At 43.6% G+C, this 70,014-nt stretch overlaps 1 protein-coding gene across 1 annotated transcript; it reads right to left on the bottom strand.

The window, feature by feature from the left end:
• Positions 1-10,667: 10,667 nt before the first annotated feature.
• Positions 10,668-52,696, bottom strand: IL17RD (interleukin 17 receptor D). The gene is made up of 13 exons (XM_008071750.1): positions 52,664-52,696; positions 34,004-34,061; positions 28,976-29,101; positions 25,091-25,209; positions 24,438-24,558; positions 21,048-21,092; positions 20,795-20,946; positions 19,354-19,419; positions 18,258-18,312; positions 16,724-16,834; positions 15,625-15,809; positions 11,731-12,673; positions 10,668-10,990 (listed from the first exon to the last, which is right to left on the bottom strand). Exons 5-13 carry the CDS (start codon positions 24,553-24,555, stop codon positions 10,878-10,880), a joined length of 1,788 nt encoding a protein of 595 aa, XP_008069941.1. The 5' UTR covers positions 24,556-24,558; positions 25,091-25,209; positions 28,976-29,101; positions 34,004-34,061; positions 52,664-52,696; the 3' UTR covers positions 10,668-10,877.
• Positions 52,697-70,014: the final 17,318 nt, after the last annotated feature.

Below are 70,014 nucleotides of genomic sequence, written 5' to 3'. Positions count from 1 at the left end.
TGTTGCCCAGGCTGGAGTGCAGTGGCATACTCATGGCCACCACAGCCTCGACCTACTGGGTTCAGATGATCCTTCAGCCTCAGTCTTCCAAGTAACTGGGACTACAGGCATGCATCACCATGCCCAGCTAATTTTTTTAATTTATTGTAGAGATGAGGTCTTGCCAAATTGCCCAGGTTGGTCTCAAACCCGTAGGCTCAGGTAATCCTCTCACCTCAGCCTCCCAAAGTGCTGGGATTATAAGTGTGAGCCACCGCACCCAGCCTAGCCGATCTCAAGGTACACGGTCAACTGTCACAAGCTACATGTGGTCAGTGATTGAGAACCCCAAAGTTAATGTCTTGATTTTGCTAAGAGTACCTCCTCCTCAACCCCCACATCTTCAACAGCTAGGTGCAGACCCACCTTTCTCCCTTAGGGAATAGAGATGATTCCTGGTCTAAAACCCCATGTGGGCATGGAATTGTCTCCCACCTGTCTCCACATGACCCCCACGGAGCCCAAGACCTGCTCATCCACAGGATAATTAATAGCTACTTTTTTTTTTTTTTTGGAGTCAGAGTCTCACTTCATCAGCCAAACTGGAGTACAGTGATGGCACAATCACAGCTCACTGCAGCATCAACCTCCTAGGCTCAGGTTACCCTTCTGCCTCAGCCTCCTAAGTAGCTGGGTCTACAGGCGTGCACCACCACATCTGGCTAATTTTTTTTATTATTTGTAGACATGAGGTCTTGCTATGTTGCCTAGGCAGGTCTTAAACTCTGGGCCTCAAATGATCCTCCTGCCTCAGCCTCTCAAAGCACTGGGATTGCAGGCATGAGTCACTGTGTCTGGTCCAGCAGCTACTATTGACCTCATGCCTGGCACTTGTTGGGCATGACCTTGGGTACTTATATATATGCCACCTCACTTAATCCTCACAATAACCCTTTGAGATCAATATTAGTCCTATCTTGCAGATGAAGAAACTGAGGTTCATAATATTTAGGTAGTGTGCTCACAATTCCAATATAGGAAGAAGCAGTCAGGAGGGCAGAGGTCATGTGTGCACTTTGTCCATTACTGTGTCCTGTATTCCCAGCACACACTTTGGAATAAATGCTGTATACATGTGAACAATGGTGCAGAGTTCTCTCCAGAAAGAGACTAAGGAGCCAAGCTTACTGATCTTGCATTACCTTTCCTTAATGCTAAAGACTCCATTTGAATTTTGTCTCATTGAGAAAGGCCTTACACCATGTTTGTGTCCACCCATCCCCTTGACGGCATCCACCATCCTCTGCTTATCCTGTTCTTGGGTCTTTTCTGATTTTATTCATGTGGATGGTGAGGACAGGGAATGCTGGCATAGAAGTGGGAAATAGACATTGAGGCCCACTATGCCCAGGACAGCAAAAGTATAGTTTATGTCCCCCTCCCTCCTCCACCGACTTAGTGTGTCACCTGTAGTTTCCTATGCAACAAAAAATGTCATTTTTTTATTCCTAATTAAAGCCTGCAAGAGGAAGCTGGTCTTTGCTTCTCTAAAGCTGGCATTTCTAAAACAAAGCGAAAACAGTGGCAAGGCTCCACAGATGCTAGGGATTGCAATAACCCTCAGCAGCTGTAAAAACAGACAGCACTTCCTAACAGCGTGGTAAAAAGTAGGGCTTCTCATGCTATCCAAAGAGGATTTCCCCAAACTAATAGAAAGTACTGGCTGCAACTTTTAATGAAAGAAAAAAAGGAACTGGCTTATTGCAGTTTCTGCCTAATGAAATTCTTCAAACTGGGGTTCATCAATTCTGAACCACATTTACATTCAATATTTGCATTGAGAAAAGAACCAAGTCACCATAACTTGTTATTCAAGGTTCTTCCTTCGCTTAAACTACATTGAGGGACGGTGCAGTCTATCAATCAGGAGTGATGATGCTTCAATCCCAGTGCTGCCAATTCCTTGTTTGTGCACATGGCAAAGCTACCCAATTTGTAGGCTTCAAAAATGAGACTGCTGATAGTACCTTCCATACAGGGTCATGGTAAGAATAGACATGAAAAGCACTTAGAGCAAGAACCAGCCATGCTACCATTCAGAGGTTGTCAATCTTCATTTTCTCTTTGCCACCCACTTTATGAGAAAGTTCTCTATTGCCCTTGATCACATAACCATGTTCAGGTCCACCTCTACCTTTACCAAGGGGATTCATGACAGCCTAGGTAGGGGTAAACCCTTATACCCTGGCTCTGCTACTAGCCAGCTGTGGGATCGTCAGTCAGTTACAGTTTCTCTGAGTCTGTTTCCTTGTCTGTAAAACAGGAACAGTAAGATTACCTACCTCACAGGGTAGCTGTGAAGATAAATGATGATGTGTAAAGCACTTGGCACTCCTAGAAATGAGAAATGACAGAGTATAGGAAAGAGGAAGTCAGTGGAAGAAATGACAAGCAGTTACATATCCTGGGTGAATATGAACAAGAAAAAATGAGACGCTGAGGTTAAGAGGCAAGAATTTGACAGCATTGTCTCCTCTCAGAAACCAAGTGAGCCTGGATGGGGTGACTCGTGCCTATAATCACAGCACATTGGGAGGCTGAGGTGAGAGGGTTGCCTGACCACACGGGTTCAAGACCAGCCCGGGCAACTTGGTGAGACTGCATCTCTACAATAAATAAAAAAATTAGCTGGGCGTGGTGGCACATGCCTGTAGTTCCAGCTACTTGGAAGGCTGAGGCAGAAGGATCACCTGAGCCCAGCAGATTGAGGCTGTAGTCCAGCCTGGGCAACAGAATGGGACTCCGACTCAAAAAAAAAAAAAAAAAAAATTCAACAGTGCTTTCCTCAGAGTTGTTTTTTTTGTTGTTTTTTGTTTTTAAACAATACTGTGTGCCTTGGGTTTCCAAAATAGGGCAGGCATATTGCAAGAACCCTGCACATTAACATCCCAGGGTATTATGAGAAGGAACAAGTAAACAAGGAAAACCTAATTTTAAAAAACTGTTATGCTTCCAAGACCCCAAGTTTAGAGCATATCCTTTTCAGGCAATGGCCAGAAGCTTGTATTGTGTATCCTTGTAACTTTTTTTTTTTTTTTGGAGTTGGAGTCTCACTGTCACCCAGACTGGAGTGCAGTGGCCGCTCCCGGTCACCACAGCCTCTACCTGCTGGGCTCCGGCGATCCTTCCGCCTCAGTCTTCCAAGTAGCTGGAACTATAGGCGCGCACTACCACGCCCGGCTAATTTTTTGATTTATTGTAGAGATGAGGTCTCACCAAGTTGCCCAGAACGGTCTTGTTACTTGTTAATGCTCATTGTTCTCTTGTGGACATCTGTCATTTACCGAGAACTATGTACCACAAGCACTTTCTATTCATCACCCAATTAACTTTCTGAAGTAGGGTCTTTGGTGCATTCTACGGAAAAGAAACTGAGGACCAGTCTTACAGTCATAGGGACACCGCGACAGTAGCAGCGCTAGGAAGTGTCCCTGAAGTTGATGGGCACCAAGAAGTTAACTCAGAGCATGGCACACAGGAGTGGACAGAGACTGGAGAAGAATGAGCAGGCAACTCTTTCTGTTTTTGGCAAGACTGTGTGGATCCCAAATTTCAGTGACTTTTTTCAAATTTCAGAAAATAAAGCTCCTTTGTTCTGAGAGTCAAATTTCTTCTTAACGTAAGTAATCCTGTCACAGCAGGGAGGCCTCCTGATGCTGCACAGGTGGGGGTGACTGCCCGAGACAGGGTCCTGTCCTCAAGGACAGAAATTCAGCCACCCTCGCCTCCTCATCCTGAGGCAGAGCACTCAGAAAACTGCGAGGGACCTCAGCTAGTCAGGAAACAGCAAAGATGTGCTAAAATAATGAACCCTTACAATCTTAAAACAAAACATTTTATTTGATGCAAAAATTCTAAGGTACAAAAACATTTTGCAAATGTCCGCTGTGTTCTATCATCTATTTACAGAGTTATGTACAAATCAAATAAATCATTAACATTTTCAATGTAAAAATACAGCACACTGCTACAGTCTATCAGTGCTCACGATTCCACAAATTCCACAAAGGACAAACTTTAAGATGAAACAGAGACAATGATGTCAATAACCATTGTGTTCCACAGGCTTTCCCCCCCTAGGACATAGTAACAGGGAGCTTCCATAGTGAAAAATTCTTTTTTAAAAAACTATTAGTGAAAATAGAAGTTACTTACTCTCTAAATGAACAAACACATTTGGTTTTTACAAAAGCTTTTGCTGCTGTCCAGACTCACCATGATTTTTCTTGAGGAAAATAACCAAACTTTTAAAATAACAGATGAACACGATAGTATAACTCAATGATAACTTTCTATCTAACAACTGGAGAACCTAATTTTGTCTACATCATGTACAAACAGAAGACTGCCTCTTCAAATCTTGACTGGAATTTTATATGATTTAAACATCAGACATGCAATCATAATGGTTTGTTTTCATCAGACTTCTGATTGTGCAAAACACAGTGCTTGGCCAGTTGAGAGCAGAACATGGAAAACATCCTGGAGGTGTCTGTAGTCCCAGCTGAATTTCAAGGAGGAACCAAAGAGCAGGAGGGAAGACAAGTGGTTGAAATTCCCCAGAGAGTCTCACTGGGAGATTCAAACATGTTTGCAAATTAGCCCTTAAACAGCCATGGGAAGGGGGTACTTAGCAACTGCTGCTGTCACCTTGCAAGTGGTTAAACCCAAATCTGCACCATTTAATAATATTGTGAATCATGAAACAAAGGTGGTGTCTAGAGATACATAAAAACAGGACCCAAAATTGGAAGGCAGCTGCACTCAGAAGGTAAGAACCAGTCTTAAAAGAGTATCTTAGCCGGGCTGGGTGGCTCAGCCTGTAATCCTGCACTTTGGGAGGCTGAGGTGAGTGGATTGCCTGAGCCCGTGGGTTCAAGATTTGCCTGGGCAACTTGGCAAGACCTCATCTCTACAATAAATCAAAAATCAGCCAGGCATGGTGCGTGCACCTGTAGTTCCAGCTACTTGGAAGACTGAGGCGGAAGGATCACCGGAGCCCAGCAGGTCGAGGCTGTGGTAGCTGGGAGCAGCCACTGCACTGCAGTCTGGGCAACAGAGTAAGACTCCAACTCAAAAAAAAAAAAAAAAGAGTATCTCGAAGAATAGGCATCAACTCAGGAGGGGGAAAAACCCCATACAATAAAGGACTATCACCAAGGAGGGGGAGAGGACATGTGGCAATCAAGCAATTCTCAAAACGAAATATAGGCAATATACCGTTTTTTAAAAGTGCCGTAATATTTTGAAGTGGTAAGAGAAGCTGGACATGTAAGAATTTCCCATCACCCCCACCCTGGGCTCGGCCCTCACTAATAGCAATGTGAACACAGCCCCAAAGTTCTGTTTGGGCAACTAAAGTGAGTGTGAAGCTGAAGCTGAGAAACAGAATAGTAGTGAAAATTATTAAGCCCCTAGAAAAAAAGTGCTATGAAGGATGGTTTAAGTGGGTGGAATTATTTATCACTGAAATAAAAACACCAGGGGGATGACTTCACTATGGTTTTCAAGTACAGGGAAGGTGACCAGCTGTTCCTTCTCCACTACATCCCAAACAAAAGAAAGCCGGTTTGAATTTCTATAAGACACACAAAGAACTATCTGATTAGCAGGGTAGGTTACAGAATCTCCTTCTCAGAAAATTCGGAATCCCATCTACAGCCATATGTCTGGAATAATTCAGGCGCAGCCCTGTCTGACACCAGAGGGAGAACATGCTAGATAATCTAAACTTTCTCCTAGCCCCCAAACTCTGAAATTGGAATCAAAGCTATTGGCTTACAGCGAGGCTTAGAGTTAGACTTCCTTTTGTTTATTTTCACCCTGAGCCTGGAAAGGAGGTGATAGGGGAAGGATGCCCCGACACCCTATTTGGATTCCTATCTGGTATCTCAACATCAGGAAAAGCCTTTCTCTGTATACTGTTTCACACCTCCTCAAGAGTCAATTCACAGGTCACTTAAAACAAAAGATAATGCAAATAACTGGCTCTAATGGACACTAGGAGATTCCTTGCCTTGCTCCCTACAAATGCCTGCTTTCCTAATTATACCTTGGCCTAAGCTTGAAATTGCACACCATCTAAAAAACATGATAAACACTAAAACTATAAATAAGGACCTTCAGTTTGTGGAGTTCAAATGAAATTGTCCTAATTATTATTATTATTTGAGTAGAAGTCTCACTCTGTCACTCGGGCTGGAGTACAGCAGCACTCTCATGGCCACGACAGCCTCGATCTCCTGGGCTCAGGTGATCCTTCTGCCTCAGCCTTCCAAGTACCTGGAACCACATGTGTGTGCCACTACACCTGGCTAATTTTGTGATTTACTGTAGAGACGAGGTCTCGCCAAGTTGCCCAGGCTGATCTCGAACCCCTGGACTCAGGCAATCCTCTCACCTCCGCTTCCCAAAGTGCTGGGATTACAGGCGTGAGCCACTGTACCCAGCTCTAATTATTTTTTAAATTGAGAGACTACGAATCTGATTTTGATGTTACCTGTCTTGCCTTTCTCTTAAGATACCATGAAATATAAAGAACCAATCAAAACATTTCAAATGCATTCAGAATCATATCATATTTCTTTAGGGGAGACATAAGAGAAAGGAGACATCTGTAACTACCATGGATGCCTTTCATTTCAAATCTTATAAAGCAGAGGTAACAAGCTAGTAACCAGTTAATGAAACCAAGTCCCTCCATGTCTTCTTTGTTGGGCCTAAATTCACTCAATTTTTTTTGGTTAGGGTCTGTCCCTATCACCCGGGCTGGAGTACAGTGGCATGATCACAGCTTACTGCAGCTTCAACCTCCTGAGCTAAGGTGATCCTTCCACCTAAGCCTCCTGAGTAAACGGGACCATAGGCAAGTGCCACTGCACCTCGCTAATTTTTTTTTTTTTTTGTAAAGACAGGGTTTTGCTATGCCGCCCAAGCTGGTCTTGAACTTCTGGGCTCAAGCAATCCTCTAGCTTCGGCCTCCCAAAGTGCTAGGATTTCAGATGTGAGCCACCACAACTGGCCCACTTAAATTTTTTTAAACGTAGTTGCCAATATTTTACATCAGAATTTTTCATATAAAAATTCAGATTCTCAAGTTTCTCATGAAAAGTAGGAAGATCAGGAACTAATGAATGGCCACAATCAGCTGCCCCCTGAAGGTGGAACAGGAGCTCTTCAGTTTCCCAGTATCTACCATTCTTTATTGCTAACACCCAGGAGGCATGTCATTGCCATTTATCTTACAACAGCTGTTTTCCTGCTACCTGGCCTGCTACATTGGTGCCCCCTAAAGGCATAGCATCTGTTAAATAAGAACAATAGTAGTCTTCACTAACAGAAAATTAAGACTATAACCTTCACATTGGCATTGTCCACCTTAAGACTAATCTCTCTCTTCTTAAGGCAGCAAAATTAGTGTTCAGGTTGTTGGGGACTGCAGCTTTCTTTCTTTTGGGAGGAGGGTATGCCATTTCTTCTACAGGAAAAAAAATTAGTTCCCCAACCTTGTTTCTTTTAAAGGAAAAGATGTTCAATTCTGAAAAAAGGCTCTGATAATCATGTAACCCCACATTTTTGGAAGGACAGTCTTCCTATTTATTTGCAGTTACATCAGGAGACCTGAGACTAGGGGTTGGTATTTTCTTAAAAGGTACTTGTAGCTATAAAACTTTAAGATTAAACTCTGACAGACATAAGTGAACTTACATATCCATAACTTACTACATATTGATTTCAATGACGCCCTCATTGCAAAAGACATTTTACTGGGACTGTCTTCAGTTATTGCTAATGTATTAATCAAAAATCCATGTCCTTACTTTATGGCTCGATTTATTTCTTGGCTGGGTTACCACCTGAATACCTGGGCCTGGACTGGAAAGACTTTTGACTCTTTCTAGAGATCAATGTACCTCAAAGCCCAAGACTCAGCCCTATAGAGGAGATTCTGCACTGTGTGGCTGGGCTGGGCCTGTCAAGGTGGTCTCTGTTGCCTGGGCTTCAACTTCCCTGATCAACCTCCCAGCAAAGCTGACAACATCAGATGCTAAATCCTTTCTATAAGACATTAGTGAATTAAGATGAACTAGCTTGCTACCTTCAATCACCTACAGGCTTCCTGGTTTTTCCTGGAGCTTTGGATTTACCCCTGGTGTCCTTTTCAGGGGACATTATCCAACTTTTCTGCACAGCCTTTTACTCTTAGGATCAAGGTCTTTTAATAGAGAGTATCCCTACATTCGATTTCTTGTTCCTGCAATATCTAAAAGTCTCTGACTTGGCAGAACCTTTTTCTGAATTCCATCTTATCATTTCCACTGTCTGGGACAACTTGTGAGTCAAAAAATGCAACTCTGCTTAAAACAGATGTTTTGCCTTGATCTGCAAGGCGACTAATCTCATCCTAGCATAATGGGGAGAGTGAAAAAATTAATGAAGCAAAACTAGAAAGTTGGACTCTTCAACTTATTCTGAGTTAGGCAACCACACTGTCACTTCATTACTTGGTATTTTTTTTTTTTTAATTGGAGTCTCACTCTGTCGCCCTGACTGGAGTGCAGTGGCCGCTCCTGGCCACCGCAGCCTCGACCTGCTGGGCTCCGGCGATCCTTCCGTTCAGCCTTCCAAGTAGCTGGAACTATAGGCGCGCGTTACCATGCTCGGCTAGTTTTTGATTTATTGTAGAGATGAGGTCTTGCCAAGTTGCCCAGGTGGGTCTCGAACCTGTGGGCTCAGGCAATCCACTCACCTCAGCCTCCCAAAGGCACAGGATTACAGGCTAAGCCACCGAGCCCGGCTATTAATCGGTATGTTAAGAGTTTGATTTTGTTGATCAGAAGCACTACTATTTCAAAATGAGTATCCAGACTTAAACATCACCTGATTTTGGGACTAGCACGTTCTCTTTTCCCCTTCCATTTGGAATAGGAGTGAGTTCATGTAACAAACTCTCTGCCCATGCCCTTAGAACTGAGTTTATGCTTCCTGCCCAGTCCTCCATGCTGTCTCTAGGGCCACTTTCTCAGAGATGCCTCATTTCATGAGTAAAGCTGAATATCTATACTAAAAGCAGCTCCTAATGGTTCCTCTGGGACACAAAACATCTCTTGAACTTAATAAGAAATCTCTCTGATAATGTTCCAAGCGAATTCTCATATGTTAGCAAGTTTGGACTGACCATTCTCCTTCATAGGCATGTGCCTAGGATGAAATAGCAGCTGGTCATGTGGGCAGGAGCTCTGTGCTCATCCCAAATTCCTTAATGACAATATGAAATGTCTCTCCTCCGAGTTGCCTCATTTTATGGGGGAGACAATCTTGCAGCTCTCTGTCTCTCCCTCAAAGCAGCTGCAGGAAACTTGATGCCAGAGAACAGACGAGCACGTTCCTCTCCCAAGAAGCTGCCAGCTGCCTTTACAGAACAGGGAGTATGACATTTGCATCAAAAATATACACAAACTATTCTTTCCAGCAGAGTTGAAAGCCCTCCCTTCCCCACCTGCCAAGCATGTGCTTGGAAGGAAAAGTCCTGCCCCATCCCACCTCCCACCCTGTCGCAAGGTATTTCTCAGCATCCCCTTTAATGCTGGTCCTATCTAATGAAGGAACCTATGTCCCTGGGGTGAAAGCTGAGAATACAGGGTGCCAAAATTCAACAGCACCCATGAAAAAGGTGGAGAAAGCTACTCGCACCCACACTAGGGCACGGGGAGGAGAAGGGTTTCCACAGGGGAGAGCAAGACATCATTCATTAAACACATGCTAATCAACAAACATGATGTGAACGACTGTTTTCTCTTTGGAAATAGAAATTCTATAGAAAAGTCATTCACAAAAACAGAACATTTACTTTTGAGACAGTCCCCTCCCTTCTACCTCAGCAGATTAATGGACCACTACCTCCGCACACTGCTGTGTTCCAATGAATTCTGATCTGTAATATTCAGAACACAGCTTTAGACCAGAAGGCCAACTGAAGCACGAATTGCAATTTCTAATACAGACCAGCTGGGTATCAGTCTCTTAAAAATAAACTTCCAGACAGTAACATCTGAGATGCAGCACAATAAATGTAACCCAGGGAAACAGCAGGCAGATCTGGGCCCTGCATGATACCTACTCAGACCAAGAGGAGGCTCTATGTGCTAAGGTTCTGGTACCTTCTGCATGTTAACCAACCCACCTCAGAAGGAATGGTCAAAATGGTCAGCCTGGCCTTGTGGCCCCCACCTCAATCAGTCATGCTACTCAATAAAACACAGAGACTTATTTCATAAAAGGTGACTGTATATTCAGGCATTTTCTTGACCTCTGACTCAAAGCTTACTTAACACCCTTGGCATTTTAAGTTCCACATCTAAAACAGACAAGAATATCATCTGCAATACAACATGGATTCCAGACAGACTGGCACTTGATTTCTGTGGCTCTAATGATGTTAAAAGTGCTTCTTCCAAAACGCCAACAGTAAACAGGAAAACTTTGTAGGAGCTCAATGATGTCTGAATGATCAGTGCAGGTATTTCCCTGTTTCTCTTTACACATTTCCTTCCTACCTCCCCCAACAGGCTCTGATCCAAGGGCTGACCTAAAGTGGCAAGTTGTTGTCAGACCTGGTGCATGCCTTCCAGAGCTCCACACGGTTTTAGAAAACTGGACACTTTGCCAAGATATCTGGTTGAGGGCTGGGGTAAGGGGGAGCAAGCACTGGCCAGAATTTCCCTCCAAATATCTTTGTATGAAACCTCAGCTCCAAGTGGGCCACACAACCAGAGGTGAGCTGGGGAATCAGAGAGAGGCAGCAGCTAAAGTGGCAATGCTTAGACTCTTTCGTTTCATTACAAAGGGGCAACTGCATGGAGTTCATCAGTGTAGCTGTGGCAACCAAGGTCTGCTTTGCACACCCCAGAGGCAAGGAGCTTGGAAGGAAGGGCAGGAGGCTCCTCCTCACCTAAGGAGAGAAGAGAGGAGAGAATCACAGTCATTGCATTTCACTGGACTAGGTGCTCACACCAGAATGTGAATGGAACTATGGGCTTTACACAAATGAAGCAGGCATCCCAACCAGCTCAAGATGGGGCATGCTTATCCTCCTAGCAGGTTCTAGCTCCTTTAGTTAAGGAAGGAAGAGACCTTTCTTGAGGATCAAGGGTTTGAATGTATGATTCCAACTAGTTACAGGCATGGTAAGCAACAGCCTGAGATAGCACCCTGCGTGGCTCCCTTTAGAAGTGGGCCCTCCCACATAGCCCACCAAGGGGGGGCTTTGCTGAGCTAGGATGGAAAGAATACTGTACCCACGAACCCCAGGTTCAGTAAATTTAGCTTTAAGGACAATAGGGGGTGGTGAACACAACAGGTTTCAACAAAGAAACAGGTCTACAGACCCATATCCAAGACCCTTGGGGTCCGATCTGTTTTGGAATTCTGACATTTTTGGAGTTTAGAAAGGTGACATGATGCACATGTGACAAGCTGCACAACATCCCTTGAGCATCAGTATTTCTGTAATTCAAGCATGTGGGTACTCCCATTACCTGGGATAAATAAAATGATCAAAGGAGTTGTGTTCTCATCAGGCTTTGCTGCCCAATCAGTTGGCACCAAAATTAGAACATCACTTTGATGGATTTCAGAAGCTTGGCCAAAGGCTGTGGCCTGTATCGGGAACTGGACCCAACGGCACCTTACCCAGGCCTGAAGAGGAGGACACGCTCTCCGTCAGGGAAGACGTTTCTGTGTGGTCCGTGGAGAGTCCTTCCATCAGCGGCAGAGACAGCTCGGACGAGGGCACAGACGAGTCATAGATGCCCGAGTCACGTGGCATGTCCGAGGGGCTGCCGCCCTTCACCGTGTGCAGCAAGGGCTGCAGGACGGCGCTGCCGTCAGGAGCCGGCTGGACCTCCACGTCTTCGTCCAGACCCACATGTGCACTCTCCGGGTGTGAGTCGGCCGGCCCAGTCGCCCCAAGAACAGCTGCCTCGGCCTTTAGGCAGAAATCGCTCTCGGGCCCTGGTTTGCACATGACGTCGTTTAAAACCAAGCCCGAGTCAAACTTCTCTAGGACCGGCTCCCGGTAGCGCAACGTGGGAGGATGGAAGGGAATGAACTGCTTTTCGAACCAGTCTGGCTCCTCGTCGATGAACTGGTGCATGTTGCAAATGGCGACGTACAGGGAGCGGCCTGACTTGCTCCGGAAGTAGTTTCTTCTGCTGCCGTGACCAGGATGCTGCCCCGGTTCCTGGTGGCTCGGGTCTCGAGAGTGTAGGTGGGAGCAGAGCTGGGGAAGGTTGTCCATGAGTTTGTACTTGGTGCTTAAGTCCAGGACGCCTGGGACATCTCCCTCACAGGAATAATCAAAGTAGACGGCGATGAACTTGCTGAGTGCCGCCGATGAACTCTGCTTGGCCTGGCGGAGCTTTTCAGCGATGGCCGACACGGCCACCAGGAAGAGTTCCCCTTTCCCTGAGCCTCGGCCGCCTCCTTTGTGTTTATAGTTCTTTTTGTCCACAAAGTACTTCATTCCTTTGGAACAAACCACAATGATGAACTGGGACTCGTGGATCTTCTGGATGACCCATTCTCTCTGTCCTTCTCTACAGAGGCTGAAGTCTTCCCACAGGTCCAGAGCCACCTGGAAAGAAAACAGGGCACCTCATTCACCGATACAGAATGCTCTCAGGAGTCTGGAGAAGTGGGTAACAAGAACGGGAATGTCAGAAGGAGGTCACACCATCTGTCCCTTAACCACTGTTAGCATTGCTGTGTGTGGGCTCCAGGTTACCCTGTACTGAGGAACAGCTGAGGTGATGGTCATACCCCAATCCCTCTGCAAAGACTTGCCATCCATCATTTTAGCATTATGGAGGGTCACTACCACTCCTGCCCTACAGGTGAAGTGACAGAAGCACAGAGCTTTTTGCTGCCTGCCCAAGTCACATACATCCTCAAGGTAAACTATTGTGTGGTGGAGAACACAGAACAGAGGAACTGTGTCATGCTGTTTACCGGTTGGTCATCAGCTGGAGGGGAGAACTGCAGTAACATGACCATTTTTGCTAACTCACTGGGGAGTGCCCAACACCTTCCTCCATGGCTTCACAGAGGTCTACAGGGTCACATCTCTACAAGGCCTGTAATTGACAAAGCCTCTAACTCCAAGGGGGTTCTGGGAGGCAGGGTGGGGGTGGTAGGGTTCCTGACAAAGGAAAGAAAACCAGACATGCATAGTTTCCTCAGAGGGCTTCCCCTTCTCAGGTCACTTTCATCTGATTCTGTAGAAAATAGTTTCTTGGTGACTGTGTTGGTATGCTTCCTTCTATAGTTTGGAAACTAATTCCTAATGCCTATGATCCAACCCAACAGCCAGTCTCTTACAATGGAAGGGCATTCTGAAATGAAATCTTCTGCTCTAAGATGTTACCAAAGGGAAGAAAACATCCATTTGCTGAAAATAATCCTGAATTGTCTTATACTTTCCTTAATTTTTGCTAACATTATACATGCTAAAAGCTAAGCATTTTTTTAAAAGCTCCTGTCTTTAACCCAGCAATTCCATTATCCTTGGAAGTCATGAGAAATGAGGCATTATTGAACTACTGAGATGTTTAATAATTTGTACTGACTCAATTATGGTGAATCAATATTGAGGATCTTGTAACCATTTAAAATTGCAACTTAAATAGAACTACTAATAGTCACAAAATGATTAACATACAGCAAAAAATCATTTCAATCTGCCCAAAAGGCAAAACTGCATGTATGAGTTCACTTACACAAAAACACAGGAAGAAAATACACCAAGCATTAATTGTAGCTCTTCCTTCTCCAGGATGGGATTACAGGCAATTTTTTTTTTTTTTTGAGAGTTACACTCTGTTGCCCAGGCTAGAGTGTAGTGGCACGCTCGAGGCCACCGCAGCTTCGACTTGCTAGGCTCAGGTGATCCTTCTGTCTCAGCCTTACAAGTAGCTGGAACTACAGGTGCACACTACCATGCCCAGCTTATTTTTTGATTTATTGTAGAGATGAGATCTCACCAAATAGCCCAGGCTGGTCTCAAATCCCTGAACTAAGGCAATCCTCTTGCCTTGGCTCCCAAAGTGCTGGGATTACAGGCTTGAGCCACTGCACCCAGCTTACAGGCAACTTTTGTCATCCTTTTCTAGTCTCTAAATTTTGGTGGTTTTTTTTCTCTTTAGTTTCCAAATTTTCCATTGTAAGTATTACACTCACAATTGGGAGAGTGTTTTCCCCAGAGGCTAAATACTTACGAAGTAGAGCAAACAGGGTTGTCTGCTCTATATGAAGGCAGTGTGTACCACACGACTAGAGGGCAGTTTTCTTTCAGCAGGTGATCTGCCAACATCATGGCTTCCATGCAGGGGGAAACTGGGCCACCCTAGTAAATATGTTTTATGGACACGAGGGGGCAGCCTCACCACATAGAAGGATTCTGAGAAACGCCCATGGGCAGTTCCAAAGCAAAAAATAACTTACAGTGATTGTACAATTTTTGCATATGTAAGAAATAGTCTGTATCATCTATAAAGGCTTTAGGTTTCATTCTAAAAATGAACACTGACATTATAGAAAAGCTACATGTTAACAGCTTAACTAGGGAACAGCTAAGAAACCAGAGCAGATAATTTAAGCACCTGACACATTATTGTTTTCTGGGAGTCCTCCTTCCTCCTTCCTAGTTCTCTCTGGCCACTGCCTTTTCCTGCATCACCAGTTTCTCCCTTCCCCAGACTTTGTACCAGTCAATGGTTGAACGGCCTCACAGAGCCATTTGCTGATCATTTCTCACTGGATTCCAAGATCCCCTCCAATGGCAGCTTCATTCTTCATTCTTCTTAGTAAAACTCCCCCAAATAACTGTCAACTCATTGCTTACTTGCTATTCTCTCTGTAATCCTCCAAGTGGGGCTTCTGTTCTGAACACGCTTACCAGGATGTCTTGAGTGACTCCCCTCAACCCGGATTGCATGTTCCCAAGGCAGCTGCTGGTCTGTTTTATTTTTCATTTTTATTTATCTTTTTTTTTCAGTTGGAGTTTCATTCTGTTGCCCATGATGGAATGCAGCGGTACAATCATGGTTCACTACACCCTGGACCTCCTGGGCTCAGGTGATCCTTCCACTTTAGCCTTCAGAGTAGCTGGGACTACAAGCACGTGCCATCATGCCTGTCCAATTTTTTTGTAGAGATGAGGTACCACTATGTTGCCTAGACTGGGCTCAAACAATCCTCTCACCTTGCTAGGCTTACAAGTGTAAGCCACCACACCCATCCTAGTTAGTCTTTTTAACGTTTATACAAACTTTCTGCCAGGTAGGTGCCATTCAAGGCTTTTGAGCAGGAATGTGTTAGGGTCAGAACTAAGTGTTATGATGCATTTCATGCTGGTGCTGGGTAGAACAGACTGAAAGAAGAGTATAAGACCATCTTCAATTTGGAAGCTACAGCACTAGTCAAGGGCAGATGTCACCAAAAGAGGCCTGGAGGAGAGAAGGCAGTGGGGAGAGAGTACAGGGCAAGTATACTGGCTCAAGGTAAGAGAAGAGACTTTAGATTCCGCACCTCGCAGCCACAGAAGTCCTGGAGGAAGTAGGCGAAACACTGGACAACATTCATGTGATTCTGGCCATCTTTACTGGAATAGCAGAGAAAGACCTTCGGCCGCGGCCGGAGCCTCTCCCGGGGTAGTACTGCAGTGTATGTGGAGGACTCAGAGCTCTCTTCATCTAAATGTGAATATATATTTTCTAAATTGGAAAAGAAGACAGGGTTGATACCTACAAGCAACACTTTGTCTTGTTCCCTAAAATTTGGAACCCAATGCTGTCTTCGAGAAGGAACAGTTGACATGTCCATCGAGAGCAGTCTCAGTCCCCCAATTCCATTAGCCCCCGAATCACCGCTGGGAATGTGACAGCTGATTTCTGCAGTGGAGCAACAAATGATCAAAATTTGTTCTGAACCTGAAATTGACCTTCGACAAGCCAAGAAATGCTACAGGGGCCAACCCGGTTAGCAGAGCACTCAGAACTGGATCTTGCAGCCAAGTGCACCTATTAGAACAATTAAGCATCGTCAGACCTAACCTTTAAAAAAAAAAGAGTTTTTGAGGTGTCGTTTACAAAAGTAAAGTGCATAAATCTTAAGTGTACATCTTAATGAATTTTTATGTGAGTACATACTTGTGTAACCTCCACCCAGACTAAGATACAGATCATTTCCAGCTCCCCAGAAGGCTCTCTCTTAACACCTCACTTACATAAATAAGCGGACCCTATCATATCCTTACCCATACTTCACACTTCCTTTATGCCCTTAAATTTACTATCCTATGTTTGAAAACAGAATTATGCCTGTCCTTTTAGTGGCTCCTGAGGTTAAAAGCCAAATATCTTACTTCTGGCAACAACAGTAGCCATGGAACTGAGTTGGAGCTATGAGGCTTCCCAGATGCCAGCCTGTAGGAACCAGGTACTCCCAAGTTTCCCGGTCTGTTGGCAGCAACCCCTGGTCTGGCCCTTGTTGGAAGGACATGGCACATAAGATACCTTGTTGTAGGGTGCCTGAATGAAACGTAATTGTATACCTAACCCTTAACTGTACCCCACAACATCATAATAAAAAAATTGATTAAAAAAAATAGGCTACAAAAAAAAGATACCTTGTTGCTTCTTGCGGCACATTACAGTGAAGAGTGTTGCAAATGCCGATATGACAACCAGCGGCACGGTGATGGCCATGGCTCTGATGGGCCCAGCCCACGGCGAATGCACTAGGAAATTTCAAAGGGAAAGCTTTTAAACTTAAGCAGTGCAACAGATTCAAAAAGAAATAGCCTCTTTTTTCGAGTTAGAGTCTCACTCTGTTGCCCAGGCTAGAGTGTAGTGGCATGCTCACTGCCACCAAAGCCTCAAACTACTAGGCTTAGGCGGTCCTTCCACTTCAGCCTTCCAAGTAGCTGGAATTACAGGCACACGCTATCATGCACAGCTAATTTTTTGATATATTGTAGAGACGAGGTCTCATCAAGTTGCTCAGGCTGGTCTCGAACCCCTGGACTCAGGCAATCTTCTCATCTTGGCCTCCCTACAGACTTGAGCCACCACACCCAGCCCCTCTTTTTTCTTTTTATTTATTTTATTTTTTATTTTTTTGAGTTGGAGTCTTACTCCGTCGCCCAGGCTGGAATGCAGTGGCACATTCACAGCCACCCCAGCGTCGACTTTCTGGGTTCCGGTGATTCTTCTGCCTCAGCCTTCCAAGTAGCCGGAACTACAGGCACACACTACCACGCCCAGCTAATTTTTATGTATTTATTTATTGTAGAGACGAGGTCTTGTCAAGTTGCCAGAGCTGGTCTCGAACCCGTGGGTTCCGGCAATCCATTCACCTTGGCCTCCCAAAATGCTGGGATCACACTTTGGGAGGCCAAGTGAGCCACTAAGCCCAGCCTCTTTTTTCTTTTTAAACATAAGCTGCATAGTAGGTTCTAGAATCCCACAACCATCTTTCTCTAGTGCTGGTTTGATGATTATAAAAGGACTCAACAATTCATTTTTAACAGTTATAGAAGCCAGGTGCGGTGGCTCATGCCTGTAATCTCAACACTGTGGGAGGTAGAGGTGAGAAGATTGCCTGGGCCCAGGGGTTCGAGATCAGCCTGGGCAACTTGGCAAGAGCTCATCTCTACAATAAATCAAAAAATTAGCTGGGCGTGGTGGCATGTGCCTATAGTTCCAGCTACTAGGAAGGCTGAGGCAGAAGAATCGCCTGAACCTGGCAGGTAGAGGCTGCAGTAGCTGTGAGCATGCCATTGCACTCTAGCCTGGGCGACAGTGAGACTCAGACTCAAAAGAAAATCAGTGTCTCAAAAGAGAAATAGTTGTAAAGACCAATTCAATGTCTGCTGGGACACTAAATACCTTTAAGTGAATTTTGCCTAAGGAAACCTCCCCTCCCACCACTTTTCTTCAGAAGACAACTGACTATTTTGTCCCAGCTATACACACCCACACTGGCTTTGATCTTCCAGGCATCTACATTAGGGTAGAAGAAAAAGTCAGATTTGATGGAACATCATTTAAGAGAGTGGAGCCAAATTTTGTTTTGTTTTTGTAAACCATGAAGTACAGAAAGTATCAGATACTTTGGTTAACAATAGTCTAGAGCCAAAATTTCAAACAAAAAATACCTACCTGGCTTTAAGGCATAATGCATCACTTTTCTTGTTGTATTGGTGTCATCTACCAACTGCAAAACAGAGAATGCTTATTATTTTTTTTTACGTGATAGTACCTCAAAAAATTATGTCTACCAGGTAAGTGGGGAAAATGGTGATTTCTTTCATTTTTCCATCAGTGAGGGTCAGGGGTGAGAGGCAAGTAGTGAAGAATGGCTGATGAAAAAGAGAGCTGCTGCTGCTGCCTATAAGCATCTGCCAGGCTGATACCAAGCATTAAATATTCTCAGGTCTGTCTCTGCTTTACCAACTGAACACTCTAAATAAACTTCATCATGTTTCCATTCATGAATCAAAAGGCTGTTTAGTCATTGAAGAAGTCAGCTGGTGAGTCCCACATTCTAACAATTTTCAGTTAAACTGGCATCTATCCACTGATTTTACTGGGACTCTATGAACGCTTTAAGAAGGTGTGTCAGTCCAAAACTAAATACAGCTATATATGACACCTAGTTCTTGCATAAGAATGCAAGAACTAGGTGCTGCTTCCAAAATATTAAGACATATTGGTTATCTTTGAATAGTGGGCTATGGACAAATTGTTAATTTTCTGTTACTCCTATTTTTGCAATACCAACTTGATACTGGAAAAGTAATCTTAAAAAAAAAATGAAAATAAATATTTCATTTACACAGTCTTTGAAGCAGTATTTGCAACTCATGTATACATATATAGAAGAACAGCAAGACAAACCCTAGAGAAGTATACTCAGAAGTAATGGACATAACTTTTATTTTGTTGTTTTAATACTAAAATAATTTTAAAGCTAAATCTTTAAAAATGTATCTTTGTAGTATAAAGGAATACTATATAGATTTTAAATCATGATTATACAGAGACTGTATGGTTACATAAAAACATCTATTTGAAATATTTAATTAAAAGACAAAATCAATTACATATAAACTTTAAGAAGCATGTTAAGAACCACATAAAACATAACTGCACACCTTCAATGCCCAGAAATTTTAGTGTTGTCAACAGCTGGAATTCTACACGAACTAGGTTCATTCTGTAGAATTAATAATAGGCTTTCTTAAGTTTTACATACCTCAATTATATAATCCCCCGGAGAAACATTTTGAAGAAGGCAGCTGGTTGTCTCTGTATTTTGCTCCTGCAAAGACACAAAGAACATTTTAAAAACTTACTTCTTAGCTGGGCATGGTGGCTCACGTCTGTAATCTCAGCACTTTGGGAGGCTGAGGTAAAAGGACAGCCTGAGCCCAGGGATTCGAGACCAGCCTGGGCAATATCGTGAGACCTCATCTCTACAATAAAACAAAAAATTTACTCAGGTGTGGTGACACACGCCTGTAGTTTCAGCTACTTGGAAGGCTGAGGTAAAGGATTGCCTGAACTCAGCAGGTCGAAGCTGTGGTGGCCATGAGCAGACCACTGTACTCCAGCCTGGGTGACAGAGTGAGACTCTGACTCAGAAAAAAAACCCAAAACTTACTTCTTTGAAAAAGGTCAGCAGGACACCACTTCTTCCCCAGAGCTGAAGAAAACTTGCCACCAGTTTCAATCATAGTTTTCAGAAGGTGTGATCAGATCAGAGAGCAACTGTGTTTATCTGCTATATGCTGTCTGAACTTTTAGGCTTAGTGGTGTCGCCCTCAGCAGGAATATATGATTTGAAGACAAATAAACTAGTTTGAATAACCTTTACTTAATAAAAGGTTGGGGAAAGAAATTGCTTGTCTGTATTTGTACATATTTTACTTGCCATAATTTTAACACAGGCAGGTCGCATTCAGTCAGTGATAGAGGTGACAGTCAGTAGGAAAGCAAAACTATGACAGACCCAAACACACACAGGAGCATGTCTAGTAAGGTACTGGGCTTTGCCACCCTTGACTAAAACCTCTCTTGGTGCTCACAAGAGGGGATCTGGTAGTCCTGTAAGCTTTCGTGAATATCCCCCACTCCTCTGACTGCCCACAATTTAAAAACTTGGTTACTGAGTTTTCTACTTAACCTTGGCCTGCTTGTAAAACCAGTGCCCACTGAGTTGCTAGCAGTTTGGCTCCTAGATCTGTTTTTCCACTTACTTAGCTTTGTGGCCTTAGGCAGGCCAGGTGACCTCCTTGAGTCTCAGTTCCCTATCTGTAAAATGGGGATGTCAGCAGCTTCGGTTTCATATAGTAAGGATTCAAGACAGAAAGTTCCATTCCTGCCACACAGTGAGAACCTGATGAATGTTTATAATATAGGACAAGCAGGAAGTGCTTAATTCTTTTTGATTCCTTGGCAATACTTTTTACCAGGCTACACCACTACCAGGATAGCCAAGGTGTAGATAACTAGAGAGTGAAGGATGATGGCAAGATGGCCATGAGACATACCCAGTAATAATGTTCTGGAGTATCTAATGACTGCTGAGAACCAACGAAGAAAGCCTAATGCTAACATTGAGTCACCTAAATTCCAGTGGCCCAGGAGTCACTTTAAAACATGCGGTATTCCTTTATGCACACCTGAGAGCTTACCTGCTTACAGGTCTTTCGCTTGAAAGGTCCTTCATGCTTGAGCTTGTAATGAAGATAGAAGAAACGGAAGCCAAAGTTGTGTGGTGCATGGTCAAAGGACACCTGCATGTCTGATCCGTGCTGGGTGATGTTCAGGTTCCGAGGCTTCCAGACTAGGAGGAAGTAGGACCCAGAGTGAGCACCCAGAGGCCACCCCAACACCATCATGGTGGCAACACTTTGAGGCTCGATAGATAAGAATACCTTTACTTACAGGGTTTACAAGCCAAGTTGTCCGACTGTAACAACAGGTCACAGGCTATTAAGAGAGATACACATTTTTAGTTTTAGGACACTTTGACATTTTCCTTGCCCAATAATTCAATAAAATATAAAGATACTATACCAGGTCGCTGGAAGAGGTATAAATATATCAATTCAACAGTGATTTTCACTACAGTACAGTTGTCTCTTATGAAAATTTAAATGGTACAATATAAAAATATTAACGCAATTCACTTTATGCCACATAAATGGAAACAGTGTAAAGTCACCCAGATTTTGAAAGCTTGTCAAACATTACATAATTTCAAGGTTGGTGGCCAAAGGCAGCAGTACTCTTCATGCTACAGTCACATGGAGGCTCTGTTTCAGCTGCAAATGCCAGCCCCAGCCCAGTTGTGGAGGTGTTTGGGTACATGAGAACTTTAGTGGTCCTGGTAATTGCTGCAGGATTATTTTAACCCTCAGCAATGTTCTAATTTAAAAGTCTTTTGATGGATTTTAAAATGCATGCAGGCATCTACTAGGTAGCAGGGTCAGCACTAAAAACAAGGTACCAAAGTCAGTCGCTTTGAAACAGAATTAAAATGTGATAAAAACACAATGAGGCCAGGAGTAGTAGCTGAAACTTGTAATCCCAGCACTTTGGAAGGTAGAGACGAGAGGACTGCCTGAGCTCAGAGGTTTGAAACCAGCCTGAGCAACATGGTGAGACCTGTCCCTACAATAAATAAAAAAAATTAGCTGGATGTGGTGGCACGTGCCTGTGGTTCCAGCTACTTAGAAGGCTAAGGCAGAAGGATCACTTGAGTCCAGCAGGTAGAGGCTGAGGTGGCCGTGAGTGTGCTACTGCACTCCAGCCTGCTGACAGAGTAAGACTCTGACTCAAAAAAACAAAAAACATGTACCTGCATAATGAACACTTGTATACATAACCCTGAATTGTACCCCACATCTTTAAAATAAAGAACCCCCCCAAAAAAAACAACAACAAATAACACAATGAGAGAGACAATACAACATAGTCCAGTATGCCATGCTGCTAACTCAGGCAGTGTCTTCTGGGAAGTGTCCATATAATGCCAAGAAAATTAAGGCAGCATCAAAGCCACAATGCCCTGAAATGGTGATAAATGTCTGCATTCCAGGAGCATATCCCCTTCTTCCGCCTCACCCTCAGATGGACACACTGATTCAGTTTCAATGAAAAATTAGTCTTAAACTATGCTAATTTTGATTTTGGCGAAGTTTTCATAAGCACATTCTTTGAATCCTCTAACTGGTTATCATGTGCAAGGCATCAAGAGATGTTGTAACATACATACAGTCTTTGCCCTACGGAATCCTATTTTAACTAAGAAAATAAGCCCAATTCTTATAAATAACTTTGCTTCATAGAAAACAGACACAGTAAGAACTCTGCAAAAGAAAACATTGATGTAAAAAAAGAAAAGAAAAACATTGATGTAGGCTGGAATCGAGAACAAAACCTCATAGCGGATGATGACTGCAACCAGACCACAAAGGAGGGGGTTGAGGATGGCAGATAAGACTGGACTGTGCAAGGCCTGGAATGTCAGACAGAAAGATGAACAGGAAGGCAAGGGGGAGGTGCTGCAGGTTTTTGGGTGACTGGCCATCAAGTTTGAAGTCAGTAATTAGCCGGGCTTGGTGGCTCAGCCTGTAATCCCGCGCCTTTGGGAGGCTGAGGTGAGTGGATTGCCTGAGCCCAGAAGTTTGAGACCAGCCTGGACAACATGCAAAAATTTTATCTCTACAAAAAAATTAAAATTAGCCGGAGGTGGTAGTGTGCGCCTGTAGTCCTTGCTACTTGAAAGATTGAGGTGGAAGGAAAAAAATAATAAAATAACAATAATTAAAATAAAACTTTCTAGAAAGAGGTGGTCGCTGGGCTTGTGCTTAATTTTCTTAAACTAATCCTGAAAATGACAAGTCATCCTCCTGATGACATGTAAAAGTTGGAATTATTAGGCCGGGTTCGGGGGCTCAGCCTGTAATCCACGCCTTGGGAGGCCGAGGTGAATGAATTGCCTGAGCCTGCGGGTTTGAGACCTGCCTGGGCAACTTGGCGAGACCTCATCTCTACAATAAAAATTAAAAACTAGCCAGGCATGGTAGCGCGCGCCTGTAGTTCCAGCTACTTGGAAGGCTGAGGCGGAAGGATCACTGGAGCCCAGCAGGTCAAGGCTGCGGTGGCTGGGAGTGGCCACTGCACTCCAGGCGACTGAATGAGACTCCAACTCAACAAAAAAAAAAGATGGAATTATTTCATGCTTCTACCCTTTACCATGCACCTTTATTCCTATTTTTTATTTTTATCAAATTATTTTGATATGTGATTGTCCTTTTAATTTAATTTTACTATTATTATTATTTTTTGAGTCAGGGTCTCACTCTGTTACCCAGGCTGGAGTGCAGTGGCACAGTCACCGCTTTCTGAAGCCTCGACCTCCTGGGCTCAGGCGATCCAACCACCCCAGCCTCCCAAGTAGTTGTAACTACAGGTGTATGCCACCATGTCCAGTTAATTTTTAAATTTTCTTAAATAGAGATGAGATCTCGCTGTCCTGCCCAGGTTGGTCTCAAACTCCTGGCTCAAACAATCCTCCTGCCTCGGCCTCCCAAAGCACTGAGATTACAGGCATGAGCCACTGTGCCTGGCTTTTTTTTTTTTTTTTTTAATTAGAGATGAGGTTTTGCTGTGATGCCCAGGCTGGCCTAGAACTTCTGGGCTCAAAGGATCCTCCTGTCTCAGCCTCCCAAGTAGCTGGGATTACAGGAGCACACCATGTGCCTGGTAATACATGGCTGTCTTTTTCTTTTTTTTGAGTTGAAGTCTCACTCTGTCACCCAGGCTGGAGTGACACAGCACACTCATGGCCACCACAGCCTCGACCTGCTGGGTTCAGACAATCCTTCCACTTCAGCCTACCAAGTAGCTGCAACTACAGGCACACATGACCCCACCCAGCTAATTTTTTGATTTATTGTAGAGACAAGGTCTCGTCAAGTTGCCCAGGCTGGTCTCAAACCCCTGAGCTCAGGCAATCCTCTCGCCTTGGCCTCCCAAAGTGCTGGGATTACAGGCTTGAGCCACTGCGCCCAGCCACATGGCTGCCTTAGTGGCGGTCACAGCATCCTCAAAAAAAAAAGTCTGTTCTAGAACAAGCCAGGAGTGGTGCCTAGGCCTAACCTTAATTCTAAAAAGTGCTTTTCTGAATACTTTTCCTGGATGCCTTTCTTGCTTGCCATGCTTATTTTATATCAATATTTGGTGTTCTTGAACATATCTCTAGAAAAATCATTAAAAGCAGGGAAAAAAGTCTCCTTGTAGGAATCAGGCAGGAAAGACCATACTCACCACGGGTTCTGAAGAAGAAAGGGTGATAATTGCTTTCATTTTTAATGGAAGGAAAAGGGACAACCTTTACAAAGTAATCCGTTTCAAATTTCATATTCAAGAAAGGTTGAGATTCCATTCCCTAAAAGGGAACAAAAAACACCTGACGTCATGGAGAAATTATTCAGCCCTCCACCTACACAAGATCTTCACTCCTAACCCACCTGTCACCCAGACACAATTCCAGAGCTGGCGGACATGCCCCAGGGAGGCAGGAAGTCAGATCTATTTTCTGGACCAAGTTTAGGTTTCAATCCCTAACCATGAAGATGGACGATGCTGTCTGTTCTTTGGCAAGGAAGCCATGGCTTGTTAACACTGAACCTCAGAGTTGGAGGGGAGGAGGAGCCCACATACACTCTTCAGAGCACAAAGGCACCTTCCAGATCACTGCTCAGGCGGTAACCCGAGAGGTATGTTTACCACAGAGAGGTGCTGAAGAGTTTTCCTGGGAGTGTGGAGCAGGCTTGGAGCAGATTCAGAGTGTTGCCCACCTTGGTGGGCGGGGTGGACCCCACAGCCCCTCCTTCTCCAATTTCAGACTTTCAATAGACCATTCAAACCCCCAGAACAATGGTGTGTCTTCAGGAGCACATTCCCTGAGTATGACTTACAGTTCTTTTGAAGCTACTGTTGAGCTGCTTTGGGTCCTTTAGAATCAGTTGTTGGCACTGTCTTCCCTCCGACTTCAGCTCCTCCAGTATTACCCGAAATCCTTTTAGGAATTCGATGCCTAAGTAAAGCAGAATGCTTTTATTAAAAGCAAACCTAATTACTTCTGAATACATTTTCCTTCCTCCAAGATTACTGTCCTCTCTACCTACACATCAGAGTTAAAGGAATTCTTACTCTGGCCAGTGTATGAGTCCATAGAAAGGAAAAACACATACCCCACATTCCTCTGGTACAGAACAGGTGATTTTCTTTGCCCCACCATTACTAATTAATTAATCTCTAATCCAGCCAGCCATTTCACAAATATTCATTGCCTCTGTGGCATTTGGGTTCAAATATTTAGACTCAAGTTACAATTGATCATAAAAGTCTGCAGTGGAACATATAACAGGGTATATTCGGCTAATAATAATTATCAATGTTGAGTAGGGAATCCCCCTAAACCATGGTTCCACTTTAAGTTTTAGTTCTATATTTCTGGCATGTCTCACTGAGCAAAGTACAAAATTCCCAACAAAGTGTGTGTCTGCACCCAAGGGGTTCCAAGGCTAGAGATTAAATAGCTTAGGGGAATGTCTATGTGATTTACAAAGCGGTTCTTGCTCTAATCATGCCTGAAAGGCAGACACCCAAGGGCTGCCCAGTATGTGCTCTTCATACAGCCTCAGAGGCTCTGAGACACCCACAGCGCCGCTGAAAGGCACCAGCCCAGCCTCCTGCCACCTGAACTCCCCCCACTGCACGTCCGACTAGATGCTTTCAAAAGGATTAAGCTCTGATGGCCACAAGAGCCAGCACTGGGGCTGTGTATCCCATGGAGACTGGAGTGGTCCAACTGCAGCTGGAGATCCCCAAAGCCTGCCTCAATTGGCGAGATATCGATTTCACATTCTTTCTCAACACTACACAAGGAGATATTTCAACCCTTCCCCTCCCAGGGCAAAAGTAATTACACAGACTGCAATTAACCAGGTGGGAAATTTATTGATGGTAAAGGCCAGGGAAATATTTTAGTCTTTCGAATAGGATCTCCAATCCTATAATTATTTGATGAAGAATACATATTTCATGGTGGGTAGAACAGAAGAGCAACAACTAAAGCTTCACATTTTTGGGTTGCACCAGTACTGACTCTGCCATGTGTATTTCTATTACAAATCTTCATGAGAGGGTGACAGCCAGCTGACCAACAGCCCAAGATTCAGACACAGTGATGAGATACGAGGTCTTTAGACCAACAACTATTTAAATCTCACAGGAACTTGCCTTTTGGGACAAAAAAAATTTTTTGAACAAATTCTTCATATTTCTATTATGCTGTTGTTTCGTTTTTTGAGTCGGAGTCTCACTCTGTTGCCCAGGCTGGAGTGTGGTGGCACACCCATGGCCACTGCAGCCTCAACCTACTGGGTTCAGGAGATCCTTCCACCTCAGCCTTCCAAGTAGCTGGAACCACTGGCATGTGACACCACACCCAGCTAATTTTTTGATTTATTGTAGAGACGAGGTCTCGCCATGTTGCTCAGGCTGGTCTCAAACCCCTAAGCTCAGGCAATTCTCTCGCCTGTACCTTCCAAAGTGCTGGGATTACAGGCTTGAGCTACTGTGCCTGGCTATTATGTTTTAATTTATGCAATGCTCCTAGAGTTATTGTTTAACAAAAGCCAGGTGGTTAGTATGATTAACAACTACATCTCACAATTACATATAAGTTCATCACCTGATGTGGGAATGGGTGAGTCTTGTTCTTATTTTTAAAACACTAGCCTAAAAACCACTATGCCAAATCTTGGGATAGGATAGAGGCAGCAAATGTAATTCCTTTATCACTGTGACACACCATAATACTATTAACACCTTGCAGTTGTATAATGATTAGCAATTTTATAGCGCAGCTTCCCATGAAAGAACTTAATAAGCTCTCCTTCCCATCATTTAATCTCATCAAATCCTCACAAAACTATAGGAGAATGGGTCTTGCCCCATTTTACAGATGAAGAAACTGAGGTTTATAGAAGTGAACTGGCCAGGCGTGGTGGCTCACACCTGTAATCCTAGCAGTTGGGAAGACGGAGGCGAGAGGAATGCCTAAGCCCACGGTTTCAAGAACTGGGCAACTTGGCAAGACCTCATCTCTACAATAAATCAAAAAATTAGCTAGGTGTGGTGGCATGTGCCTGTACTTCTAGCTACTTGGGAGGCTGAGGTGGAAGGATCACTTAAGTCCAGCAGGTCGAGGTTGCCGTAGCCAAGAGCATGCTACTGTACTCCAGCCTGGGCGGCAAAGTGAGATGCCAATTCAAAAAAAAAGAAGGAAACTTAATTGTCCAGATTCACACAGGAATGAAATGACAGAGGTGGGATTCAAACCCAGGAAATGTCTGGTTTTGGGCTGGTGATCTTAACTCAACATGCTTTTTCTACTTTCCAGTCAGTTTCCTTGATAGAACCTGATATAAACTGATAGAACTTGCCCAGCCACCCCCACCATAGATTACAATCCAGGAAAAACTCAACCTTCTGCCCTCACAATTCCATGTGCCAATTTTCCTACCACCAGCTCTCATCTCTCACTTTCATTCTACGAGGGAGCCTGCAATTCGTCAGGCGAACCCCTTAACCATTTAAGCTTTACATGGAATGATCACTTCCCTTTTATCCACAGAGAATGTTTTTATCTTTAAATGTTAAGATAATATTATTTTTGGAAAATCCAGAAGTATTTATGTAGCGAAGTGGCTCGGCCCATGGGTCTGCTCCATCCCCCCTCTCCCTGCACTCAGCCCTCCTTCAATCCAATTCTTCTGAAATTTATTCTGTTCAGATTAAGAAATTCAGACTTTATTTTACTTCTCCCTTGGCCAGTTTCTAAAAACTTGTAAGATCAGATGGCAAAGTCAAAGGAACAGGCCTGAGAACAAGACTCTGATCATAACAGCAGCCATGGTGCTTTGAGGACTCTCTTTGAAAATGTGCACGTACTGTGTGCATCTCTAACCACAGGCAGTTCTCCTCTTCATGTTACAGATGGGGAAGCCGGTGCTCAGCCAGAATTCAATGCCTTGGGTTCAAACCTGGGTTCAATTCTGGGTTCAAACCCAGGACCATCTGAACACATGATCCCTTTCCATGTCCTATGCTTGACTAGTCCATTCTTTCCTGTGTATCCTCAATTCATTCAAGAGGACAAACAGATTTAGCCTCAACCTGAACCTGGCCAGATAATCCAGGTTTTTTGTTTTTTGTGTTTTGTTTGTTTTTATTTGGGTTTTTTGGCCCATAGTTTAAATACAAATTCCGTTTTAAATAAAAATTAGCTGCCAACATTTTAAAATGCATTGATTTCATAGTTTCTCATAAAAACTGAGATTTTCCTGAAAAATCACAACATGTGCCAATGCTGGACCCACATGTCCCTGTGTCCACAGAAACTGCCAATGCTGGACCCTAGACCCATTACACCCTTGGATGGACCATGGGCTTCCTTGGCACCTCTGCCCCCCGCTCCCCTATTACTGCTGAGACATAGAGAGGCCATGCCTCAGTGCCATTTATCACTCATACACAATTATTTTTTTCAGTCCTCATTTTTCTGAATAATAATTAAGGTAGCTAAAGACCATGGGAGCACAGCCTCAAGCCATGTGTATGCCCAGCAAGTATATATGACAAAGTGCAAAGTGTATCTGTGTCTGTCCAATGCAACATTAAGCTTCACTCACATCAAGACCTGCCTGGCCCCTGAAGGCCCTAACATGTGGGACCCTTGCACTAGGCACTAGACACCCAGGTCACCACCATGGACTCGATTTTTAACCACTCACCAAGGGCCCCTGGGGACCAAAGAATGGTGACTGCCACTTGGTCATGGCAAGCATACTGGCTGATGGTGATGTTTTGGGCATCGGCAATCACGTGCTTCCCCACCAGATTCAAGTAGGTAGTACAATCTAGAGAGGTAGAAGAATGAGAACAGTTAAATTTTTATTTTAGGTTCATCTTGTCAAATTACACAAAGCATGTCTGACAGTGGGCAAATCCATTCTGTTTAAAGATATGCGCCTTAAAAGCTCAAATAGGACATCAGAGGTTGACTACTGCTTGGGAAACTATAAAATGCTACAGAGGGGTTTATTTATTTATAGAACCACCCACCCACGCCCCCGAGTTAAATTCCAGGACAGTGTTAGGAAGATTATATAAAGTGTGGAGTTTGTATGTGTATCTGGCATTAACTTTCTTTTTTTTTTTTTTTTTTTGAGTTGGAGTCCCACTCTGTCATCTAGACTGGAGTGCAGTGGCACGCTCCCGGTCACCGCAGCCCCTGCTTGGCTCTGGCGATCCTTCCGCCTCAGCTGGAAGGCTGCGCTACCACACCCGGCTATTGGCATTAACTTTCTTTTACTCTCATGACACGATGCCTAAATCAACAATTATTTACATCAATTCAACCAGTTCTCAGCATTAAAGAGTGATCTGAAACAAAATAATGGCTGGCTAACCTGGGTTTTATTGGTTTTTAGGAGAAACCTAGAGAGCAAGGTAACTGGGGGAAAGAAACTGACATTCAGATGTGAATCCACAGGAGGAATGATTCATAGCAAAACTATTAAAAACCTAGTTAGTATATACACAAGGTACTAACTTAGTGACTGAATGATAAGGAGGTTAACTAGCATCAATCAAGGTAAAACTTTGGTTCCAAGATACCATGTGTCATCAAAGACACCCACAATCCTCACTAAATCACAAGGGCCCACATTAGTAAAAAAATCAAAAGCCACATCAATCTTTAATTCTGTCTGAGGACGTTACTCACTGCCGCCTGTCAATGTAGCCACAACCATGTGAGCAGCTGCACCACCTGTTATTGCTAAATACACCTTCAAAATATGCAAGTTTCCTAAAAAGCTGCCAGAAACTTTCAGCCAGAATCGAGCTGCAACTTCAGAGAATGGCTGTGAGCTATTCTGGCCATTCTTGCAAGAAGAACCGCCAGCCATCCCCAGCAGACACCACTCACAATTCTTACACTGCTTCATCACCATTTCTTTCTCCATGATTACACTTTTAGTATCTGCTACAAAAGGTCATCAGTTTCATCAAATGTCCAAACCTATCCAGTGAGAAGCCTGGGTGTTTTTTCTTTGAGGTGAAGCATTCTGGGGCATTTTCTAAGAAACTCAGTGAGTCAGTTGCAGAGTCTCCCTGTAAACTGTACTTACTGCACATTTCCCATTTTAAGGACTAAAAATATTCATTGGAGACATCTGAAAGCCATGAAAGAATATAAGAAAAGTGACAAATCATTTATAACCTTTCACCACACAGAGGTGTGATAATAAACATTCTAGTGAACACCTCCCCATGCCTTATTTTAATACGCATGTAATACTACTCCTTCTAAGCTTGTTATTAAAGTATAATACACAGACACAAAAATGCACCACCACCCCCACTTTTTTTTTTTTTGAGTCAAGTTTCACTCTGTCATCCAGGTTGAAGTGCAATGGCATGTTCACAGTCACCACAGCCTTGACCAGCCTCAGGCAATCCTTCCGCTTCAGCCTTTCAAGTAGCTGGAACCATAGGCACATGCCACCACGACCAGCTAATTATTTTTTTGATTTATTTTTTGTAGAGACAGGGTCTCGCCATGTTGCCCAGGCTGATCTCGAAACCCTGAACTCAGGCAATCCTCTCACTATTCCCTCCCAAAGTGCTAAGATGATAGGTGTGAGCCACCATGCCTGGCCCACCCCCACTTTAAAAACTCCATCCTCCATATTGCTTTGTGTCCTGTTTCTTCCCTAACTACACAGGTGCACCTGCTTCAAAAATATTCATGTTTTACATTTCAACATTACTTCTTTTGAAAGGATGTTAATAATTAATAAAACCAAATTCTGCTTCTGATGAAAATTCACCCTCAAAGCAATACACATGTGTTCTCAGGGTGCAGAAGATAATTTTAGACTAAGAAAAAAGTTTTTAAACATCTGGTTTAACACCCTCATGCACAAATTAGGAAACTGCAGCTATGAGAGATCAGTTAGGTGGCTTAGGATCCCATCACTGACCAGCCCAGGGCCGGACTGAAAGCAGCCTCCAACAGCTCTTGCCACTCTATCATCAGTACAGTGCGTACTGCTACTAACATCAGTGGTGTTCAGTCTGCAAAAATTCTGGCTAAGACCAGTTTCTCAAATGTGAAAACAGACAAGCGCCTATCATACTTGTGAAGTGTCAATATTTTCATTTTTTGAGGTCTAAAATGAGAGAAACTTTTGGCTCATATAGCTCTGAAAAGATGCATAACAAGAGCAAACCATGGGTGTTTTTTTTCCTTTGTTCATTTCTAATGCCAAGATTAACACTCTTTGGGGTTCTGTACACATAATTATGCAAATATAAAGTCCAAAAATTAAGAAAATTTATTATAATCTACTCAGGCATACCCTGAGAGTCTAAAGAAGAAACATGGAACGCAAAGTCAGAGGAGGCAGGGAAACTTGTAAAATTTAGTTTTGACTTAATGGCAAGATATTTTGTTCCTTTATCACGTTAAATGACAAAGGAATAGGAAAACACGATTTTGTAGTTTAGTAATTTTGGTGAAAACTCAGTAATTGGTTCTTAGCTATTTCAAACAGAACTAGTAACCTGTCAACTGAACAATAACAGGAACTTCCTTATGGAAGAGAGAAATATCTTTTTCAGTGGAAAACACTATGTTTTTTAATACAGCCTGGATCCAATTATTAGGAAGTTTAAAGTTTTGGATTCTGGTTACAAAAACTTTATGCCCACATGACATTTTGCCAAAATGCAACTGAGCTTCAAATGTCTTAGAGATCAATGCAAGCTGTAAATTAAATTCTAAATAAATGCTGAAAAATTAAAAAGAAAGTAATGACTAAGAGACAGGCATAGGCACATGGGCCAAATATTTAATATCATGAAGAAAATAATAAGATACTTTAAAGTTTTGCAGGTAGAGATCCTCCTTCACAAACCCTATATTAAATTAGAGATGCAAATGCTTGTTTGCAGCTGACTGGAAAATTTTGAACTCTTGAATGTAATACAAGATCTGCCAGGACCAAAAGCACATATTAGTAATTAACTTTCTAACTCAAAGAAAGATTCCCTACACATGTCTTTACTTAGCTGAATCAAGTATCATGGACATGCCAATCTTTCATTACCATCCCAGCATTTACCCAGAACATGCACATACTCCCACTGTTCGTGTCTGAGTTGCATATGTAAGCCCTCAGTGGTAACCTAAAAACACCCACGCCAGCCACTGTGGGCGTGAATCTGACACACAAATTGGTATCTTAAAATTGTTAGATTGTAGCCACAACCTCAAAACCACTGCTTTAGCAGTGATTATTCCAGAGGCCTCAATGTGGCCTAAGCCCCTTACATTGATTCGTAACCCTATCCAAGAGATGAATCAGCTGACGAAGTCACTAAATATGATGAGTCAAGCTCCCATTTGTTTCTTTTACTTATAAGTTATGGCTCACAGGCTAAAATGCTCACAATTCTATACAACCACCTTCTTATGAATGAAAGCAGCTGCTTAGAGGGGGCCCTTTATGTTAAATCAGAAAAAGCACCACCTCCATGCCCTTAGAAAACAATTCAGCCATTAAAAGTCACACTTTTTTTTGGCTGGGCTCGGTAGCTCAGCCTGTAATCCCGCACTTTGGGAGGCCGAGGTGAGTGGATTGCCTGAGCCCGCGGGTTTGAGACCCACCTGGGCAACTTGACGAGACCTCATCTCTACAATAAATCAAAAAATTAGCCAGGCATGGTCGCGTGCACCTGTAGTTCCAGCTACTTGAAAAGCTGAGGCGGAAGGTTCGCTAGAGCCCAGCAGGTCGAGGCTGCAATGGCCGGGAGCGGCACTCCAGTCTGGGCGACAGAGTGAGACTCCAACTCAAAAAAATAATAATAATAAAAAAATAAAAGTCACACTTTTTGAAAGAACAAAAATGGTGCTTATTTTCCAAGTCTAGTTGGACTGACTTCTGATATTCACAGGTATCAATTGCTGAGTGTACACCACAGGCCAGCTACCAAGTCAAACAGTATAAGGATTACCTCATTTAAGCCTCAAAAGGATGCTAGGAGAAGGAAATTCATCTTTATTTTATATGAGAAAACTGAAGCTTGGAGAAATCAAATGACCTGCACAGCTTACAAAGCCCATAGGTGGAAAACTGGGGTTGGAACTCAGGCCAACTGGGGACCTCAGGGCCAATCTGGGACTCAGATTCACTTGGTCCACTCTGTTTGTGAAATTTTAAAAATAACTGCCAATATTTTAAAATATTTATACAAAAATACAGATTTCCCACGATTCTTGGATATCACATTTGGCTACCTTCACAGTGGGAATTCTTCAAGGCCACAATACACTGGAATCAAGGAGTCAATGCTCCCTGTAGACCAGGCACGAGGCATGGGATATCCGTTTGCCACAGTCCCCATTTTTCCCTAGCACCCTGCACTGGGGCAGCTTTGTTCATATGTACCCTTGTGGGACCTACTGGCATCTGCATTCGTTAAGAACGAACATAGCTAAGTCCTGAGAAACTCAGGGAAAATCTCCATACATACCTTTTCTGAACACTACGGAAGACACTTGACCTGTTCAAGCTCTCAAGTACATGAGTGGCTTAACTGAAACTGAGCTGTTTTAGCTCTGTTGACAAACCCGAACAGGTTCAGAAAATTCGTCAAGCCCACAGCTTGCAATGTCCTTGATTAAGCACAACTGTGTAAGCTTTAGATGACTGAGAGCGCTCCGTTCTTCAGCAGTCAAGTCAGTTACTTACTGTCATATCTGAAGGTGATGTTGTGCAGCCCACTGTTTCTGCTGGTTGGCCCCACTCCCTGTGGGAAAACAAGAGAACATGATGCAGAGTGAGGCCAATCTGCTGTTCTGGCACAGGCCCCCCCCCCCCAGATTCCACATACACACAATACAACTGAAACCCAGGGTCATGCCAGCCCCTGAGCTTCGTCCCCACTCTCCTTCTGTTCACTCCATGGCCCTTCGACTTCCAAACTCCCACCAGCCTTGGCGATTCCTGACTGCCAAGCCACAGGGATCATGAGCACTCACTTCCCCTAAAACAATAGAAGCAGGCTGTTCTATGTTTAGGGGTTAAATAATAATTCATTAACAGTGAAATTGGGAGACAGACCAAAAGCTGCCAGCTGGAGCCCTTCCAGTTAGATCCACTTTGAGCATTGATTGGTTATAAAATTTGCCTACTCCAGACGCCCTCATCCGCAAGCTCTATTAAGACACGACAGATTCGCAATTCCTCATGTCTGAGGAAACCGGTTTCTCATTCCAAGACTGGGAATGAGTGTGGGAATAAGCTGTTACTTTTAATGAGAAAATTCTTCACTGCATCCATACCTATGCTTGGAGTACATAGGGTGGGTCATAAAAGAAAAAAAAAAGACTTTAAAAGGTCTAACTCTTAACTCTTGGTGATGTGGCCATTAGCCATCTGCACTCTTAATAGCAAGGCCAGCAACTCTGCCAGACTTCCCACTTTAATTATAGCATCCACAGAGGGAGACCCGGAATCCTCCCATTGACCTCACCTTTTCCTAACCTACCACTTACCCATCATGGGAAAAGCAGCCACAGATTTACCGGCTCTGATTTAACTGTTTCTGTAATAATCTGCAAATGTGCCATTTAGTATTAATTGCAGAATTATCCAAAATATGTTAATTCTGAAATGCTAAATGATGGGAAAATATTCCAACCACACAGCTAAAGTTTCCACTTAACAAGGAGGATGTTGGGGGAAACCATATGCTGGCAGCCTGGTATTAATGGGAGGTTGTTAAACTGAGACACAATGTGGAGAACACTTCTGATGGAGCCCAGGGCTTCAGGCCACAACCCCATCACATCCATATGCTACAGGCATGTTCACACTGCTTACCCTGAAGCCAGGCATGCCTACTGAAACTGTATCCCCGAGCTCAGATATACATGGACTTTGGAAAAGCACAGCTGAACAGAAGGAGCACACGAACACAAACACACAAACACACAAACACACATACACACACCACTCTAAAGTGAGGAATAGGCACACAAAACCCAAATCAACATAGCGTACCAACTCACAATCTACTGGGGTTTCCTTCTTCCTGGTTTACCTTCCTTCTTCAGCTTTCCTCCTGCAACCCTCTTTTCCACATACACAATTTTCAGAATTCTTCACCTGAACTGAATTGCTTTGGAAAGTATTGTTCCCTTAATAAAACCCTAAGAGCATCCATAACCCCATAAGGACAAGGCCACTATCTGTGCAACTACAGGCTGCCCAACCTCCAGATGGTGGAGAACAGAGTAACACAATCAGGCAGGAAGCAATCCAATCCCCCACAACCTTTGGTCTTTGCCCAAGACCAAAGCTCAAGACCCCCAAACCATATCCACCCCCCGCCCATTGGGGGCTGCCTGCTTTAGCCTAGCCCTTATCTCACTGTGTTCCTAACACATCAGTCTGCCTGCTACTCACTTGATAGGAGCATCTTACTCATTCCCATAATTTGAGTAGCATGGCAATTCTGGAGAGGTAGATGCAAAATGTTAATTTCAATTCCACAGAAAATCAGAGACCAAATGACCCTGTGACCATTCAAGCCTAGTCATGAAGCTCAGAAGCAAGAGACACCATCCCAGGTACCATTTCTTATGTGCACTGTAAAGACCTTTCACTCCTGCAAGTCCTTACTCTTGCAAGTCCTCACGCGTCTGTCAGCATATGCGTGACAGATGCTCCATTGGGCAGTCCTTGGTTTATACCCAAATAATGCTTCAGCTGCTCCAGAACCCTCAGAAGCCACCTAAGCATCAGTGTACCCAGGGTTAGCCCACAGATCACTAATGTTTGTTTGTTTTTTTAACCCTTCATGGTAGATAAAACATGTCCACATCCTCATCCTGAACCTGTGACTATGTTATTTTACATAGCAAATGGGACTATGCAGATGTAATTAAGTTTATGGATCCTGGGTCAGGGAGAGTATTGTGGGTTATCCAGGTAAGCCCCATGTGGGATAGGGTGGAGGGGGTAAAGGGTGGGGGAGAGACAGAGAGAGAAATGGATGTGAGGTACCTGTGCTGAAGATGGAGGTGGGAGGGGCTAATGAGCCAAGGGATACAGGTGGCCACTAGAGGCTGGAAAAGATAAGGGATGAATTTTCCCCTACAGCCTCAGAAGCAGCTAGCTCTTCCAACACTTTGATTTTAGCTGCATTAAGATTCATTTTGGACTTCTGACCCAGAATTGTAAAATAACAAATTTGTGTCACTTTAAGCCACTAAGTTTGTGGCTATTTATTTATTTTGAGTTGGAATCTCACTCTGTCGCCCAGACTGGAGTGCAGTGGCACACTCACAGCCACTCCAGCGTCAATTTGCTGGGCTCCAGCGATCCTTATGCCTCAGTCTTCCAAGTAGCTGGAACTACAGGAGTGCACTACCACACCCAGCTAATTTTTTTGATTTATTGTAAAGATGAGGTCTTGTCAAGTTGCCCAGGCTGGTCTCAAACCCACAGGCTCAGGCAATCCACTTGCCTCGGTCTCTCAAAGCCCTGTGGTGATTTATTACATTAGCAACTGAAAGCTAAGACTCACTCAAATCATTCACCTGCAATACAGATGAAATACATCCTGATGTCACACACATAGCATGTGCTGTCACCCCCCCACACACACCTAGAAGTGATCCCTTGTCACTGTGCTTTCTCCCCTACCACAGGAGGTGCATCTCCCAGGTATGATCTCTCTCCAGCATCCAGAACCTTAGAAGACTGTGGGATATGGGGCAGAGGGATAGGTCATGGCAAAGGAGTGGAAGGCACTGACCACCAGACTAAAAAATGCATTCTTACTGATGGCCATGGTGGGAAACGGGTGGCCCAGTAACTCCATCTCTGCTAAGCACACAGGTTGGATTGGAGGAAGAGAGACGGAAGACAGAGTGGTCAGGAAAACAGCCCCTAGACCCCTACTCCACAGTCCTAGACCTGGCACATAATCAGCCTTTGATAAATATTAGTTTTCTGCCTGAATAAATGAGTGCATAACTAAGCCAGGTAATATGCACCAAGAACCTAGCTTGGTGTTACACGGTGATTTATGGGCTTCCAATAAGGGCCCACACTATGAGAAAACAGATAAGGTAACTTAAAAGCTGGTCAACAGCTTTGTAAACTGTTCTTCAGGAAACGATCTCAAACTTTTAGCTACTATGGTTTTGATATTTAATGAGCTGATGATTAAAAATACTTGTTTGTTGCCTGTTACTTAAAAACTATAAATGCCAATGCTGTGGCCTCAGGGTGCCACATTCTTAGTTAATTAACCACCCCCATTCCTGCACAAATGGGTAGCTTTTAATTTGTTCCAAAGAGAGCTAAGAAGCAAGCCCTGGTGCCCAGAATTCTGCTATGCAATTCCTTTGGTTGGCACTCTATGGTCAGCAGGGATGGAAGCAGCAAAGAGGAACATAATGTAGAAAACATCTTTTACTCAGGAAGAGAGGGGAGGATAACCCTTAAGTGCTCTAAAGGAATAAAATTCAAAAGGCAAAAACCCACACCATGTTCCAGCCATATGGCAAAGAAGCAAAGGCCTGGACATAAGGACGGCCACGAAGTAGGATCCCATACACGGCAGCCAGGCGCAGCCGTGAGGGTGATCAGTCGGCCAAATTCCTGAGGGGCCCGCAGTTGGAGATTCTAAGCCATTTGAAGACACTAACTTCCCAGAGCAACACTTCCAGTCCACCTCCAAAATAGCTTAACTGCCATTGTGGAAAACTGTATTTTGAAAAGAACCTGCACTAACTTTTCCAGTGGAAGTCAGGTCAAATGGTAAGGCCTACACAAGACTGCTTTCAAATCAATTAAGAACTTCCAGCCGGGCTCGGTGACTCAGCCTGTAATCTCGCGCCTTTGGGAGGCTGAGGTGAGTGGATTGCCTGAGCCCGCGGGTTCGAGACCCGCCTGGGCAACTTGGCGAGACCTCTCTCTACAATAAATCAAAAAATTAGCCGGGTGTGGTAGCGCGCGCCTGAAGTTCCAGCTACTTGGAAGGCTGAGGCGGAAGGATCGCCGGAGCCCAGCGGTGGCCGGATGGATCGCCGGAGGCTGCGGTGGCCGGGAGCAGCCACTGCACTCCAGTCTGGGCAACGGAGTGAGACTCCAACTCAAAAAAGAACTTCCAGAAAGTTGGTAACATTCTAGTGAACAGAGTTTGAGTAAAAATTTAAATATGAGCATTCAACAGAAAGAACAGAGAGGGAAAAAAACCCAGAAAGGATGGGTTTTTAAAGGGTACACCTTATAACTACTTAAAACTGAGACCAACTCATACTTTCTATTTTTCCGTATCATTTTCTTTGTCTTGGGTTTCCAGTGTCAATGAGATAAAAAGATAAGACAGTGCTGTGAGGCTTAAAATGTACTTTGGGTCTAACATCTTTGCCTATGACCAATTGATATGGGAAGGACAAGAGAGGGCAAAACGTGGAGCCATTTGATTCCATGCCAGTTCAGATGGTTTCACAAAGACAGACCCCCTTTTACTTCAGTTCAAACCTTTAACTAAAAAAAAAAAAAAAATCCACAAAGGCGGAGAAGTCCCAGGTGATGTAAGCCAAGGAGAATGCTGACAAACCCAAAACACAAGGAAAATAAATCACAAAGCCAGCCTGGGCCTGGATCTATTCAAGATATTCCCTCCATATTCCCAGGAGCTGTGCAAGCGGGCATTCTATCTATCTAGATGCAACCCACTTCAGAAACGAAGGATGCCAGTCCTCTGATTTGGAGAGGTGAGATCTTGGATGTGTAGCAAGGAACACACAAGCTCTGGGGGAGTGCCACTGGGTTCCCACCAGCAATTACCACACTGATCCAAAAGGACCCGAAGATCTTAAGCTAATTAAAGAGATTTGCTTGGGGAGGTAGGAAATCACTACTCCCAAGTCGGCCTGTGCACCAGACCAAAGCCATAATCATGATTCATCTCTGACATGTTGCTAATCAGCACACACATGTTCCTAATTTCACGCTCCCCGAAGGAAAGCTGAAGGGACAATTGTTTCTGAGCTCTAACATGGAGCCGACCCATGCCAAGTTACCATGTGTCCTGCTTATCAAATTGAAAGCTCTAGTCTCACCCAAGTTTCTTTTCACTGTCTCACTCCCCTGAAATCCATTCACTAAAGACAGAGTGTGTTAGGATGTTCGCATGACTTGTTTTTCAGACAGTAACTTCTCTAAATGATGGTGGCCTAAATGTGATATCACATATTCTTAATGTCCTTTCCCATGCCCGACTTTATGATTTTCTTATTGCTTTGCCGCTGGAGCATACCCATGCAGTTAAAGTTCAGAAATATTAATACATATATATATACACAAAAGCTGGCTTTCTTCCTGTGTTTAAAAGTAAAACAAAACAAAGTTCTGCAGCCTCCTTTACTCCTCCCAAAGCAAAAGCTCAAGTGCTTTTTTCAGTTAATCTGCTAAGAATCTGGGCTGTGTGTCCTCCCGTGGCTGATATTCGCAAATAGACAGGATTATTCCATTTTTCCAATTCTGAAAACGTTAAAGGCAAGCTATAAAACATGTCTCTGGACAGAGAGCCAGACCTTTCCCTCTGCTTCGCACACCACTCCCATCCACTCAAATGAGAACCGCATGTTAGAGAATTGGCATCTTTAAGGTAACAGTCAACCCATCTGAAGTTTAAAAAGCATACACAGACAACTCACAGACACAGATTAACTGGTTTTCCGTAAATATTGGGTACAAAGAGGAAGCAAACAACCAGCCACCCAAACACCCACCCAGCAAATCAGCTACCGGCGCACTCTCACTTAGCTGTGAAAGGAACTGTTACAAAGACTTCACTTCCAAAAACCCAAGAAAGTCTCTTCCTACAGGGCAAAATAGTGATTAGACAATAGAGGAAAACTTAAAGCTATAAACATGATTGTTATGCCTAAGCTGGGAGGAAATGTTCGGATCAAAACACAACTACTAATAAAAAGCCTTAGGACCACACAGAGAGCGGTGTACAGAATTGTGCCGACTTCAAATACCACTGTTTCCGAGGCCGGGGAAGGAGTCTCCAAATACTGTGTCACATCTGGAATTCTGCTTTTACAGCACAAATGCCTGCAGAAATGGGGGATTGTGACGTTGCCATGGGGACCCAGCCTTCTCCACCCCGGCAGGTCCCCCAGTAAGCCCCACACACATGCTTCCTTCAAGGTGGATTTCACATATTTGGAAATTATGGAAGGCCTCCCTGTTAGGTTTTGGTACTAATGGAAACATTGCAGGATATGCTAGAAAACAAGGCGACTCCTCTGTCAGCCGATTAAGTCTGTCCACATGGTGGTCTTGGACAGAAAAACCTCCTTAAAATAATAGTGGGAAGCAGCAAGTCAGCATCAGACCCTTTTTCAAAATTTGTGGCTTTTCCCCACTTTCTCTAGGAGGGAGACAAGCTTCAAGCATCTTTTTTAAACCCTCTTGTTCTCCAGTTGCAAAAACCCAAGTGAGTTAACCTGTGCTCAAAACTGCCTGCCAGCTGGTGCATTAACTCACACCTATAATCCTGGCACTTTGGGAGGCTGAGGTGGGAGAATCACTTGAGCCCAAGAGTTCAAGACCAGCCTAGGCAACATAGTGAGACCTAGACTCTACAAAAAAATACAAAAATTAGCCAGATGTGGTGGCATGTACCTGTAGTCCCAAGGTACTTGGGAGGCTGGGGTGGAAGGATCGCCTGAGCCCATGAAGTCGAGGCGAGACTGTACAACTGCACTCCAGCCTGGGCTACAGAGTGAGACCCTGTCTCAAAAAAACAAAACAAAACAAAACAAAAAACCGCCTGCCATTGGTGACCCAGGGGCTCAGGCTCAGGCTCCAGGTAGCCTTGCCCTGGCAGAAACTCAGCCTCTTATTCCATTCCTGCAGGGCAACTTTGCTTTTAACCACTGATGACCCTATTAAGGAGAAAAGGTTCCTAGAACCCTTTGGAGAATCCTGTGAGAAACATTCCTTGCCCAATTTTCCCCAAACATTTCTTCCACAATTTCAGGAGTTTACCAGAGCTTATGAAGGCCACCCAAGGGCCTCGGAGGGGCTCATAGGCCCAAATCCAAAGCCATGTTTAGACACAAAGAATCCAGAGATTCCATTTAGAAACAAGGGGGCTGTATCTTGGCTTCTATACTTCTGTGGGATGCAAGCCCCTCCAACTGTGGATTCAGACAGCCACATATAAGATATCCACACATATACCATGAACCCCCTTAGGTGCTGGCAGGTTCCCCATCACTCCTTATCCTGCCATATCCCTGCTTCCCTAGGATCCCCGCTGGTTCAAAACTTATCTCTCTGTCCCAGAGGAGCATTCTCCCACTCATTCTGACTAGAATGTTCCAGGATAAAGCCAGAATGACCCTTCTAATATGCATCTGCCTCTCTCTGCAAGGTCTGGCCTTCCCCAAAAGATTTCCTGGGGAAAAGGGAAGGAATCAGCCAGCCCAGAAGTGAGGTGAAAGTCACCAGACTCTGATGGGTAGATGCAGGGGGCTCAGGCCTCTTGGTTCCCCGCCCTGCCCTAGCTTAGGGGTGACACTCAACAACAGAGTGACCTCCTGATCAAACCATTTCTATCTAGTCTCTTAGATAGCACTTCTTGAAGTGTCTCTGAGATGCAGGCACGGTTTGTGAGTGCCTGTATGTGTGTTGTCTGTGCGGCACCCAGCCACACAGCCAACAGAAAGAAGAAAAAAAAAAAGCACCAGGAAGTCAGCCATGCTGGCTCCAGGTGTTAACACTTAGCGCATCCTGCCCAGCCCCCTCCAGTTTGAGACCGGCCGCCTGGGAGCCGGACACAGCAATTAGGACCTTCCCGGGCCAGGCGCCTTTGTCCCCTCACTAACATCATTAGTGTCTGACTTCCTGTGCACAACAGGGCCTCCTGGAAGGCAATCGCCGGCTGACCGGGGCAGGGCATTAGACTTCCTTTGTCAAAGACCCTCAAATGTTAACAAGCATGTGAACAAGCTTCTCCCCCTCCCCCTCCCAGCCCCCTCCCACCCCAGCTGCTCCTCCAGCCCATCACTCTCGGGAATTCTCAACTGTTGGTTCTCTCCAGAGTTGTGGGAATCTGAGTTGCTTGGGAGAAATACCAAGTCTTAATGCTGAGTGAGGGAATTGCACCGCCTTTCTGTAGAAAGGGTCTCCAGTCAGGCGCGGTGGCTCAAGCCTGTAATCCCAGCACTTTGGGAGGAGAGGTGGGAGGATTACCTGAGTCCAGTGGTTTGAAACCAGCCTGGGCAACTTGGTGAGACCTCGTCTCTACAATAAATCAAAAAATTAGCCCGGCATGGTGGTGCATGCGTGTGGTTCTAGCTACTTGGTAGGCTGGGGCAGAAGGATCAACTGAGCCCAGCAGGTTGAGGCTGTGGTGGCCTTGAGCATGCCACTGCACTCTAGCCTGGGTGTCAGAGTGAGACCCTGACTGGAGGGGGCGGAGAAAAAAGGGCATCCAGACCTGATTTCCTGGAGCCTTTCTACTACAAGCATGTCATGCATATATGCTAAGTGCCCACTGGTTACAAGGGCTGTGCCACTTGTCTTGCATTAACTAGGGTGAAATGAACAAAGGTGAAGGTGCTCAGGCAACATGAGTCCCAGGCTGTGCCACACTCAGTCCAGTGCCCCGTTAAGCACAAGTGCACTCCCTTCAAGTGTGCTTATCAACTGACCTACAAAATGGCCTCAAGATGCAAGGACTTGCTGAAGGTTTGAGTAATGTTCTGAGACTTTCAGACAAACAGGGCCAGATCTGAAAACTAGGCGAGCGTGAGCTACTATACAGCTACAATCCTACCCTCTCTTGGCAATATTATCATCACCAGGGCCAAAATCACTACTAAAATTATCTCATTTACCCCTCATAACATAGGATCTCAACTTTTTATTAGAGGCACTAATGTTTGAGAATTTGATGAGAGCTGTAATGCATGCATGCATGTGCATTTGCACACAGTATTTTCAGGAGGGTCTAGACATGAAATCCCCTCAGACCCGTTATCTGACTGCCTTAGCATCCCACTCCCCTCCATGGTGTGATAGTTTATCAGCAGGTCTATGGAATGACAGCCAGAGTAGCTTCACTTTGGTGATTAAAAACAAAGTTCAGGCCAGGCATGGTGGCTCACACCTGTAATCCTAGCACTTTGAGAGGTCAAGGTAGGAGAATCGCTTGAGCCCAGGAGGTTGGCCATCCAGGGCAATGTAGTGAGACCACATCTCTACAAAAAAAAAAAAAAATTTTTTTTCTGAGTCAGAGTCACTCTATCACCCAGACTGAAGTGCAGTGGCATGCTCATAGCCACTGCAGCCTAGAATTATTGCTGGGTTCAGGTGATCCTTCCATCTCAGCCTTCCAAGTAGCTGGAACTATAGGTGTGCGCTACCATATTCGGCTTATTTTTTATTTATTGTAGAGATGAGGTCTCACCAAGTTGCCCAGGCTGGCCTCGAACCCCTGAGCTCAGGCAATCCTCTCGTCTCAGCCTCCCAAAATGCTGGGATTACAGGCTTGAGCCACTGTGCCCAGCAATAATTTTTTTTAAATTAGCTGGGAGTGTGGCTCATACCTGTAGTCCTAGCTACTGGGAAGGCTGAGGCAGAAGGATTACCTGGGTCCAGGAGTTAAAGACTGCAGTGAGCTATAGTCATGCCACTGCGATCCAGCCTGGGAGACAGAGCGAGACCCTGTCTTTAAAAAAAAAAAAAAAAAATTCAAATGAGTGAGGGCAACGGTTAAGGTAAAATTTCCATTTTAAATAGAATTCTTGGATTAATACTGTCCAACCATAATGGTTTACTATTTGTTACAACTCAGTAATTGAACACTTTGTCTAAGATGTTGGGGCTCATGAACTTTACAAAGTAGCAATATAAAAGGTCACCATTTATGCTGTTAAACACATGAGCCCATTAAGAGAGAGGACTCTCGTGGCTCAGTCTGTAATCCCATGCCTTTGGGAGGCTGAGGTGAGTGGATTGCCTGAGCCCGCAGGTTCAAGACCTGCCTCGGCAACTTGGCAAGACTTCATCTCTACAATAAATCAAAATTAGCCAGGTGTGGTAGCGTGCACCTGTAATTCCAGCTACTGGGAAGACTGAGGCGGAAGGATCGCCGGAGCCCAGAGGGTCGAGGCTGTGGTGGCCGGGAGCGGCCACTGCACTCCAGTCTGGGTGACAGAGTGAGACTCCAACTCAAAAAAAAAAAAAAAGAGAGGGGCCTCTATCACCTTTCAGATCACAAGTGACAACAGTCATATCTACAGTCAAATCAGCTTCACTTAATCGAGATAAACTAGATGTGAAAGTTGGGGGAAATACTCATAGTATCCAGAAGAAAACAGCCAATTTTCCTTCTCCTGCTCAACTGCTTTTGCACAGTATAGTGTTTGTGGTCAATACACAAAATCGGGTTATGTTTTGGATATTTTAAAATATTTGTCGAAGAGCTACAATGAAGGATAATCTAAAACTCCAACTTTCCAAAATGAAGAATAATCTATGGTTTTGACTCTGACTTAGCCACAGTAAAACTCATTAAACTTCAAAATTAAGATGATATAAAGCAGAGGACACCATTGTGTGCATAATGCTAAGTCTCCTACAAGTTTATTCTGATGAATGTTACAAGTTTCAAGGGTAAAAAATTTCACTATTGAGTCTGACTTCTACCTTTTGCCAAACTAATTTTAAAATAGTAGGCAATCGGAAGTATACATTCAAACACTAATGATCTCTGCAATATTACATCTCCCCACTTCTTGGATGGATGCCAGCAGTCTTTCCTTAAACTATAAGCAATAAATCTAGAAGGCTCTCTTTCTTAATTTCCCAGTGATACCACATGGAATTCCCATTAAAGCTCACATACACAATGACACCAATTAAATCACTGTGTGATATTTAGGCCAGGAAAAATTATGCTTGCCAAGAAGTATTCAGCTTTGTTTTAATTTCCTTGAACAACTAAAATATTTTCTGAGAAGGAGGGCGAAGAATGATGTGAAAACGAAGTATTGATGTCCTGATCAATTTCAGATCGAAATAAATGTTCCTTGTGGGTGAAGAAGGCAGTACAGCATTCCCAAGAATAAATGTCTCCCTGCACTTCCTCTCCGGGGATGGGATTCCTGGCATGGATTGGTATAGAGAGGTCAATTTCAAAGCAAATTCACCGTGAGGCAAATAGAACAACAGCCCATTTTCTCTCTCAATGAAGTAGCCCTGGTGGTGGGTTTCTGTTCCTCTTCTAAAGGCTGAGGAAGCAAATGGCAACACAACCTTCCTTCTTCACCTGTCAACAGGAAAAAATCAATGATTCCTGTCCTCTTCATTAGGCTTCCCCATGAAGAATGTTTACAAAATCAAGGCGGTATAGTAGAAATAAATTAAAAGCCTGTAACATTTTGTCATAAAGTTAGCATATAACAGAGGCTTACCAAAAAAAATTAAATTTTCTTGAGTCGGTGTCTCATTCTGTTGCCCAGGCTGGAGGGCAGCGGCACACTCACAGCTACCACAGGCTCGACTTGCCAGGCTCAGGTGATCCTTCCACCTCAGGCTTCCAAGTACTGGAACCACAGGCATGCGCCATCACTCCCGGCTAATTTTTCTTGATTTATGGGAGAGATGAGGTCTCGCCAAGTTGCCCAGGCTGGTCTCAAATCTATGGGCTCAGGCAATCCTCTCACCTCGGCCTGGAACAGGGTGCTGGGTCAATGTAAGGCCAAGCTGTCAGGTGAGCGGCACTGCTTCTAGCGCTTTGGGAGGTCAAGGTGGGAGAACTGCTTGAGCCCAGGAGTTCAGCCAGCCTGGGCAACAGTTTGCTTCTAGGGACAGAGAGCCAGTGCATTCCCAGGAGTGCTGAGGAGGAAAAGCCCCAAAGGGACAGTGGTTTCAGGGCATGGTGGGTGAGAGGCCACTTCCTGTCTGCCACTTCCCTAACTGCCCCTGAGAGGGTCAGATATTCAGTGCTTCTGAAATAGAGCATGCCTAAGAGTGGGTTTTTAAGTTTCTAGGAGAACTGTAGGCTTTTCTTTTGAAGAGGGCTTTATTATTTTTGTAAAAATAACAAATTCAAGGCAAAAGAAATTTAAGTACAAGGAAGAATATGAAAATCCTCCAAACATCCCCTCATCCATCATTCTGAAAAAGCCTCTTCCAGACTGTATCTACTGCATGTATCACATGGACTGTAACTTGACATGTTAGATTCTAATATACATATTTGTCTTCTGATAAATCTCCACTGACTATCAATAAATGCAATTCCTTTTGGAAGAAACATGTAAGACCTATGAGAAAAATAACAAAAAGAGCCTAATAAAGTGACAGGACCACAGGGCCAAATTCTAAGGGTCTAATCAACTTGAATCATCCATTGTTTCCTACCAAGGGAAAGCACAATTAGTAGGAAGTACTAAGTAGGCCCTTTTCTCTGCTCCAAAGTCAGCTGTGTACATGGAAAAGGCAAGAGGACACACGTAGCAACAGGTCTATTTGCACAGTACACACACACTGATATTTCAGTAGGATGGCTACTAATATGGGTATCCTAAATGCTGTTCTGTAGGGTAACCAAATTACTATAATTTATCCTGTATGTTTCTCTAAAATTACATAAGTCTAGGGGATTTTATGATTAGTTGGCTGATCTCATGTGAATAACAGAACTGTGTAAAATTAAAAGGGAAATGGCAAATCCAGGAAGCAGACTGACAATGTCCTCCTCCCTCCTGCACAGTAATCACATTACAGCCGTGTGGAAACTCAAGAGCTCCAACTCTTTCCAGGGCGGCCAGGAAAACACCAGTGTGGGTTGATTCTATAGAACAACTTGAGAAGATAAAACAATTTGCTGGTGAAAATTGTCAATTCCATTTTGTGATTAGAATCACAATACATGTGTAGCCTGGGTATCAAAAAAGAATAATCTCTGCCTCAAAAATTTAGCCTGATCTAAAAGCAATGTTTACCTATACCCTAAGGTTCTCTCCTCCTCAATTATTCATGAAAATCTTCCACAAATGCCCCAGGATTTATCAACCAGATATCTCAAGAGCTGGAAATACGCTTTTGCACCTGGGAAGGCATTTTGAGTGATTAAGAACAAGGCTAAGCTCAACCCCAGACTCTAGGAGTTTATGATGAATTTTGGAAAACAAAGCTAAAAGTAGATATGGTTATGCTATATGGAATGAATGTGCTAAGTTATGTAATTAAGCTCCAATTGTAATGGGATTTTAGAGAAGGGACAGCTGAACAGAGGAAGTCTAGCCAAAGAAGTGTCTTCAGAGGAAGTTAGTCTCTAAATGGATCTTGTCTCTACCTGGACACTGAGGCACGTCAAGCTTTGGGGTGAGAGGCAGCGGAAAGGAAAGACCATTTCAAGCAGATACAGAACCACATGTAACCAACTGCACCACCTGGTGCCCAGCACATGGTAAGCATTTAGAAAATGAAACGGCTGCTACTCCTAGGGATGACATGGAGCCCTCCCCATCATCTAGAACAAACACTTCTAACATTCCTAGAGAAAGTGACCAACATCCTCATCCCTTCTGTGTTACATACCCCCAACTGGCCTGAAAAGATGGTAACCAAATGCTGGGATGGACAAGTGGGTTTGGTTTCATGTGGTGCATCTTGGAGTTAAAGCAAGACCTAAACAAAGTGGTGCTTACAAATGTGAGGACAAGTCGGGACTTGGCAGACAGGAGCTGGGTGGGAGAAAAGTCTCCAATGCAAGCCAAGGTAGCAATGGGCTAGGTAGGGGAAGGGCAAGAGAAAAAAAAGGGGCAATAAAACAGCAGTTTCAAAGGATGAACCAAAGGTATCCAAGAATAAAATCAAAGGAATGCATCAAACCTCAGGGCCCGCAGAAAAAACAGAAGACTGAAGCAAGGGTCTTATTACACACGTTCTCTTATTTTCAAAATGGGCCTGATTCCTTGCCCCTAACATAGATGGAAGGTATTTAAAGAAGGAGAAATGTGGAAAATTGGAAGTCACCACCACTTCCAATTTTCACCTTATCTTTTCCTCCATGACAAAATTTGTCACTAACTTTTGATATTAGGTGAGTGCCACAGAGACCCAACCATCTCTCTAATCTTTCCTCATCACTTCTATATACCTTGACTTTCTTCTCTGCACTCAGGGTAAACCAGTTTCATGCTCCCAGGTAGAGCTCACTAACTACTAAAGAGATAAGACTCAAAAGCAAAGGCCCTTTGTAAGCTTTTACCAACTCATCAATATCCCTACAGATCAGGCCACTAAATACAATCTTTAAAAATCTAACATTAGCACAAAAGGACAGATGGACAGATACTGCATGATTCCTTTTATATGAAGTATTTAGAGCAAATTCCTAGAGACAGAAGGGAGAATGGTGGTTGCTAGGGGGTGGGGGAGAAGAAAGTGTAGAGTTACTGTTTAATGGGTATGAAATTTGTTTAGGGAGATGAAAAGGCTCTCGTGATGAGCAGTGGTGACAGTTGCACATCATTGTAAATTTACTTAATACCTCTGAACACTTAAAATGGTTAAAATTGTAAATTTTATCACAAAACAATAGAAAAAAGTTTAAAAAAAAAAAAAAAGGTAGGAGAATTACTTGAGTCCAGGAGCCTGGGAAACATAGTGAGACGTGTCCCTACAAAAAAACTGAAAATAAAAAATTATCCAAGCCTGATGACATATACCTGTAGTAGCAGTTACTCAGTAGGCTGAAGCAGGAGGATCACTTGAGCCAGGTAGCTCGAGGCTGCAGTGAGCTTTAATTGTGGCACTGCACTCCAGCCTGGGAGACAGAATGAGACCCTGTCTCTAAGAAAAAAAATAGAAAGTTATGATAACAAAACAGTGTTGGGACCACATTTTAAGGAATAATTAGGAAGGTGGAAGACTGGAGCTAGATAAATCAGAACGGAAGTAACTGTAGCAGTCCACATGTAAAGTGATGAGGATGTTGGGATGATGATAAGGAGGAAATGACACATCTGAGAGGGATTTCTTTTTTTTTTTTGAGTTGGAGTCTCACTCTGTCACCCAGGCTGGAGTGCAGTGGCACACTCACGGCCACCCCAGTGTCGACCTGCTGGGCTCTGGCAATCCTTCCACCTCAGCCTTCCACGTAGCCAGAACTACAGGCATGTGCTACCATGCCCGACTAATTTTGTAGAAACGAGGTCTCGCCAAGTTGCCCAGGCTGGTCTCAAACCTGTGAGCTCAGGCAATTCATTTGCCTTGGCCTCCCAAAGTGCTAGGATTACAGGCTGAGCCACTGAGCCCCGCCTGAGAGGGATTTTTAAGGAAAAATGGCAGGACTTGGTGACACATGCAATACAAAGGTGGTGATGAAATATTCAAAGGGGACTTGTGGGCTCTTATTTGGGGAAGTTGGGAGATAGCAATTTTAAGGCAATAAAAAAGGGCACCGGGGAAGGAGGGTCTTTTTCTTAAACAAGGATGCTGGAAAAAACTAGTGAAAGTGAGGTGACTAGAGAATATCTTTCTAACAATATCATATATTTTTCAGGGGGGAAACGTGGGATTAGAAGGCAGGAAGTCATGTGAGAAGTGATGCTACAGAACCTTAACGACAGATGGGCGATTTCACAGAATGTATAAAAAAGTAACAGAAGGTGTAAAAAAATAACAAAGATCAGGAATTAGGCCTTGTGGGACTACCCACAGTTAGGTCATGTGGAGAAGGAAAAGAAGAATTGAAAAAGTTAGGTTAGTAAGGTAGGAGGAGGGTGAAACAGAATTAAAATGAAGAATATTAGATAGGTTATAGGTAAAAGAATGTCAAGATGGATGTTTTCAACATGAAGACCTTTTTGATTATACAAATCTCTAAGCAAATAGCTATACTGATAGATAATTCAAAATTGTGCCTCCATATTAATTCCCAATTTTTTTGCTGCTATTCGGACTTCTGGTTTTATATGTTTGAAAACCTAAAAACAAAAAACTGCCATTGGCACTGGAAAAAGGTTCTGAGAAGGCGGTTGATTCACTGTCAGGCTTCTGTGTGCAGATACCAAGCCCAGCACTATGGAGGTAAAGCTGCACTCAGAGCTCATAGTACTGCCAGGACAACCCCTAATCTCTCACATTATGCAGAAGAGCACAGGGAAACCCAAGTCACGAAGCTCTCTAAGATCTGCTCAGTGCTTTACCGTTTGGTCCACTTTTGAAAGAATAGTTTCTTGTAGTTTTTGAAATAATACTATCTGGAAAATGTATAGACAAACAACACTGAACTAGTAGTCAGTTAACTAAATCAGGACATTTTTTTTTTAAGTCAAACATTCCTAACCAACAGGTCCAAGAGCTAGCACTCAGAATAACTGGCATTTCCCAGAACTCAAAGAGAAACCAAAGTTCAAAAGATTGCACTTGTAATCCAGCACTTTGGGAGGCAAGAGGACTGCCTGAGCCCAGGGGTTCAAGACCAGTCTGGCCAACTTGGCGAGACTGCATCTCTACAATGAATTAAAAAATCAGCCTGGCATGGTGGCACATGCCTGTGACTCCAGCTACTTGGAAGGCTGAGGCAGAAGGATCACCTGAGCCCAGCAGGTTGAGGCTGTGGTGGCCATGAGCGTGCCACTGCACTCCAGCCTGGGTAACAGGGTGACTCTGACTCAAAAAAAAAAAAGTTCAAAAGATTGGTTAGAACATTATCAAAGTTTTCAAATTAGATTTCAATTTAGGCAAACAGTTTGTGTTCAAAGCTCATGAAAATGGTGAATGTCTGCATACAGGCACTCATGTAAGTATTAATTCTCAGGCTACCCTGTTTTGGACATTATTCAACACTTGCTGTCACCTGACAAATGTACATTCATAGTTAATGACAGGCTTCGTGAATCAACCCTGGCATGATGGCTAACGACCTTCTTCCTCAAAAGTAAAGGAAAAAAGCTGACTTATGGTCATCTCTAAAATTTGGTGAATCTCTGTGATGAGGCCTATAGGAATATTACACCTCTGGGGTTTATTTCCAGATACCCAGGATAGGTCTAGGGAAAGTGAAATTCTAAGAAGCAGTAACTATTATTCTGGTGAAATGCTTATCACTAACACACATTTTTTGGGTAGCAGCTGAGCTATGACCCTCATAACTTAGTTATATCACTGATGTCTTCCTAAAAATACAACTTTAATTCATAAACATAATTGTGAGGGCATTAAAAAGAACTTCTAGCCGGGTTCGGTGGCTCAGCCTGTAATCCCACGCTTTTGGGAGGCTGAGGTGAGTGAATTGCCTGAGCCCGCGGGTTTGAGACCCGCCTGGGCAGCGAGACCTCATCTCTACAATAAATCAAAAAATCAGCCGGGCGTGGTAGCGCATGCCTGTAATTCCAGCTACTGGGAAGGCTGAGGCGGAAGGATCGCCGGAGCCCAGCAGGTCGAGGCTGCGGTGGCCGGGAGCGGCCACTGCACTCCAGTCTGGGTAACAGAGTGAGACTCCAACTCAAAAAAAAAAAAAGAACTTCTGCGGCCACCAGTTTGAACAAAACCATGTCATCTTACAAGTCTCCCAAAACAGCAAATGCCTCTGTATCTCATCTTTAAAAGCCTGACAGTCATTAAATTTCTTTTGTAATTCTTCCCATATGAGAAGAACAGCATGCCAACATCTAGTAGACTGGTACTAATGAAAGATCAATCTCATTTTCTTGACATCAATAAGCTTATAGAAGAATCACCTAGAAGGAAAAACACCCTCTGGTGGTAAGATGAACTGTGTCCTCAACTGAAGGCCTTTGGGTTCTCAGATCTGGAACACTATAATCTGATTACCAAGAGGGCACTGCAAGGTAGAGAAAGCAGAACAGATGGACAGGCTATGTGCACCCATAGTCTCACTCTTACAGCCACAGAAAGCAGAAAAAAGTCATTTCAAAAACAGGCATATGGAGCCTTTCCCACCCTCCCTTTCCCACTCTCACCAAAAATAACCAACCATAAACTTTTAGCACCTCTCAAAGACTTCAAGAGAGGCATAAGGGACATTTAGGCCTAGCTAAGGATTCTCAAATCAGTGCAATTCCTTTCATTACTGTTTTATTAAAATATGTAAGCACAGTACTTATAAACAAAGGAATCGTTTCAGTTTTTGCTTGGAAAAATGGGAGCCAATACATTCCTTCTGGGAATTTAAGGTAAGAGTTTTACAAAAACAATGTCCAGATGTGCTTAAACATTTAGTCTGTTTTTCTTGAGGAGGAGTGGAGGGAAAAACAATGGGTGGGAGAAACATTTTATTAAAAATTGAAAAGGTTATTGGTTTTTCTTGGCTCGCACACTAACCCGCTCTCCACTGACAAACAACAAGGGAGCACCTGAGGCAGAACCACGCGGCATCCCTCCTACCTCCTGGCAGGGAGGCAGGGCCTGGCTGCCTGCAGTGTTGCCAGCCTGAAACTGGGGAACTTCTCTAGCTTCCAGAACGTCTTCAGTGGCAAATGGTTCCACCAGGCGGTGATAAAACGTGAGAGAAAGAGAACAGGAGACTTTGAAGGCCAAACATTCCCAAGTGAGAATTAAGCATTTCTTTATGAAAACAGCCACCCTTGGGATAAACCTTCATTAAAAAAAAATTTTTTTAACTGGAATGTTTTGTCAACATCACATCCCAGTTTTAACCTGGAAGCTTTGCCGAGATTTGAAGCTTCCTCAACCCAGTGATTTCATTCCCAGAGTCCTTTTTAACCACAGAGAGATTTAATGGATGGTCTGTTATAAAGTTTTCCTTCATTTTCAGAGGGGTTGATGCTGGCTCTGGGTATTGAAGGTAAATGAGTGTTTCAAATAGAGCATAAATAAAGTAGACAGAGTCAGGCATATATTATGAATAAAAAGATAATCCTAATAATAGTTTACATTATCACAAACCAAAGTTTATACGAGCAGCTAAGCCCCCTTTCAAAGTAGAGAGCAGCTGCTGGTATGGGAGAGGAAAATGGTATGTCAAAAATTTGACCTACCTTAAAGTTTGTTTAACTCCACTGTCAGCCACTGCTTCCTTCCGACACCTTACAAGCAGGGGCGGTATCCTTTTTGAAGTGTTTTATTTGCACAAGCACAGAACTGTCTCAGTACCAGAAGGACCTACCTCCACTCTACCCAGACAATCTTGACAAAGGCTAAGATATCCTCATCAGTACCCTGAGGTAAAAACAGGGACCCCCATCAGAGGAGCTAGCCCTGGGAGTAACCTATTACTCCCAGGAGTCAGAGGAACAACCCAGTATGAACACTCTCAGTTCTTGAAGGCAGTCAGTAACCCTATCAGAAGCAGGCAGGTGGCTGGGAGATTGTGCTTACATACAGATCTGACAAGTCACAAATCCCCGGGGTTTCACATATTCCTGAAAATACTGACCCCATACAACCCACTTTAAGCAAAAGCCCTAACTGTGTGTAAGTTGAATATCTGCAATAGGGTAATAGAGTAATCCTTATTCCTAGAGTCCTCAGGATGTGTGGAATCCAGGACTAGACCCCCAGGGTGACTGAGATGGGGGCCACGGGCCAAGGGTAGTGACATTCAGGGAGAAGAGATACACCTGGGTTACCTGAGTGAAGACTGGGTGAGTGAGTGGCCAGCTTCACCTTTTTAAATTAAAACAGAGTTACAACTCAAGTCACTTGTTTGGAGTTAAATGTTTTCATAACAATAGGGGCAGGAGGCACATCAGAATAGTAGAAACAGTCACCATATGTATCTCCTTTTTCAATTTCCACAAATACGAATCCCAATTCAAGATGTTCTCACCCAGAGCCAAGAGCTTTCTGTGAAGGTGGCTGAAGCTAAAAACAGCCCAGAGCAGAATAAAGGGAAAGAACTTCCAGTAACGAGTAGACTCCAAGGAGGCCATCCCTCTTCTTTGCTTCCCTCTCTCCTGTCCTCACAGCGTCAGTGTGGCCCTTACCACTTAAGAATATGAACGTTCATTTGATGAGTGACCAGCTGGTGGCTCAGAGAAGATCCTCAAGGGCTCCTCTTGGCATAAAGGACTGCCCAGTATGCCCAGCTTTCTGCTGGCAGAGGATCACAAGGCATAAGCCAGAGAAGAGGGGCCAGGGACCACCAAATCATGGGGTGTTAGGGAAAGGCTCTGGGAAGGTGCTCACAACCAGGCTTTATTTGGGGTGAAAGTATTCAGAGGTACAAGCTGCACTTATGCACACCTCAATCCTTTTTGCAGAGGATTAAGACAGTTTGCTCTGCAACTGCTACAACTTGTCATCACTCCTGTCTAAGCTCAGAGTTTCCTGAGGGCATGAACCCTGGAGATAAGGCTCTTCATCAAGTCAGCCTTGTTGGTGCCCTCGAGCTCCAGGCCCTGTTATCACACAAGGCTGCCCTTTTGGTCTGTGAATAGGTGACCTCTTCCCCAGCTGCTCATCGTCTCTTCCTCCTCTGGCCTGTATCACAGACCCTCTGGAGGTATCCATCTTCCTGACAGCCCTCCAGGCATTCTTCTTCCTCTCCTGCCCATCCTAGGATGGCAGTACAAGCCATCACCTTTTTTTTTTTTTTTTTTTTTTGAGTTGGAATCTCACTCTGTCACCCAGGCTGGAGAGCAGTGGCACACTCAGGGTCACCCAGCAACAACCTGCTGGATTCGAGCAACCCTTCCGCCTTTTCAAGTAGCCGGAATCACAGGCATGTGCCACTGCCCAGCTAATTTTTTGATTTATTTTAGAAACAGGTCTCAAGCCTGTAATCCCAACACTTTGGGAAGTGGAGGCGAGAGGATTGCCTGAGTCCAGGGGTTCGAGACTAGTCTGGGCAACTTGGTGAGACCTCATCTCTACAATAAATAAAAAAATTAGCCAGGCATGGTGGTGTGCACCTATAGTTCCAGCTACTTGGAAGGCTGAAGTGGAAGATCACCTGAGCCCAGCAGATTGTGGCTTTGGTGGCCAAGAGCGTGCCTGGGGGACAGAGTGAGACTCCGACTCAAAAAAGAAAAGAAAAATAAAAACAGGTAAGGAAGGAATATGTGTATGTGTAAGTGTGTGTATTGTATGTCTATTTTCATTGCTCTAGCGTTCCCAAAAAGAACACAGTTTGGTGTAAATGGGAGTAGAAAGAAAGAAAAAAAATTAAGTACTCAGTTCTGCAATTACCCATATGCAGACTATCTTCCAAACGATTTATTTCTCATCTTTTTTATTTGTGGCTGCCATCACCTAGCACAACACCCCAAATCTCTCCAACCTAGACAGTCTCTGGCAGAAAGATCCAGACTTCCAGGACTGTCAACACCCTGATGTGATTCAGAGCTCACAGGGACTCTGAGACAGTGCCCTTGTTGGATTCGATGACTGACTGGGCTCTAAAAGCTCCTGGCCCACAAGACTAAATGGGTTGAAATCAATCATTAACAGTAGCATCGATGTTGAAAACTGAGAGATGTGTGGGACCTTTAGATGAGCTGGACAAGGACACATGAAACGCAAAGGATGGAAGCAGGTGGAGGTGCTGGGTACTTCCGTGCACACACCAACACAGGCACATCCAAGTGACCAGCAGAACCAATGAGCCACGCTTTGGAAAAATAAAGCTGTGTCTCAATTAAAAAAAAAAAAAAAAAACCTATGTGGAAGATAAATACTTTCCTTTTATTAGAGAAAGATCTGCAACAATGGCCACAGGTTGGGTGTTCTTTCCCAAGAAAGATAAAAAACAGACATCCAGGTGTGCAAGAGGAAAGAGTCTAGGTGGCAAAAAAAAAAAAAAGTGACTGACGGCCGGGTTTGTTGGCTCAGCCTGTAATTCCAGCACTTTGGGAGGCCAAGGTGAGTGGATTGCCTGAGCCCACAGGTTTGAGACCAGCCCAGACAATTTGGCAAGACCTTGTCTCCACAACAAATAAAAAATCAGCTGGGTGTGGTAGCACACATCTGTAATTCCAGCTACTTGGAAGGCTGAAGTGGGAGGATCGCCTGAGCCCAGCAGGTAGATGCTGGGGTGGCCGTGAGTGTGCCCCTGCACTCCAGCCTGGGCAATGGAGACTCCAACTCAAAAAAAAGAGAGGTGGCTGACTCAGTAAGGACATGGAGTGGGTACAATAGGACAATTACACCCTCTGAATTAAAGATTCAAATTACCTCTTAAGCTAAAATCTTAAGAATAATTCTATTGGTGCCTCAGCCTGTAACCCCAGCACTTTGGGAGGCCAAGGTGAGTGGACTGCCTGAGCCCGTGGGTTTGAGACCAGCTCAGGCAACTTGGCGAGACCTCATCTCTACAATAAAAAAAATAAAAATAAATTAAAAAAAAAGAATAATTCTAGTCTGGCTGTCCCATTTTGCAGGTAAGGAACTGACAGCCAGAGAGGTCACCTGCCCTGTCCACAGTCACAAGCAGTCAGTCAGCCTGGGGTGTTCTCAGCTCACACTGTACTGACATGAATGTAACAATCTAACACAGAGTGGCTCCTAGCCCAAGATCTGGATTCTTTTTAAACTCCAGTAAACCATGATTAATTTATATTCTATTTAGATCAATCCAAAGTTAACCTTGGAAAATGTATACATATGCACAAATGTTTCCTGGCCAAATTGGTGGTACAAATAGAATTCCCATGGTAACACTTAGATTCACCTATAATAATATGCTGTTAAGTCAAGAAGACTCAATCGATAATTCTTATTTTAAAACCCATATTTATTTCCTTAAACATCTTCCCTAACATGCTCTACTAAGCAACATTTCATCCATACCTAGCTTTAACACTACTAGACTTAAAAGCACTTAAGCAGAGTCAGAAGATAAATCACCAGATAGAAAGATTTAGTCCTTCTCTAATAAATCCAGAATCAAACAAGTGTAAGTACTATCAAAATAACAAAGAGCAAATAAAAATTATAAGTGTTAATATTTTTAGGATGTGGAAGAGCAAGTACATGTATTCTGCTGATAACAGACTATCACCAATCACTAAACAGTTATTATATGGCCAGGTACAGAGCTAAATGTTTTAAAGACAATATCTCACTTAAGTCTCAAAACAACCCTGAGAGATGAACTTATTAACACATTTCACTGAAGAAGAAAGAGGTTCAAAGAGAAATCTGCTCAAGATTATAATAAATGGTAACAAATATCAAACAGTAGAACTGGGATTTGTGAACCAAACCTAGCCTCTTCTCAAAACACACTTCTACCCAGTAAGTCAGCACAGTCATTATTTAGGGCAAGCTGGCAGGTATGTAATAAAAGCTACAAATCCTTTGACCCTGTAACGCTGTAATTTCACTTTGAGAAATACATGCTAAGGAAATAAACCAAAATGGCAACAGGGGCAGGCAGGAAACCAATCTGTATGAAGACATTCACAGCAGCTTCCTAACAGTGCAAAATGCCTCATCAAGGAGGCTGAGAGGGGAAGAGCTGGCAAAAAGGGGAAGGGATCATATACATGAAAGTACCACATGGTCACTGAAAGTGGCATGTTTGTGAACTACATCAGCACAGGGAAATGCCTTTGGAAAACAAATATAAGTGAAAAACAGCCACAAAGAAATAAAACAAATACAGCAATTACAGCTCTGCAGCAAGATGTGTATGTTCAAGGTAGATGCTGGGGTGGCCGTGAGTGTGCCACTGCACTCCAGCCTGGGCAATGGAGACTCCAACTCAAAAAAAAAAGAGGTGGCTGACTCAGTAAGGACATGGAGTGGGTACAATAGGACAATTACACCCTCTGAATTAAAGATTCAAATTACCTCTTAAGCTAAAATCTTAAGAATAATTCTACTGGTGCCTGTTTTTCACTTATTTAACACTCATTAAGTTCCGTTTTTTGTTAGATTGAAGTTACCAATTTGGTTTTTTTTTTTGTTTTTTTTTTTTAGTTGGAGTCTCACTTTGTCACCCAGACTGGAGTGCACCGGCCACTGCACTCCACTGCAGCCTCGACTTGCTGGGCTCTGGTGAGCCTTCTGCCTCAGCCTTCCAAGTAGCTGGAACTATAGGCGCATGCTACCACGCCCAGCTAATTTTTGATTTATTGTAGAAATGAGGTCTCGCCAAGTTGCCCAGGCAGGTCCCGAACCCGCAAGCTCAGGCAATCCACTCACCTCAGCCTCCCAAAGGCGCAGGATTACAGGCTGAGCCACCGAGCCCAGCGAAGTTACCAATTTGAAAAGGCAACACAAGGAAACCTTACACAATGTCCTCTTCCTGATCCAAAGAAGTGAAGTTTTCATATTAAAAAAAAAAAGGAAAAACAAATAAATAAAAATAAAGGCACAGGCCCGTTAATTTTAAAGCCTGCCCGCTCTGGGCTTTCAAAGCAGTCCTATTTTTAAATAAGATTAACAAAACCTCCTTAGTTATAAGCCCATAGCTCATGAAATTTTTTTGTTAGCTATTTAGCAAATTTATTCAAGAACAAATACGTTTACAAATTGGAACACTATTTCTGCCATCATTTGGTTTGTACTAATAAAATCTTTGAATCTCCTTCTTTTATAACACATTTGGAAAAGTAACACTATTTAAGGTAACATAAATCCATGGGAGGTGGGGGAGGCAGGCTTAAAAGCATCTGAACATAAGCCAAGATAGAGGTCATGTGCTCAATGCGTAAAGTGGAAAGTTTATGCCTAATTGCCATTTTTTATGCTTTCGTTCCCCAACAAGGAATAGGATATGCCCACGCAGGTTCTTCATCATACTCTGTTCAGGAAGGCTGGTGGGTCTGGCACGCCCATAGCCAGGCCACAAACTAGTCTTTGCACAGGGCTCCCCTGGTCCCTTTAATAGCTTCCTGCATAGTTTTCACTGTGGAGGAATGGAAGCACCATTAAAGGGCATCCCACCTGACCACCACATATTTTAAGGTGAAAAAATTGAAGAGTTGGGGAGAGAACTGGGCTGAAGATGGCACTCTCTTTGGGAAAGAAAAAGTAGGATATCTTTTACAATTGGCAGGACAGTACTCTACCTGGGCAGATCCCAGGTCACTCTTCATTCTAAGGTTCCTTTTTCTCCTGCCCAAGTTCCCATTTTGCCCTATGCTTGGGATAACTTATTACTGTCCCACAAACATAAAGTACCACTGTGTGCTTCCAACAAAGAGCCAAACCTCCACCATATCACAATGTCTGCCTCTGAGGGCAGGTTACCCAATAAGGGAGCCTCTAGCCATGTGTAACTATTTAAATTTAAATTAAATTTAAGTAAAATTAGAAATGCAGTTCCTTAGTTGTGCTAGCCGCATTTCAAGTGCTCAGTAGCTAAAAGTGGTTAACAGTTACTGAATTGAACAGTACAGCAAAGAACATGTCCATCATCACAGAAAGTTCTATTGGACAGCATTGGGATACAGAGTTCAACACCTGCTCACATCTGCTTCTGCAATTCCAGGTGACATTCTCTCACAGCTGGAAAACTCTTCCCAGCTATCACCAGGTGTTGCCACCCACCTGATCTGACATCCGGGCAGCATATTTTTTTATTTACACACAGTAAAATTGATGGTTTTGGAATACAGTTCTACAAATTTATGTGTGTGTGTGTGTGTGTGTGTGTGTGTATTTATTTGTGTATCTACCACCACAGTCAGCATATATAGAACAGTCCTATCATCCCTAACAACTCCCTTGTGCTGCCCTTTGTTGTCAAACCCTCCTTCCATCCCTCCAAAACCCTAGCAATCACTAATCTCATAGCTTTATAAAAAACTCAGATTCCTGGCCTTCCCCTGGAAATCTCACTTAAGCATGTCTGGGGTGAGGCCCAGAATCTCCCCCCACGTCAAGAATGTTCCTCAGGTGATTCTGGTATTCTGCCAGGTTTGAGAATCTTTAGGGTAAATGCCTAATCCGAGTTTAACTTAATTATCTGCAAAGTGCTATCTGGTATCTAGTCTTACTCTCTTTCCACTCCCCATTAGTTGCTTTGTTGCACATGGCAGATGTCCATCCAAGGCAGGGTGCTTAGAATGCAGGGCGCTTGGAAGGCAGGGCAAGCGCAATTGCTGGGGGCACAGGCAGGGTAAGAACTCTGCGGCTACGGTCTCTGGCAGAGAGAGGGGCCTCTCTGAGTCACGTGGTCTCTCATCTTAATCCCTTCCTGGCTTTTTGTGCCATAGAATCCTCATCTGGAAAAAAAGGAACCACATCAAAAATAATTGTCTACCTCCGAGGCTTGCTGGGAATGATGACTTGGAAAACACGTTCAGAGGCACTTGGTAACCAGGACGAACGGTACACCGTGTTGGATATAACACCACAACACAGGATTTCTTCTGAACGGAACTCTCCTCACCCTATTTACTTGATGGCTGTGGGAGATCAGGATTCAAATGACAATGAAATTGCAGGCTTTTTAAAAACAAAGTAACAAACAAAAAAATCGAAACGCTTTTTCCTCTTAAATTTATGATCCCAAGGGTGAGGCACCAAATTCCTCTTTTAAAGAGGAATTCAGAAGAGTCAGCATCTTCTCAAAAAACCTCCTCTGCTCCGAAAGTAAACAGTCACAAAGAGGCCCAAAACTCCCATTCTCCCTGGCTTGCTCCTGCTCTGCTGAGGATTCCTGGAAAACACTGAAAAGTTTAAGATGATCAAAGCAAAGGCAGGGCCAACACAAGAAATGCTCTCATTTAATATCACGTGTTTATTTAGCCCCTCCAAGCCAAAGAGGGAAGATGGTTTGAAAGGGAGAGGATGCCTGCTTAATCAACTAAAAATGCATTCATTACTATGCTATTCACCACGGCTTTCCTGAAATCAGACACTTTTGCCCCTAGACCATAAGACTGAAGCGATTTGAAATGAAAATATTTCCTGTCCACTGCTTGCCAGTTTCTAGCCCCAGAGTGATATAACAGATGACATCCAGTACAATAAATGCTTTTATTAACCATAAATTTGAGACTGCTTTAGGGATTTGAAGTGTTGGGTTTCATGCTGAAAAAATGTAATGTTATCCACAGACCATCAGTGAGTAACAAAAACAGAGGCACAGGTTATGCTACTTTGATCAAATTATGACCAAAAAAAAAAAACTGTCTTTTGCATTTAAAATAGTAGTTGCATTCAGGGCATATCTTCAAGGAGTACCACAATAGTTTAATCATATGTCTTGGAGAGTTTAATGGAAATTCATCCCCAGTGAAGATTTATAGGACCAGCAACTTCTGTTAAACAGAAAGGAAGCTGAAAAGTATGAGGCTAAGTGGGCTGAGAAATCCAAATACTAAGATGGGATCCCTAAATCAGGGTTTCTCAACCTCGGTACTATTGGCATTTGGGGCCAGATAATTCTTTATCACGGAGGGCTGGCTTGAGCATTTTAGGATGTTTAGCGGCATCCCTGGGCCCTACTCACTTGAATGCCAGTAGCATCCCCCCAAAAATATCTCCAGAAATTCCCCAAGTCGCCCCCAATCAAAAACCACACTGCTCTAAATCAGTGTCTAGCCTTGTTTAACAAATGTTGCTTGATGTTCTTCATCCAAAGAAAATGTCAGAGCCTGGGGAGTTGCACAACATCAGCACTCTGCCCCCAATGCCTCCCACTACACAGAAACGGTTAACCCTGACTGATTTTTGAAATCACAAGCACCCTGCACTCCTTCCTCTACCAAAACTAAAGGTACCACAGTCATGGAAACAAGAACTTTCTCTCCTGTGACCAGAGCAAACTAAACTAAGCAAAGGCAAGCAACCACACCCTCCCAAAGCACAACTGCACACCCTTGCCAGTCTTTGTGTCCAGCATACATTCCAGCACAGGAGCCCCAGCCCACTGGGCTGGGGCTACACCCCATCCTTGCCAGCATCCAAATAACTGCTTTCTGGCCTTTCACTGTCAGGCCACATAGCAGACCACGCACTCGGTGCCAGAAAATGAATTGAAAAGCGAGGTTGAACCTCTACGGACCATTCTCTGGATGTTGAATGTCCCACTATTACATCTCGGCATGATATTTCATGGCCAGCAGGGGAGGAGGCCCGGTCCTGAAAGCCGAACAAACGCTGGGCACACAGGCCCGCCTGCGCCCTCACAGTCTCTCTGGACTTATGAATAAAAGATGGAGGTTTTGTCTCTTTCGTTTCCCTGGTACCCTGTAAGAATAACAACCTGTTGCTTTTTGACATTTTAACTTACTTTGAAAAGCAACCAATATTAATTTTACATGTCTTGGCCCTTAAGTCTGGGGTGGAGAAAAATACAAGAAAAGCCATGTAATTAGGTAGAAGATAATAATACAAGTTAAACTAAGGAAACTGTAAGGGACTTTAATAAAATAATTTAGACAACATGCAATCACAGAACTAAAAGGGTAGAAACTGACTTTGAAGACACGTTTTGAGTGAAGTGGCCTTTACTGGAAATAAAGTTCAATGTTTTCTTACCACAAAGGAAAGAAATGGCTGAATTTTGGTGTGAGGAAGCACTCAACCGTAAACCTGCCCCAGCCAAACAGAGGTCTTGAATAAGAACTCATTCCCAGCCGCTGAAGGCAACATCTACAACTGTTTGCAACAAGCTCACATGAATAGCAAAAGCCTTAAGCATTCTTGAAAAACAGTACTAATTTTGAGACAGCATAGTTGATTTCAAAGTCTTTAAAAAATGAGTTTATTTCAAGATAGCACAAGTGACACCCTGTACTTTCTTTAGACATTCGATAAAGTAAAAGGGAAGTCTTAATGTAAAACATTACATTTTTAAAAGACAACACAAGACAAACTGGGTTCTATCATTAGAAAAATTTCTATCAAGTAGAGAAAAACAAATTTTTCTTATCACTAAAACTGCACCCACACTTATTACCAGTTGGTATCTAAAATACAACAATGTCACAATATTATAGTTAGAGGGAGCTTGCCAAAATATTTAACTTGATCCTAATCATGAGGAACTAAAAAATCCAAATTGTGGAATTATGTACACAGATGACCTTGGCTCTTTAGGATGGGTAGATTATTTAGGACCAAAAAATATGTGAAGTAATGGTTCTAGATTTAAGGAGACTAAAAAGACAGGACATCAAAAGGCAATGCACCACTCTTGTCTGCATTCTGCAACGTGATGCAGAAAGAAATGAAGGATGTTAAAAGGACAACCAAGAAGTGTGGCAAGATGTTAAGAATTGCTGACTTTAGGCAAAGGGGAAAGCAGGGTTCATTTTATGGTCATTTCAACTTTCCTACAGGTTTGAACATTTTCAGAATACGAAGTATGGGAGAAAGAGTACAGTAATGGGGAAGCCACAAATATAGGTCACTAGCTGCCTGCTGGGACAGCGGGGAGGGGGCAATAACTTCATCTTCTTGATCAATTTCAGAAAATGTATGCCCAAAAATATTACTAATATTTTTAAAGGAAAATTATCTAGTCTTAACATAGACTAGATGCAGGATTTAAAAAATAAATTTAAAAAAACCATAATAATGTGACTTGTTACTATTCACTTAGCTGGGGGAGGAGGTATACACACAGTAGATATTGAAGATAGTACTGTTTCTGCTTTTAAAAGTCACAGATCCCTTTAAAATTTCCTGTATGTCTTTCCCTAAAACTCTTCTCCAGCAATTTATCATTCTCCCACTCCTCTTATCAGAATTCCTAACTAATTTTAAAACTTTTAGAAGTTTTTAAAAGCCCCCTATCTTCCACCCAAACTCCCTCCCCAATATCCACCTCCACCCTTTTTTAATGAGATAAAAACAACAATTACACTAGTCTTGACCAACTCGAAAACGATGAGCTTTTTTAAAAAAAAGTATGATCCTTTAAGTAAAAAGAAGAAAGCTCAGCAGATGGGAAATGTGCTCAAGTGAAAAGATGTGGGAGGTAGAATTTGTCCCTCAATGACTTCAAAACCCAGGGAGGAGAACAATGAGAGGCAGGGTGTCCAGAGCAGCCTAATAAGGGCCCTGGTGACAATCACCTTGGGCACATGGGATACTGGGAACCCACAGCTCCCAAGGGCCCCAAAGCAGTCTTCAGCCAGCACAACCAGATGTTACATTTTCTCTGCTTAATTTTGGTAAAACTCCATGACCTTCTTCTCAAATTAAAAAGGCAGTGTCATTTTTTTAAACCACAGGAGCTATCTTTAGTGAAGCCCTCTAAGGATTTCATTAATTCATAGCCAGCCAACCAGGACTTTTCCCACAGTCTCCCACAAAAAAGCCCGGGAAGTCACTGATTGCTTGGCTGGATCTGAATATGAGCAGAGGTAAGATCAGAAATATCTAGTTCCTCCCACAGGGAGGCAAGGCATGAAAATCAAAGCTGGGCAAAAACTCATTACCACAGCTGGCCAGCAAATCCACAGCCCCGGAAAGAAGGCAAAGAGCATCTTTGATTACGGACAGACCTTCAAGTGACTTCAGAAAATGAATCGCATTCACAACCAGAGGGGAGCAAAACAATGAGAGAAAAAAATGAAACAAAAATGAAACCTGTACCTGTTAAAAAGACAGAAAACGTTCAAGAAAACTGAGGGCTACTGCCAGGGAGTGAGATTTGTTTCATTCACATAGTTACAGAAAGTCCAAAAACATGATGCTTAGTTAGTGCTTAGCAGTAACTCTCTACATTTTTCTCATCCACAGTGCAGGGTAACTTGAACAGTCCAAACATCCCCTCTCAAACAACAGACACTCTGCCAGGTGGGGTCCCACAGAGAGCCGGTCCCACTCACTTCCTCTGTCATGAGCTGGCCCTGCAGCCCCAATATGTGGCTCCCAGCAGGAGTGCTAATAATTCGTGGCATCTCAGCACCTAGTGCCTCATAATTAGCCAACGTTAAGAAAACACAATTTCAGAGGAAATTTTTATTTCAACCACTCAACTGACACATCATCTTCTCAGAGAGTCCATCAGAGATCATCCACTTGCAAGTGACTCTTGTCATCCCATTATAATTTCCTGTAGAGCACTTACTCATTCAAGAAACATGTATAGAGAACCTATTATGTGCCAGGCACTGTTCTCATAATGCATAGGGGAACAAAACAGATAAAGGCCCTACTCTTATGGAGTTGACATTGCAATGGGGAAGATGGAAAGCTGGATGAGAAAATATTACACATCTTATGTTGAAAAGTGCAGCCGGGCTCGGTGGCTCAGCCTGTAATCCCACGCCTTTGGGAGGCTGAGGTGAGTGGATTGCCTGAGACCGCAGGTTCAGGACCCGCCTGGGCAACTTGGCGAGACCACATCTCTACAATAAATCAAAAATTAGCCAGGCGTGGTGGGGCGCGCCTGTAGTTACAGCTACTTGGAAGGCTGAGGCAGAAGGATCACTGGAGCCCAGCAGGTCGAGGCTGCGGTGGCCGGGGGCAACAGAGTGAGACTCCAACTCAAAAAAAAAAAAAGAAAAGTGCTGTAGAGGAAAAGTGAGGAACAGAGGACACAATGAGCAGTAGGTTGCTACTTTAAAACAGGTGGTCAGGTCTGGTATTTTGTCTTCCTATTTGTCTCCCCTACTAAAATCTAAGCTCTAAAAATCAGGTCAAACACACAGAAAGCTCCACATATTCACAGAATGAATAAATGGCCACTGAGTGTCCCTCTATCAAGCCATTCACTTGCTGGAGAAACCTTCCAAGCCTCACCACTCCTGACAGGACATATGCAGGCAAACTTCAAAGTACCCTTTTATCTAAGGCCCTACATCTTCAGCCTTATTGTCCCCTTAGCCAATGAGTTCCTTCCTCCATTTTGCCCATGTCTTGCTTTCTGCCCAAACTGTCCCCCGACCTTCCAGTTCCACTCACTGGTGAGGCCCTACTCAAAATCCTTTCGATGAGGCCTGTCTTCTTCCTTAAGAACCTTTCAAATTAAATTTCTTCTTCATAAATAAATCAAATTTCTGTTTCTTCCTCACTGCATCACTGCAAACATAGCTGGATGCATTCTCACTAAATCTGGAGGGATGATGGGGTCAGTCTGACTTTATTAAATACCGGACTTGTGGTACCTGAGGAAGCTGGGGGCTGGTATACAGAAGCCTCACAGAAGGCCTCCTCCAAAGCAGTGGAAACTGAGGGAGAGCAAGAAGCCAGAGTTACTGGGAACCAACTGAGACATGGGCTAAAAAGCCAGAGTTCCTGAAGTGGCTCTGAAGCAGGGCCTCGAGCACCCACTTATCATCAGACAGCTTTTCATGTGTGCAATTCTAGGATGCGAAGCAGCAGAAAAGTGTGGTTCCTGTTCCTCTGGAAGTATAAGAAAATGCATAGAGTACAGGGAGTTCTCTGCACTATGGCCTCAGGATCCATCCTGCAGCTCCTTGTGGTCTGGGCCCCTATTCCTTTTTCTTGCTCCCCATCTGAATAGGGAGCCACCGTGGACAGGGACTTGGTCCCACTCCTATTTGTCTTTTCCCTAGGTCAAGTCACCATAACTTGCCATAGAGTAGCTGCTTAAAAACATCATCCCTTGTCTCCTCACTACAAATAAGTCTTTTTCAGCTTCAGATACTGAGCAGTTACAATAAATCCTAATCATGTACCTGTGCCCTACCCAGAGTAAACATGCACACTCCAAAGGAAGGGGCCATAAACTGTCACTCAACAGGGACTAGGCTCAGGCTGACTCCTCCTACATTTGGTCTGTACTGCACTGCATTTTTCTCAGATACAGGAGGTCCATTTCAGGAGGGGAGAAACCAGAAATCACCTGGACAGAATAAAATCACAGGGAAAGGGTTTCTAAACCATATGGCCTGTCTCAGGAAAATGCACCTCTTCATTCCAAGGAAGTCCTCCCTTTATGCCATTAACCCTCCCACTCGAGTGAAACAGTCCATCTCAGAACAGAAGTCTGGGGCCACAGCCAGCATTTGTAAAGGGTTACTATTCAATGGGGGGGAAAATCTACAGAACTGACAAAACAGAACACTTGGAAAAATTCCTAGTTTTGAAGGCAATAAAATACTTTTCAAATCAGGAAGAAGTTATATTTAAAGCCTAATAACTTATGATTTCAAAAAATTCATCTGAAGTATGCATTTAATGTGTGAAATGGAAATATCTATCTAAACATTTAAATTAATGCTATCAATTTCCAAAAGTTGATGCTTCACTTTTATATGGCTTTTCTGGTAAATTCAAGCAAGCTTCCCTTCAATGTAGTAATTTTAATGAAAAGCCTCCTTATTACTGTCCATTAGATTAGGTTTGGAATGAAGAAAGGTACAGTCAAATTACAATTTATTAAGCTTCCACCATATTTGCCATCTACTGCCCTTTCAACTTTTAAGGTATCAGCCAAATGCAAATAAGACATTTTACCATCAAGATTACTATAAAACAAAGGCTTCTTAAGGATGCATAGTGGAGATGGGTTTTATTTACACTATTAAATCAGAAAATTTATGGGTCAACTTCCGTTTTAGAAGAGAATTACATGTGTGTTCACATCACATTTTTATTTTGTCATCCGCTGAGTGATTTGTTGAGGACAGCTGGTACCTATTAAGTCCCCCCTTTAAATGTTGTAGCCTTAATTAGCTACATCCACCTTCCCCCAACATTTCCAAAGAAGTAACCAAAGAAAAGGGAAACCATCTCTATCTCAGATACATTGAACAATGGAGGTGTAAACGTTAAAATAACAGTCTCCATTAGAATCTATCTACAGCTATTCCTTTTTAGGCCCCTTCATAAAAACGGGACAGAAGAAATTTTTTTAATTGTTCAATTTTTAGTTTCCTGCCTGGTGTTATTAATTAAACCTTCTTTTAAGATATTGTTTGGCAAAGGATGAAGGAGTCTCTCCAGAGATATTCTTGGAATTATTTAAGCTACAAACTTTTTGCTTGGGCTTCTGAGCACATGAAAACGAACAGAAAGAATCTGCAAGTAGAGAAACAAGCAAAGTATGGTTTTCTATGAGCAGACACCATGTCTTTCCCAGACACTAAGGAGTTTCCAACTCATACAATGAGAAATTCTGTTGGTCAAATTGCTTTAACCTGCCATATGTAGATAAAACACATACTGATTTAATTATAACTTAGTTATCTTAAAAAAAAAAAAGACCCATTTGTGCATTCAGTGAGAGTAATGTCAACAGACTAAATTTTGATCAAGTAAAGGAGCCACCTCAAAGATTCCTCCTTGGATTTGTTCGCCCTAGCTTTAATCTGCAGTAAGACTATCTGTTTCAATAGGATGTGATCACTCAAGGGCTTGTGTCTTTTCAATCAGCTGGTGGCCCTGCCGGGTTTAGAGTGGCAGAGGGGAAGTGGCCTGTGGTTAAAGAGAGGAAATACCAAGGCATTTTAATAGAGCAAATAGTCTCTTTACTTCCCACCGGGAAGAGCTTCAAAGGCCATGGGCCCCGGAGGAGACAATGTGTTGCAGGGGCCATCAGTCACCTAATCGTGTGTCAGGCCCATTCAGAACATCCAGGCAGCCAAGACAAACACTGTCGAGGAGGACAATGCCTCCCACTGGCAGGGCAAGTCTGGTTGGCTGGAGATGGGGCCTGTGGCACCATCACAGACAGCCCCTGAACTCTGTAGGGCAGGAGACCCTACAAATCTAGGGGGAGATGAAAAAGGGAAAAGGTTTGGCTGTCAGAACAGGGTCTCAGGAGAGATGTCTGCTCCAAGGGCCTGCCCCTCCTCCCCAATCTGTCAAGTTTCTGGGGGTACCTGAGCCTCCACCTCACCCTACACTCTTATAAATTGAGAGTGTGGGGCCCAAGTTTTTAGAAGCCTGAAAACCCATCCATCAGAGGCAGGCACATGAGGCAGTGAGAAATGAAAAAGGACAATAAAATTGTTGATGGGGTGGCCCTAGCAGCAGCAGACATCTGTTGCGGAGACAAAGTACATGAAAAGTTCAGGGACAGAGGAAGGAAAAGGGCTTGCAAACTTAAAAAAACAAAAACAAAAACACGTTTTAGGCCAAATGAAGCATGAAAAATACTCAACTTAAAATAAAGACTTAAAAAAGCATTAACAGTTCTTTCCTTTGTAGGGAAGCTGTCTGTAAGGATTGCCGAGAATCCGATTTGGATCCTGCCTTACTCCTTCCTGAGACTGTTTTCCAGACAAACCCAGCTGTTCTAGGGAGGAACCCAGTGGAAGTGTCAAGTCCCCTTCACTCCAGGCCTCCTAATCAGTCCCAAGCCAGAGGCACCCACCCAAGCCAGAATGCCCTACCCAACCAGCTCCCCAAGGACCCCTGTACTCTAGCCAGCCTCAGTCATTTTACTGGTCAGGGCTCTAACAAAGTCTCCACATTCCTCTCTAAGGCCAGTGAATCAATTTAAAGACAAACTCTGGTTTTAAATGTTTAGACTGTGTCTTCTTTTCCTCCTCTCCTGATTACAGGAGGTCTGTCTCCTAAACCAATAGGTCTCATCCTTGATACAGCATCAGTATCCTCAGAGGGACTTGTTAAAATGCCAATTCTTGGGCTCTGCCTCACTCCTGTTCTAGTCCCATGAGCCTTGAATCTGTATTTTAGCAAGCTCCCAAGGTAATTCTGATACTGAAAGTCACTGAATGTCACCTTGAAAAACCAAGTTCCGAAGGAAAAAGGTAAAACAGGCATTATTCAGGAAGCACAGCAGCTGCTGGTGATCACTATCCCCAGAGTCAATAACTAGCACAGTGCCCCAGTGCCCCAGTCACTTGCAGGGGCTCGAGGTTGGATGA

This window comes from Carlito syrichta, unplaced genomic scaffold, assembly GCF_000164805.1.
Source record: "Carlito syrichta isolate Samal-C Ts95f unplaced genomic scaffold, Tarsius_syrichta-2.0.1 Scaffold314704, whole genome shotgun sequence".
NCBI classification, from domain to species: Eukaryota; Metazoa; Chordata; class Mammalia; order Primates; family Tarsiidae; genus Carlito; species Carlito syrichta.
The sequence above is the reverse complement of the archived record's forward strand: the minus strand, read 5'-3'. Positions and strand labels throughout refer to the sequence as shown.

Excerpts from the sequence above, each read along its gene's own strand:
- IL17RD (XM_008071750.1), bottom strand. The coding sequence starts at position 24,555 with ATGGAATCTCAACCTTTCTTGAATATGAAATTTGAAACGGATTACTTT. Across the intron at positions 18,313-19,353 it reads CGGGGGATTATATAATTGAG|TTGGTAGATGACACCAATAC; the intron begins GTATGTAAAACT and ends TCTGTTTTGCAG. Across the intron at positions 10,991-11,730 it reads GTCCTCCTCTTCAGGCCTGG|GTGAGGAGGAGCCTCCTGCC; the intron begins GTAAGGTGCCGT and ends TTCTCTCCTTAG.